The 60948-nt window shown below is 40.2% G+C and overlaps 2 protein-coding genes across 3 annotated transcripts; one reads left to right on the forward strand and one right to left on the reverse strand.

Annotated features, from left to right (window-relative positions):
• Positions 1–4449: 4449 nt before the first annotated feature.
• On the forward strand, positions 4450–30110 carry LOC101464946 (rho guanine nucleotide exchange factor 26). Its single transcript, XM_012917146.5, has 15 exons — positions 4450–4711; positions 5144–6665; positions 7477–7528; positions 7607–7749; positions 9659–9715; positions 9919–10079; positions 13409–13561; positions 13703–13832; positions 14347–14421; positions 14718–14807; positions 16282–16433; positions 20914–21123; positions 27437–27507; positions 27695–27799; positions 28132–30110. The coding sequence occupies exons 2-15, from the start codon at positions 5220–5222 to the stop codon at positions 28272–28274; spliced, it is 2988 nt and encodes a 995-aa protein (XP_012772600.1). The 5' UTR covers positions 4450–4711; positions 5144–5219; the 3' UTR covers positions 28275–30110.
• A 94-nt stretch (positions 30111–30204) lies between these two features.
• Positions 30205–60463, reverse strand: dhx36 (DEAH (Asp-Glu-Ala-His) box polypeptide 36). Of its 2 annotated transcripts, XM_076873255.1 has the most exons (27): positions 60312–60457; positions 59920–60212; positions 55378–55535; positions 55122–55229; positions 54768–54969; positions 54022–54060; positions 53696–53866; positions 52587–52666; positions 50285–50359; positions 49677–49843; positions 49487–49568; positions 49259–49399; positions 47814–47919; positions 43512–43599; positions 42474–42529; positions 42284–42348; positions 39314–39457; positions 38764–38881; positions 36312–36410; positions 35828–36001; positions 35628–35714; positions 35444–35527; positions 35238–35337; positions 34998–35088; positions 33197–33317; positions 31097–31249; positions 30205–31008 (listed from the first exon to the last, which is right to left on the reverse strand). In XM_076873255.1, exons 2-27 carry the CDS (start codon positions 60172–60174, stop codon positions 30778–30780), a joined length of 3195 nt encoding a protein of 1064 aa, XP_076729370.1. In that variant the 5' UTR covers positions 60175–60212; positions 60312–60457; the 3' UTR covers positions 30205–30777. The 2 variants fall into 2 exon arrangements, with proteins under 2 accessions (XP_076729370.1, XP_004543608.3); XM_004543551.3 differs by having other exon boundaries at positions 59920–60463.
• Between the last annotated feature and the right edge of the window lie 485 nt (positions 60464–60948).

Raw genomic sequence — 60948 nt, forward strand, 5'->3', positions numbered from 1 at the left:
TGGATAACCGCTGCTCATCTACCATCACAATGAACACCGGTGTACCACAAGGCTGTGTGATGAGCCCTTTCCTCTACTCCCTCTTCACCCACGACTGCAGACCTGCTGATGGTTCCAACACCATCATTAAGTTTGCAGATGACACCACGGTGATTGGCCTCATCAGTGACAACGATGAGGCCGCCTACAGGGAGGAGGTGGATCCTCTGGCTGAGTGGTGCGACAGAAACAACCTGCTGCTTAACACCGAGAAGACCAAGGAGCTCATCGTGGACTACAGGAGGAATGCTGACCCACATCCACCCATCCACATTAAGGGGACGGCTGTGGAGCGTGTGAGCAGCTTCAAGTTCCTGGGAGTCCACATCTCCGAGGATCTCACCTGGACGACCAACTGCTCCAAGCTGGTCAAGAAGGCTCACCAGCGCCTCTTCTTCTTGAGGACTCTGAGGAAGAACCACCTGTCCTCAGACATCCTGGTGAACTTCTATCGCTGCACCATCGAGAGCATCCTGACCAACTGTATAACAGTCTGGTACGGGAACTGCTCTGCCTCGGACCGGAAGGCGTTGCAGAGGGTCGTGAAAACTGCCCAGCGCATCGCCGGAGCACCACTTCCTGCCATAAAAGACATCTACAGGAAGCGGTGTCTGAAAAGGGCTGGGAAAATCATCAAAGACCCCAGTCACCCATCACATGGACTCTTCACCCTCCTGCCCTCTGGGAGGCGCCACAGGAGCCTCCGGACTAAGACCACCAGGTACCGGAACAGCTTCTTCCCCACAGCTGTCAGACTCCTGAACTCTGCCTCCTGACATCTGACCCACGTTAAACTCATGGACTGAACATACACACACCCACAATGGACAACTGTACCCTCAAACACAATAATAACATGGACTGAACCACCACTCACAACCACTAGCACTTTATATAGCCTCTGTAGAAACTATCTACACCCTCACTTATCTTAACTGCACTACTGTATAGCTCTGTGTAAATAATCATTCTGTACATTCGATAATTTTTAATCCTACAACTGTTTACAACTTGCATAGTTCCCATTTCTGTATAGCTGTATATCCCAGATTCTGTAAAGTTATTTATTTCATATTCTGTATAGTTTTTCATATTTATATCCTGTTCATATCCTGTACATAGCTTGTACTCACTACAGCCTGTACATACTTATAGTTATAGAATATTCACAACATACTTCATACCGTGTACATTATAACATACCATAATAGACCCATTTCTGTAATATACTCACATATCTATATTATTGCTAATATATATTGTAATATATCTATATCACTAAAGCACTTCTGGATGGATGCAAACTGCATTTCGTTGCCCTGTACCTGTGCATGTGCAATGACAATAAAGTTGAATTCTATTCTATTCTATTCTATTCTATTCTATAAGGCCCCGATCATAAAAAAACGACATTTCCGCAAAATGACGTCACTTCCGGTTTCGGGCAGGTCATGCGGTCATGTGATAGTTCGCGCTGATGGACGTAGGAAGTGTTACAAACAGCTGATCGGATCGGCGAAGCGTGTTTCTGGAATATCATGTTTTTGTTGCTGCAAGTGATTTTTATGCAGTTTTTGCAAAGCTATATGTGGAAGGAAACTGTGACCTAGGACAAGCTGATGGCATAAGATGTAAGTACAACTCCTCCGGTTTCATATGCAAAAAAAATTATTGCGCTAGCTTACATGGTTGCAGTGCTACCGGGATTTAAAAATAGTTATGCAAAATGGAGCGTGCCCAATCAAATCAAATCAAATCAAATCACTTTTATTGTCACATCACATGTGCAGGCACACTGGCACAGCACATGCGAGTGAAATTCTTGTGTGCGAGCCCCACAAGCAACAGAGATGTGCAAACACAACAACACAAACGAGCAAAATACAAGAATGGCCAACCTGAAATTAATAAATATATGTACAATATATAAGTGTGTGAATGTGTGTGTGAATGGGTGGATGACAGGTTGTGTAAAGCGCTTTGGGGTCCTTAGGGACTAGAAAAGCGCTATACAAATACAGGCCATTTACCATTTACCATAATAGTGTATGCATTTCTGGATGTGTATACTAAATATTTTCCTACGTGTGTATACACATTTTTACAAATTAAATAGTAAAAAAATCTGATCCGATCGGCTGTAAAGGGTTAAGCTGCTGTTTATCAGTTTGGTTGGTCTGATATAAGTTTTTTCTTTTTCTCTTTTGTTATGCTTGACACTTTGTTACGGCCCTAGCAGGGCCTCCTCCTGAAGTTGCCTGTGTGGGCGTGTCCTACCATCTCTCTTGTCTTGGGTGCCACCTTTTTATTTTATACAGCTGACTCCCATCACCAATTGAAGGTATTTAAGCCCAGAGAAAGGTGAGCTCTGGGCCAGAGTGCCATTTGAGCTGTTGCAGCTAGTGAGCTGTATTTTGTGATTGTATGCTCCTGCTTGGTGGGGAGGAGTGTGTTTGGTTACTAACCCTTTTCTGACTTACTTCTCAGTTTACCGACCGACGTTTGAGTTTTGTTTTGTTTCTTTAAATGGGGATAGCGGCTTGTCTGTCTTTTAGTTGAGTTATTAATAGAAACTTTAATAAAACTCTTTAATTTAACCATTTTGCCTCTCTGTCTCCTTCTTGCGACCCGGACACTTTTTGTTACTTTCCCTAATCGCCTGGACCCTTTTAGGGGAACGTAACACACTTCTTTTGTTCTCCACTTGCCCAGCTTCCTCAATTTTTTAAGGGCACAGTACACACCATGCCATGGAGGGGAGGGGCAAATAAACATTTTGAAAGGTTTTGAGAAGACAGAAGATAATCTGGTAAGAAAAGAAAGAAATGAGGGCTGGCTCAAAAATGTTGCACAGCACTATATGTGTTTAAAACACGGCAGTACACAACAATACTGACAACTGGCTGTAGGAGCAAGCTTTGCAAAATTCTGTAGGAGCCATTTTTTTTTCTTTTTGTGTATTATTGTGTAGGGGACACTTTTAATCCTGAGCATGTTATTATTTCAACACCACCTTGTCAAACAGCAGCAGGCCCACTCTTACGGATGATTCACAGGTTATGGAGAAAGTGTAGACACGTGTTTTGGCGGACTGCAAGCATACAGAGTGTAGCATGTGATCAGTGCAGACTATAAATAACTTGAACTCGGTTTACACTTAATAGGTTTCCCAGTGTGTGGAATGATGGTCGACCTTCTGAAGTCTCCTCAGAGTACACTTCAGTTTTAAGAGCAGTGATGAGCAGTAAGCGCGACAATCGCGCCCCTTGTTGGTCAAACACATTAAGTACTGGCAAGCTGAATGCGCCACACATTACGCCCTAATCAGTAAGCACATAACATTTGGCATGTGCTTAGAAGATTTCGTGAGCGGTTAAACTGTGAGTCAAGTTTTTGAAGTTGAAAGTGGAGCATCTTGTTTAATGCGTTTGTATAATGAGAGAAAAAAGAGAAAACTTATTCCGCTGACAGTATTACGCAACGCAAATACTGGTTGTGATTTAACCACAACCACGGGTTGCAAAACACATTTTATTTGAGTGGGAATGAAAAACTATAAATCCTTTAGGGGGCTTTATTTACTCGGTATTTTTAGAAGGCTTAGCAAATGCCATTGCAAAACAACAAAACGGCGGGGACATTCTATGAATTCCACTGCTAGAAGAAGCTTAAAACGCCATGGGTTTATTATGGAGCAAGAATTTGGGGGTAAACACCGGTGGTTTTACAAACCGGGAGGAGGGGGTATATTTTCCCGATATTTCCAGCTGCCTCCAACAGCTTTGACAACTACCTTTGCACTCATCCGTGCTGTGCAAATGATTTCCATTGACTGTTTATCACAGATCATCACGACTGAGAAGGCCTGTTGCAGTTGCATCACAGAACACACGATGGCGCACAGCAGCAACAGGTAATGTTGTTTATATGCTTTCAGTGGCCACATTCCGTACTCCACTCTTTAGAGGTAATACGGCGCTTTAGGTATTTGGACTTGTTTTTGTTCCCTTTAACGTCACGCAACAACATCTTTTGACTGGCCCCGAATGTACTCTTAAGCTTAAAAAGCGTCAAAACTTTTCATTCGTTAATGACGTTAGACTCCTTATTTCCAAAAAGCAGCAGTTCCAAACATACAAAATAGATTCCTTTAAAAAGAGAGAGGAAAATACTGCTGTCAAACGTGTTTGCTCCTCTTTTCATATTGAGCTTGCTGAATAAAACCTTTTAAAATCTAACAACGCTTTATTATTTGATTCATATAAAGTGTTTCCTGCTACTTTACTGTCAGAATGTTTTCACGTTTACGATCAAACCGCACTGTCTGTCTTTCATGGAAGTCTCTGCTGATCCGTAGTATGAATCGTTATGAATCGCCTAGCAGGTGAATTCCTGTGAACTTGGGAGTGCCATTTTTTTTTCTTACTGTTCTTGCTCCCCTCCCTTCCCCTCCTCTCAGTCATAGAAACTCCCCAGCGCGCACAGAAGCGCTTCAGACGCGTTCAGTGCCCCGCACGGGAGTCGGTTAGTAACTTTCGTAACTCCGGTTTCACAAACCTTTTGTTGATTCCGCGCTGAAAGCACGTTAATTTGATCAGTTTCGCTAAAGAGGGCCGCCACTCGAGAGGGCAGGGAGGATGAACGGATTCTGCATTGGATCGACTGATTAAAGGTAAGTTGGAGACACTAATTAACCTGTGGAAAAAATCTTTTAAAATCTCGCTGAAAAGCTCTCAGTTACACGCCTCTTTATAGCTATACGCATTTTTGCAGACAGAAAAACACAGTTAAAAAAAGAAAATTGTGAATAAAGATTCTGAGAAGATTAAAAACAAATGTGGTCTGTAAAGGCACTGCTGCTGCTTAACATTGTTGCCCTTTTATAGTAGTTTAATTGCAACATTGTCTTGTAATTGGGGCATTTCACCTCAGTGAACATTTACAAAAGGGCTGTTTCTCTCCTCACTGGCTTGCTTATGTGTGTTCTTTAAGTTTAGCTGCCAGTATCAGCACTAAATCCCTGTTAATGATTAAACTCTGGGAATTTGGACACCACACTGAGTTCTTTGATATTGATTGGTATCTCTCTCTTGTTTGTTTTCAGGGTTTTTTTCCTCCCGACTCCGTGAGCTTGTGAGGTTGGACACGAATAGGGAAAAAGAGACGCTCGCATTTCAACCATGGATTATGGCAATGATGTAGATTTGTCCAACAATAATATCATGCCTTTGTGGAAACTCCGCACTGATAACAGTAAAAGGCCCCAGGACTCAAGCAATCCTAAACTGCGGCCCCACAGTTGCCACATAAATGGGGTCATGAAGACAAACTTCACCGAGGAGGACAACAAATGTTCCTTTACCTTGAGCCAGCCTGCTGAGAGACTTGTGGTCACACCCCAGTGTGTTGACAATAACACAGCGGTGTTAAAGCATGTTTTACATAAACCCTCAAAGAAAAACAGAGTGGTTCGAAGCATCAGCATCAGCCACTTCTCCAATGGACGCTTGTTGTCCAAATTTAGGTCTGAGGATAGCAAATCTGCTTCACTGGACAATAGGGTATATAATAGGAACTCTGATGGGGTGAAAGCGAGTAATGGGGAGATGATATGGCCTGAAAAGCATCTCTGGGATTCACAGACATGCATGTCCTGTCCGTTAAGTCAGAGTTCTCAGAAGGGCCAGATCGCATTTCAGAAGAATTCACCTTCAACAGAAAATACTCCTCTTAATGGTTCCTCACCTGTCTTTTCACCAGACACTCCTAACAACAACTACAATCAACCTGAACTGTCCTCCCTTTCATCCACATGCAGCTCATCTCCTCCAACCCATCGCATGCTCACCCCCTCCTACAGCTCCACCTCCAGCATCCCCTCCCTCAACTCCTTAACCTCCTCAGACCCCCCAACCCCTCGATCTCCATCGCCAGAAGACAGAGGGCAGGCACTGCTCAGTCAGTCCCAGTCATCCTCACCTATATCCCCACAGGACACCAGGCATACCTCTTCATCTTCTTCCATGTCCTCCACATCACCCTCACCGTCACTCTCCCCATCCATCTGTCCCTATAACGGCATTGTCCTAAGCACCCATAGCGCGGCTGCTCTCAAGATGGGCACCCAGCAGCTTATTCCCAAGGGCTTAGCATCCGATATTCGGCAAAGCAAGGCACCTTCCCCTGGGACACAAGCTCAAGGATCGGCAGGGCTGCTGGGATGGGATCATTCCAAACGTTCCTTGAAAGCCCTGAGCATGGTGGAAACTGGAAGCTACTTTTCTACAGGAGGCCACAATGAGGGGGAAGATGGTGAAAGTGAGAGTCCAGGGGCTCTTAGAAGAGGCTTGAGGAGTACATCGTACAGGAGAGCAGTTGTGAGTGGAGTAGACTCAGAAGTATCAACAGCAGATCCCAAAGGCCATCGGCTGTCCCAGCCCGTCATCAGAGGGCTAGGCAGGGATAAATTAGATTCACTAGTTAGCCCAACAAGTCCTGGCTCTATCAGTCTGCCAAGTGTTGCAACCAACAAGCCTGACAGCCCCATGACACCCAAAGATGTCAGCACCAAGAATTCAAAGCCTAGCCTTGGAACGGAAAAGACTAAAAGCAATGGGAAAAACAAGGTGAGTAAATCAGTTTCAAAGAAGAGAGTGGGTTCAAATTGTACGTGTTAAGAAATCGCACATATTTAACACATTTGTCATTCACTTATAGGGGAGTAGGAGAAATTTTAATATTCGAATCAATGTCTTAATATCTAGAAATTAATTTTAACCGTGTTGTTTTTTCAGAAAACAGTTGAAAAAACATGAAGTTCATATATAATATAATTAATAGAATGAATTATTGTGTATTTTAGTATATTCAGGTGACTTCAGAGAACAAGCTGTAGAGAAGTGCCATAAGTGATCAATTTTAGAAAAGCAAGCCTTTAGCAAATGATATTTGTCAATGAATACTGTGTGAACTTTTGGCATTACTTTCCCCCCCGTTCTGCAGCACATTAAGATTTCTCAACTCGGCAACAATCCCTCTGATGGTTTTATATTTAATTGTGCACAAAGATTGCTTCATGGTGGACTTTTGTTATCTGGGGGAAGGGGGAGGGGTAAAGCTCAAATTGGAAAATTACAACACAACCAGTAAAAGTACAGTGGAACAAGCTTGGTGGCAACAGCCGCAGAGGTTAGAACAAGGCCTTACAAAGAAACGATTAATGTGGTTGATGGAAGACATGACGCAACGTGACACATACACTTAAACACACTGAGGCTCTGTAATTAGACAGGGGTCACTGGAGGAGGCAACTTGCAAAAGGGTACGGACAGGTAGTGAACAGGTGAAACAAGTTTCTTTCTTTAATGGTTTGCATGTGTCCCTACTTGGTTTTTCAGAGTTCATTAAACTCATTATGCTGTTTTTTGTCTGTTTCAGAGTCCAGATAAGAAGAAGGTTTTGACCAGTCAGCTGACTTTTGACAGCGAGGGTGAGAAATTCTGTTTGCGTTTCTGTGTTATATTTTTGCTATAAAAGATCAGAATAAAAAAAACCTGTGATTTTGCAGAGGAAGAGCTTTACCAGAACTACAAGGAGAATGCATTACATAATGACTCAGATGAGGATCCCGATTCCAGGGAACCCAAACCCGATAACAACATTGTAGTGCAGTACAGGCCCATACGTACCTCCTGGAGCCAGCTTAGTGTGGTAAGACATAACACACACAGGCACAATAGTAGTCTCTGTTCTTCCTCTTATATTTTAAATCCTTTCTGGATCTTAGAGTGTGGTTGTGTAGTTTTGGAATGCTAGTGCTCCAAAGAATGCTGTCATATCCAGTTTGGCCACCATCTGTACCCATCCTCCCACTGTTTTCTGCTTTCCTTTGCCCCTCACTTTGTTTATCAGGGAGTACAGGAGCAGTTTGTCAAGGGCTTGTGCAGGCTGGGAGTCAGACAGTCAGCCAGGCCTACAGGAAGTCTTGGAAGCACTTCTGGGATTAATGCCAATGTGTTGGCAAACTCTGTACGCTCGTCAGACTGCAAATATGCCTAAAATGTTGCCTCCGGGGAGAGTTGTGGTGGCTTTGCATTACATAATGTAGTTAGTGATTGGAATTGAGCAGCAGAGGAATATAAGGGGAATTGGCTAATTTAGCTTTCTACTAATGCAGCCCCATCTGTTTGTTTACTGGTAGAAGATGGAACGTGTGGGAGCAAAAGCAGGCCATAGCCCAGATTGAGGAATTGAGGATTGTACTGTCTGCACATGGTCTATAATAAGTAGGAGATTGGACTGAAGGCTGAAAACATTGTAGAGAGACTTTTTGTTTTGTTTATATTTATGTCAGCCAGACACTAAAGTGAACTGGGCACAGACTGCCCAGGATTCTGGCAAAGTAAGCGTTCTTTCTATCACAGCTGCTTTACAGCTGTTCGTCTTTGTGAATGCGTTAGAGCCTTCAGCCTGTGATCTAGTTCTGAAGAATTTTCTTCACCCTACAGATTCAGGAATACTTGTGTGATTGGTCACTGTCCTGGTGTGACGGGAATTTTTTTTTTTTCCAGTGGAGCCGAGAACCGAATGTACAAGTTGTCATCTTGTGACTCTTGCTTAATCCTGAATCTGAGCAGCTCCACCCTTCTACTATCAGTGTCTCATCTTTTGGATGAAATGTCACATCCCAGAATTATCATGGTTCTAAGAATTACCATTCACGCTTTCAGAAGGTGCGGCTGTTTTGGAGCTAACTTGCGCAATTGTTTCTAAATTACCTGAAGGCAACCTGATCAAGTGGAAAAAAGGAATAAATAGTTGCCATTTTATAATGACACCTGATTAATTATGCTCAATTTCAACCAGAGAAGGACGATGCTCAATTGGATAAAACCTCTTTGCTCATACAGAGCAATTCAAAAATGGGCTGCCAGGAAAGTAGGAGCAATATCTAGTAACACTGATGGCTGTATGTGTGAAAGAAATCAAATAGTGTGTGTTTGACCTGCTTCAGGTTTATTTGTTCTCAGTGTTTGGAGAGCTGCGGGGCAGATACTCCTGCAGGAGTATCTCTTCCTTATTGCTTTGCACAAAAATGGGTTGAGGAGCTAGTGCAAGTAAGGGAAACTATCTTCAGGATTTTTCATTACTTACATGTATCGGTAAAGTATAATGTGGTTGAGCCCCAGGTCATATTGATTAAATCTGGTGTAACGAAAGAAGGTGTTTATTACTCAGCCTCATATTCAGTTTGACAAAGCCACAGGCTGATTAATTCAATAGCACTCCGCACCCAGTCCCTTTCAAAACGTTGCTTTGTTTCATTCTCATTCAAACATCTTTCGACCAAAGCTCTCCAGCCACATACCAATGCAGTTTCCTTTCAGCTATATTCCACTTTCAAAATGAGCAGAAGTGGTTCCTGTTTAATCTTAGTGTTTGGATCCAACAAATTTCTATACTCCTGTAGTGTTTCTTGCAAAGACTGCCTTTCTTTGTGCTTCTTAGATATGAAAAAAAAAAAAGCCACAGCCTACACCTGTGCTCTGATTGCATGTAGTTAAACAAGTGTCTATCAAAAATGATGCAAGAAATGTTTCTGACTTATTGTTCTGTTTAGGTTAAGAAAAGTGGCCTGTGTGAGCAGATAAGTCAAGAAGAACGCAAAAGACAAGAGGTACGAGTCGTTCTTTCTAGCTCATTTTAAGTTATTTTTTCCGATTCATACTTTAAGTACTTAGATGTGTAATTAGTTTAAACGCATACCTCATGTGATTGAAACCCAGGGTCATCGTTACCAGGACCTAGTAGGATGACAGAATCCCATATATCTGACTTTTATGTTTCCTCTCGGTTGATGTGTCTCTTGCTCCTCCTTAGGCCATTTTTGAGGTGATCTCGTCGGAGCACTCCTATCTCCACAGTCTCGAGATCCTGATCCGCATGTTCAAGGATTCTCCAGAGCTCAGGGAGACCATGACCAAGACTGAACACCATCACCTGTTCTCCAATATCACTGATGTCTGTGAGGCTAGCAAAAAGTGAGTGTTGCTGTTTTGTAAGTACATTTGTTATCAGATGAGCACCTTTATTCGTCTTCATATTTGGTAGTCATGCTGTTGGTTTAAAGAATTTGTTGGTTTAGAGCAGGCGTATCAAACATAAGACACAGGGGCCAGAATTGGCCTGGGAAAGACTTCTGTCCGGCCCACTGAATGGCTTTGGAAAAGTGAAGGAGGACATAGATTTTAGACTTTAAGTTGTTTTACAGCTTGGCCTACTGATAAAGACCCCCCCATCCCCCCCCCCCCCCCCCCCCCCCCCCAATAGTAATTTGTACTACACTAAAGTAATTTATTAGTAGATAAACAATTAAATACCATAAAAGTTCCAGTTTTTTCACTTCTATCTACTATAGAATATGTATATTTTTCTACTACTACTTGCTTGCTCATAGGGCGTCATATGAGTGTTGGGTTTTCTCTGAATCTATTATTGTACGATCTACCTTACAATATAAAGCGCCTTGAGGCGACTGTTGTTGTGATTTGGCACTGTATAAATAAAATTGAATTGAACTGAATTATTATTGGTCCACAGTAAAATAAATAAATAATAAACAAAAGTACATTTTTTTTATGAATTCACAAAAATCTTCAGTTTTGTGATTACAGGTGAGCTATCAGAAGTTTCTCTGTAATTTTACATTTATTTATTCTTGCTGACAGATTTCTTTCATTTAGTACAGCAGCATTTCTTTATCATGTTAAAAAAAAACTGAGACTTATTCATGCAATTGCACTTGCTTTTCCTGAAAGATTTTCAATGTGTTGTTAAATGTTTTTACATTTATACAAAGGGGAGTTTCACTGGTCCGGCCCCCTTAAGATCAAAGTAGGCTGCATGTGGCCCACGATTTAAAGAGTTTGGCATCACTGATTTAGGGGAATTGGTTGGTTGTTTAATTTTTAGGCTTCAGGTGTCTTTCATCACCTTGGTTTTGCTTAATTAGCTGGATAATTTGGCATGCTTAACTATCCAGTGTATGCTAATACAGACTTTCAGCTACTCTCCTCCCTTCAGTAAGGGTTGTTTTCATTGTCAAAGGATTTGTGTTTACGCTGCGCTGAGCTCTTTTCTGGATGCGAGTGTAAGTGAAGTCGCATGCTGATTGACGAAAAGCAGACATGGAGAAGAAGCAAGGGGCAAATTGAGTGAAACGACAAGGAACAAAGAAGTCTTCCTCATAATTATGGTTGCATTGTTAAAGTGAACATTCCTCACTGATTGAAAGCACTGAAACAGGCAGCATGTCTGGGTTTTTTTTATGCGTCTATGAAAAATTGCTGCTATGGATCCTCTGAGGCTACCTGTCCATCATGACTTTATAGTTCACTGTTTAATAACATTCCTGGCCACGTAGCATGACCTTCCAAAAATCGTATAAAGTGATGGAAACAATCATGCATGAGAGGCCATGAAAGCTGAGACTGATGAAAACTGTGATGGCTCAGCAATTACTCTGGTGGATCCGACTCCATTATTTCTACGAATGATTGGCAGAGCAGTTTCTGGCCGCCAGTTGCTCTTCCTCGAGTTTATCTCCGAGGCCACTTTTAGATATGACATCATTTCTTAGACGCTTTCCATGATATCAATATGACAAAGGTTGAACGTTCAGCTGCAATTCAGCCTGTTAATATTATCACATCAGTGTTTCTATATGATGGTAAAATTCTCTCAAATCACTGTTCACTTTTAGTGCAGTCCTGTTTCTTCCTTCACCTGTTTTAGAAACATGTGATTTCACTTTGGTTAAGACCACAATTAGCACAAGATGTACAATACTTTTAAGTAAATCACTTCAAAATCAAGAGTATTTTGAATATGATAATCCTGATGTTTAATTTTCAAGTTTGACTCTTTAATCAGATTTGCATTAAAATCTCAGATTAAAAAAAATCTGAGCATGAAATGAGATTATGCTGTCATTTTCCAGTCTCCTAGGGCGCTTGTTGGTTTGGGGCTAAAATGCAAAAACAACCAAATTATCTTAATACTGCTCAGTGAGATGTGTGTGTGCACATATGCATAGAAACTACCAGTTATTCATGACATTTGATGAAGATTACAACTTTACATGAAAGATTTCACCCCTGGTATATAGTACACATATACCTGGTGCATCTCCAGTACGCATACGTCCTCCTCAATATTTTTACATCATACTAATATGTTTGAATTTCTTGAGAATCATCTTACACACAGGCCAGACACAGTAATGAGAAACTACCCTTGATACTTGGGAAGGCAGATCTTAAGATACACAGAGCCCTGTAGCACTGGTTAAACCAGATGCTTTACTAGGAACAGCTTTGAGGTTATTATCTTAAAACATACCTGAATATCAATCTATTTTCAGCCTTCTGTGTAGTCTGTGTGTGATAGCAAGTAGGAGGGCTGTTGTGTATTTTATATGCAGATGTGTTACTGATTATATTTGACTTGTGTTCTCGGGCTATTACATGCTTTAGTCCCACCACATTTCATAAATCGGACTGTATTCCTAATGCAGCATCTGTGACGCAGTGTATAAAATGAGGAATTCTTCTGCACTTGGAGGTAGACCAGATTTCATTTCACTTGACTTCACTCATGATCCTCGATTAGAGGTCTAAGTTTGAATAATTAAATTATTTTACACTGTTGATTTGACTCATTTACCGTGACCTCGATCCTCCTGAGGACATCCATCAGGAGATGCTTTGCCTCAGAATGAACAGCTTTGACCTGTAAATGTCCCAAATACATCGTTTAGGATGTGAATTAGCATGTGTTTCTTTCTTTTTTGTTATCTCGTGTGCACATGCCTTCATCAAAAGGTTAAGCGTACTGGGTCAGGCATGGGCACAAGGCTACATAGCCACAAAAAGTTTTTTTTTTCCATAGATAGTCACTGTGTGTGTATGTGGAGTAGGTATGGGGGGTCTGGTTAAAGGCTCTAGAGGTGCTTCTGCAGATGAGCAGGAACCTGTTCCAGCTTGGTCAAGGTCCACATCCTGTGTCTGTGCAAGTTTCCTGTTTATCACCTTAGTTGGACATGTGGCATGCCTTTTGAAATGGCCATCTGCTGCTGCTCAGGAAGAGGAAAAGCCTCTGTGTTATGGCTAATGGCTTGCTATGTCTATTTTAAGTGGTGGAGAGTTCCTCTTTTGTCATCTTATGGTGACTTTAGAAGTAAGTTGTTGGCAGCTCTCCTTGTCTACCGGACGTTGTCATTTTACTATTCTATATTATTCCTCAGTAGGGAATGACTCAAGTTAGTGAGTCACACTAACCTTTATTCTTTCACTTCCACTTTGGTGTCTAGGTTTTTCAAGGAACTGGAGAAAAAACATGAACAGAATATAGTGATCGATGACATCACTGACATCGTTTGCAAGCATTCCCAGTCTAGCTTTGATCCATATATTACATACTGTTCCAATGAGGTCTACCAACAGAGGACCCTGCAGAGGCTGGTGTGAGTGACCGAGCAATCACACACATATACGCTCTTATCTTATCATTCGTGGATTTGATCCAACATGGCTGTTCCACTTTTGCCTCGACCAAGTTCACTTTTTTCACCCAGTGCTGCATCTGCCTCCTTATTCCCATACAGCTCCAAGAATCCAACATTTAAGGAGGTGCTGACCAGGATAGAGGGCCACCCTGACTGCAGGAACCTCCCCATGATCTCCTTCCTTATCCTGCCCATGCAGAGGATCACTCGCCTTCCCTTGCTCATGGATGTAAGTGCACTGAAAACATACAGCAGGGCTAGCTTAGGAATTACAAGACTGCCTCTTGCACAACAGTTTGTTTATCTGTGTTGCCCTTGTTAAGTCAACACATGGTTTGTTCTAGTGTTAAAGATCTTTCTTTGACCTTACATAATTCTTTAATAATCTTAACTGATTTGTAATGTTTTTCTTCTTCTTCACTTTCATGCTTACTTTGGCAGAGCATTATTCCATTTTTGCTTTGCTTCCCTTTCTTCCTTTCGCTTGTTCTGCTTTTATCCCCCTCTTCTCTTCCTTCCGTCATTGTCTCCTTAGGGACCTCTTGGGTTTATGCTTTTACATTTGGAGGGTTTGGATCCTGAGAAAGTTTGGTTTCCATTCATTTCTTCCCACAGCTTCAATATGTGATCAGGCTGCTGAGAGTGACGTGCATGAGTCCAGTGAGCTGTTGTGGGTTGTTGTGAACTAATGACTTTAATGTGTGTTTTTAATTATACAACCTGTGTGAATCCATGTTTTACAGACAATTTGTCAGAAGACAGCCAAAGACTCACCGCAATATGAAGCTTGTAAGAAGGCTTTACAAGCAGTTAGCAAGGTGAGGGCACTGTTAAACAAAAGTTCAATGTTAATGGCTTGCACCTTTGTTAAATTATTTAACAAAATTATTATTGACGTACGGTTATTATTTAGACAATTAGTTTGTAAAACTAGAGTAACAGTTCCTGTTCTGTTGTATCACTGTGAGCCACAACAGGAAATGATTAATTACTATGCAAAAAAAGCTAATCTAGCTTTCTTGTACTCTTAATTTTGATATGTGGATATGAAATGACAAGCAGAGTGCCTGCATGTTGACGTTTTTACACATTTTATGTGTGTGTGCATTAATAGGTGGTTAGAAAGTGCAATGAAGGAGCTCGGACGATGGAGAGAACAGAAATGATGTACACCATCAACTCTCAACTGGAGTTCAAGATTAAGGTATGTGGGTTTTTTCAGTTTTTTGGCAAGCAAAAATATTTTTGATTAACAAATGACAATAATAGAATAGCCCTTTATTGTCATTGTACGTGTACAACAGGTTTGTTCATCACATAGTGAATTCTGAAGTAAGTTGGATAAAAGAGAAAATAAAAGTTTAGAAAAATTATACCTTCAACTGCTGAAAGATACTTTTTTTTTTAATTGCTTCGGGCTTGGTTGCCTAGCAACAGACATATCATTCATACACTTTGTTATGAAGGCTGCTAGAGCTAGCTAGATAAGGTTGCTAGAGGAATATAAAGGGAACTGTAGTTAGATAAAAGGCAAGTAATTATCGCAGAGCTGAATGGGTCGGGGATGGTTATTGAGCCGTGGCAGAGTGGAGGACGGACCCGTGGACAACTGGATGAGTTGCTGGCTGTGAAAAGCATTACGGCAACTTTAGCTGAACGGAGCAGAGTACAGAGTGTGGAGAACTAATCCAAGTAAGCGAACGGTGAAATCTGCAGCAGACCAGCTGAGTCAAATGGGTTTCAGGTGTGAGGAGGTAAAGGGATGCACACTGTGGAAAAATTTGAGAAAAATTTACAACTTACTTTCTTCAAGAAATTCCTACTGCTATTGTTGCAGCATGGGGTCAAAATGACCCTCCCTAGTAGTTCTAGGGTTAAACAGATACTGGTGATGGATGTGTATGCACCGATATCACTAGAGTTCAAAGGCAGTTAGGGAACGGCAACCCTCTGGAAAGACTCCCATGACATTATCTGCTCCTATGTTCTCCACCACATTCAAGAAAACCTGGCTGACTAACCACAAGACTAACTGGTCAATGATAACACATCTCACTGAGGCTTTCCTGTTATGGGAGACTGCAGGGAAATAACATGAGGAAAGAGCTAGTCTGTCACCCTTAACTGTAACAGTGTGCTTGTCCCAGTTAGGCTTCATTAACATAACATGTGTTTTGATGGCGTGACAAAGTGGAGTTTCTAGAGAAAATTCGTGCAGGCTTGTGAAAAACATACAAACTCCACACAGAACAGCTCTGCCTGGGTTTGACTCATGTACCTCTCACTGTGAGGTGGTAGTGTTAACCCACCATGTTTTTGTATAGAGTTGTATGCTAAGTGTATCACAGTCAGTTTTAATGCTAATAGGCCACATCTGCTGATCATATTTAGCAAGTGGTGCATGCTAACACGTATGTACACGTATCTGTCAAAAAGAAGAACTCACCCCTGTATTGTCATGAGTATCGACAGTAAACACGGGGTTTGGTAGGTTTAAGTGTGCGTAAGCCATGTGGGAAATTGCTGTTGGCACATTTGGAGCGCACGGATGCCTAGTGAACCGTTTTTCATTCTCCAGCTGTTCATCCCCAACATTACAGACATTTTAAAATTTCTTTGATTAATTAGATTCACCATCTTCCCCTGTTCACCATATTTTCTTTCTTATGCTCCTCTAGCCTTTCCCCCTGGTCTCATCCTCCAGGTGGATGGTAAAAAGAGGGGAACTGACTGCATTTGTGGACAACAACATCTTTTACAAGCGAACATCACGGCAGCAGGTCTATTTCTTCCTCTTCAATGACGTCCTCATTGTCACCAGGAAGAAAAGGTGAGTCTCGTCGAAGTTGTAGAGAACTGCCAGGCCATGCATGGGAGGGTCTGCATCTGATTTACTTGGTGTGAGTTTGAGCTTGGTCTGCTGGCTCTGCTCATAATTCACATGTCGTGGCATGTTGAGTGTGAAAGTTTAACCGTAAGTCTTCAGGTTTTCACTGCGTGTGAGCACTGTATGTGACCGAGATCCTGAGTGCAGGGTGTGTAGATTTGTCTTCTCTGTCGTCATGTTTGAACTCGTCCTGGGAAATGAGCCTGTTTAAAAAAACAAAACAAAGCAAAACAATATTTCTGTGCAAACCGAAAGCAAACCACGAGAAGTGTTGGTAGCAGGGTTTAGAGACCGTTAAAGGAGTTTGATGCCACCGCAGATGTAGACTGCACTTCCACCCTGGCAACATTATCACGTGTGTTTTTAGGTAGATCAGGTGCAGATACCTGAACCTGTTGCTATTTGGCACTATGAGAGGTTTTTTGGCTCTTGACATGTCTTGTTGCCATGAATCACCTGGAGCTGTGAAACCTGCTCTATTGTCAGACCCGTCAGTGAGTCTGCTTTCCTCTTCCCCTATTTCCTCTAGTTTTAGGCAATACCATGGAGAAAAGAAAAGAAAAAGAAAAGCTATAAAGAGGACATCCTTGATATGACTTTCATTTGTGTGTGCATGCGTGCGCCTGCTTGTCTGTTTTTGCCAAAACAAAAATTCCCGGCCATCTCCTTAGTGTCTGGAAGTAATAATCCCGCCACTCGCAGACTAAGAATTCCTCAGAACTGTATAAAAGAAAAGAAACGTTCCATATGATATTTTTCTGGGAATCTGATCTGCCACGGCAGACTCCAGCAGTGTGTGGTGTCAAGCCTGTGTTTGGAAGACGGATTCGGGAAAAGGGAGGGCTCCGGAATCATAGTGTGTATTTATGTGTGTGCGTACGTTTGGATGGGGGAAGCTGTTATAATATTGGTTTGTACTGTGGAGAGCGCTGAAGTCCAGCTGTGGCACGCTACTCTGCTGCACTCCATCTGCAGTAATCCAAACAAAAGCTCACCAGGGGCACACAAGGCTATCCAGGCACTCCTAGATCACAAGCGCTTGTAGGTATAATGGCAGAATGGCCTTTTCTGTTGAAATTAAGACTTATAGTTTGAGTGGTATATTTTGCAAGTTCAGTCTTGTCTCACTTTAACATTTTTAGGATTCTGTCAAAACCACAAGAAAGGGGTGAAAAGGTCAGAGCCAAAGCACTTACTTACACAGTAGGCTAGAGAAAGCATAGGCATGAGCTTAGAGCCATTTGAGAGTGTATATATAACCCTGTGCTATCTGAAGAAAGAAAGGCTAAATCTGTTTGCCTGTCATTTGACTCCATGTATTCAAAAGTAACTAAGCTGTTTGTAAGTTTTTAGTATGCTGTGTGCTTACCGATGTTCACTATTATTTTTATAATCATCTTAGATTTGTACAGTTCCACACATAAAACATGATATCTGAAAAAAGTTAGTTGTTTTTGTACATCACCCACTGCTAAATCTGTAATGGAGAGGACAATATAGCCATTAAGAAGAGACGAGACAATCTTCTTGTTTTATTGACTTTAAACTATGGACCATCCCTTTGTCAGGCTGGGCCTTGTGTCATGCACTGGTAAAGTGTTGCTCTGCTGGACTCTGGCTCGCAGGAACACTTACATAACACTCCAGCTGGCTTCGTTCTCATCCCCCCCATGTTCCTGTGTAAATGCTGGGCATCATCTAAACATTAATTCATGTTGAGATTTCCATCTATTCTTTTTATTTTTGCTTTTTTTCTCTCATTCTTTTCCTCTTGATCTTATGGTTTGTTTGTGTTTTTTGCTGTATGTGCCTGTGTCTAGTCTATTCTCCTTTTTTTTTGGGTCATAGGCTCAGCTTTCAGCATTATACTCTTATTTTGTGTGTGGGCACGTATCCATTTACATGGAGTTCTATCTCAACATGTCTTTAAAGGTTTATATTAGTTTTGCTTGTTTCTTGAACTGTTTGTTCTTTATTAAAGCTGTGATAATGAATTTTTCCTGCTACTAGAAGGGTGTGTGTGTGTGTGGGTGTGTGTGTGTGTGTGTGTGGGTGTCCAGGAAAAGGAAAGCCACAACTTGGGTTTTCTTTATAAAATTGTTTAAGAATTTAACGTTTCTCTCCCACATGTTGACAAAGCATATCACGGCGATTCCCCACCTCAATTCATCTGCCATTTGGCAATGATCTGACACACATGCAAAAAAACTCAAACCTCAAGCATGCAGTTTCCCCACCCATCGCATTCCCAGTGTCATGATGTCAATGGCATTCCAGGCATTTCACCTGTAGGTCAGTCAGGAGCCAAAAAGCTAATGATGTTAATGGCGTGTTTGATGTTTTATCTTGTTAACGCTTCATTTTTGTGTGTTTGAAGAGATTCAAATTCCAAACACTATTTTAGTATCTCTAATTGCAATTAATGGTCACATTTGAAGATTATCTTAGATTGTTTTAGGTGATTAAATTCATCGATTTAATTTTTCAGCCAAAAAAAAAGATAAAGTGAAATGCAGCTTGTTTGTCAGCTGAGTGGAATTCAAAGGCTTTACCCTTACATACGAAAAAAAAATCTGTGTAGGAATTGAAAGACGTTTGTTATTTCCGTTATCCATTCTGCCCATAGGCATGCCCAGATCACGTTACAAGTTACAGACAGCTGGGAACAAATGTTTGGTGGGCCTTTATCAGCTTGTTTTGATGCTCAATTTTTTTTTCTTTAAAAATTACACACATACAGGAATGTGTTCATACACGTACACAGAATAGCTCTAAATGGAGAGCACCAGACCTTCTTGAGAAATAACTGTCACAATATAGCTTTACGATAAAGGGTTCAAAATATCTTATAATAACTGGAAAATTTGCTGAAGCATGCACGCACACACAAACACACACAGACACACCTCTGTTGCCTCCATCCTGTCACTCTTTGTCTGTCCCTCTAGGGTTCTCTTCCTTTTCCTACTTTTCTCTTATCAGTAACACTTTCCTGCTTCTATTTGTTGCATTTGCTCATATCCCCATTCCTGGATAAGTGTTGAAATGACAATTAATGTGCATGTCGAGGTCAGAGAGCTCAGGAAAAGCATTTTTTTTTAGATAAATAGAGTATATAATATAATATAATATAATAATGCAGGCAAAGCAGAAATATTCACATAATTCATGTTCCTTCAGTCGTGAAGGGCAGCAGGCCTGTCACTGTCAACAGTGGCAGTCTGACTTCCTCAAATATAATCTCCATTCCTCAATGAGCATAGGAGATAACAGAGGTTAAAACTGACATTACATAGTTAAAAATAGGTTTTGGTAAAATGCACATTTTGAATCTGGAACGATAAATGGACTGTTTAGGGTAACTCAACATAATGGTAGATGATTATCCTGCTTTTGTAATCACTCGAATTATACCTCTAATGCTCAGCAGAGAACATTTTATTTTTCAATATCTGACAAGTATGAAAAATCTAACCAGTAATCATGAAAAGTTGACTTTTATTAGTTCATTTTCAGTCTTTTGTTAAGCTAAGCTAACTAACACCATTCTATAGACACGAATTGCATTCTAAATCTGCAGGAATGCAAATTTCCCTTGGGTATCATATTATTATTATTATTCCTTTAAACAACTCCTTTAAGAAGTTGTGAGAAGTGTCTAGTCACAGTTAGATTTGTGCTTGTCTTACATCTATCTTATACACAGACACACAGTGCAGTGTCTCTTAAAGCTACCTCTTCCAAGAAGTGTTACGTAGTGGGGAAAAAGGTTTTAACTTGTGGGTGATAGTTGGAGAGTAGGTGTCGGTTAAACCTTGTGAGCCTCCCAACCATGACTGGATTCTCAAAGAAGTCACAACCGTGAGTTTCAGAGTTTTGTGTGGAAAATCCATGGAGCATGCCTCTGCTGCTTGGCTTTGGCACTCACTTTACATCATGTATAAGTCAGACGTACTCACTGCTGGCATCTGTTTGAGTTTATGTAATGCACAAGCTAGCTGCTGTCCAGTAGCTTCTCGGCTTGGCTGCTGTTTCAGTCTCAGGTTGATAAAACATGAGCTGGACTTCAGCTCCTTAACACTATGAATACACACACACACACACTTTCTCTTCAGGTTCAGTGCCATGTCAGGGGTGCAGTGTTTCACAATCAGCTCCAGATGTTTCTGACCAACTGCAGCTGCTACTAGATTTTTTGAAAAAGTCGTGGGAAATGTAGGCGTAGGATATATAGACAGTTGCACATTTGGACTTTTGATTGGAACCAAATCTGAGGGATAATTGAACATTTTCTTCATTAAATACCATAGTACAGTCTTTCCCACTTCATGATTCATAGAATTGTATGGCTTGCTTTGTAAGTGATGTGGACTAAGTACACTGAATTTTCATGCAATGATCACTTTGTTGTCTTTCTTGTCAGTGAGGACAGTTACACTGTCATAGACTACGCTCTGAGGAATCAGATCAGTGTGGATTTTTGTCAACCCAGCGATTTCAACCGGTCACCGATCAGAAGCACCACCAGCATGCTGAGCTCACGGCAAGCTGGCGCCAACCACCTCTTTCGACTGAGTTTCCCTAGCAACTGCTCTGGTGACAAGGTGACCATGATCGTTGGAACAGAGTTGCTGTAAGTGCTTTTTTTTGTAACCTTTGTCCCTCTTAAATGTGCTGTTTTCGTTTCACTTGCATTTCACTTGTCACAGATTTATGAGGCATGGCGATAAGGAACTATGAGTCATTTTTGACTCTCATTAAAACACTCATGTGTATTCTATCATCATTTTGGGAAACTAGAGTAGTCGTGTGATTTCACTTTGAACCACACAATAAGGCTCAATCTCTTAAAATTTTAAGACCAGCATGTCTACTCTTCTCTGCGAGGGAGCTTGGATCAAATTTCTGCTCCCTTATCTTTTCTGTATGTGCTCCAATACACCTTTTAACTTCAAGCAAAGAAGATTCATGGTTCTTATTTTATAGTCTCTTTTTGCACCATTACAAGTCACAGGGATATTTTGTTACTTAAGGAAGAGATGGGCGCACTGTTAAATAAAGTCTGCTGTTCCATTATACAGTCGTACTGTCTGGAGTTGTACTCTGAAACAGACCGGCTGTATCAGATGATTGGGTTGGAATAAAGTCAACAAAACAATCATGTATTCTAAATAGAAGCGGCTCTCTTTATTTATAGTCTAAGGGGTTGGTTCAGAAATTTGTCGCATGTGCCACTTAAATATTTACTCACAAATACAGTCAGTGTAGCTGGAGCTTTGGATTCTGTGTCTTAGTACAACAAAAATATTTAAAGGCTGCTTGTATAACCCACACAAACAAAAGGGATCAGCTATGCACTGGGCTTCCTGCAAGGTTTATTTGTTCTTTTGAGTACTGGGAGCTGCAGCTTATGCACACATGCGCACTTCGATGAATGCACAGGCGTTTGCGCACGCATCTTGTTGCTGTGGTTTGATACTGTAAGGAGTGTTTTCATATGTACGGGGCCGGTTCCCCCTCATTCCTGTGTAGTTAGAGAACCTCCCTGTCTGTTGCCTTTACAGAAGCTGTGGTTTCTCTGTGTAGGCTGTGTATATGGCACGTCTACACTGCAAATTGCAACCTTAAAAATGTCTTTCGACTTGTACCGTTTACTGTTTATAATATTATTGCCTTGTTTTGGTGACTACAGGTGTGCAATTACATTTTATTGATAAAAATACTACATGTTTAAACCTGGATTTAGTCAGCAATAACTAAACATGGATACCTTACAGCAAGCCATCAAGTCAAGCATTCAAAAGATTAATAGTTATTTTTCAGTCCTGATGGAAGTTGGCCAGTACAGGCAAATAAGTGCGAGGGTTTAAAGTTCCAGGGTTAGATGATCTACAGAAAATGAATCTGTTTTCACACTGGATGAGTGTTTTTTGGTTATTTCTAAAGTTACAACCCCACCCTAATACCATTCTCAGCTCAGGGTAGCAGATTCTGCCGAACTGCCGACACCTCTTGCGTCAGAGGCATGCACACAAGGTGTCACTGACGTACCGGCTGTAATCTTAGAAGCAGAGCGATAACAATTCTCTCTAAAGTCCTCATTAAGAGGTTTGGGGGTTGGCAGTTGCAAGTCAAAAATTTGTCTACCAGGAGCCTGTTTCCCCACCAAACATTGGTTTAGGTTCTTAAAAGTAATTCATAATGACTGTTATCGGCAAAACATTAACCAAGCGAATTTTAAAATGACAAGTGCTTTAAGCATCCATATGTGAGAGACCGGTCTGGTTTTATTTTATTTCCTTTTGACTTTTTGCTTTCACTTTAATTTCAGTTTTTCCAGAGTAACTTTGCTTGTTTCAGTTAATTTTTTACTGTTTCAAAATGTTTAGTTTTAGCTTAGTTTCTGTTAGTTTCAGTGATAGTTTGAGCCTTTATTAATTATTGTATGGGAGGCAAATGTCTAAGAAGAGGTAATAGTGCCAAATTAAGAAAAACACATCGATCAGTTTCAGAATAAAGTTGAAATATGGAGATTAAAGTGGTCGTTTCAAGTCAAACAACTCCCAAAGCTTAAACTCTCTACAAAATGCCTCGTTTAGAGTAGTTACTGAAATCAGTGCTTCATAAACCAGTTTTAGTAACGAGGAAATAATTTCTCTTTAAGCACATAAACACAGTGTGGTGATAAGTGTAAGGACGTTGGAGATATGGTGCAGAAAGCTGCATCAAGTCAGCAGGAAAAACAACACAAATTTGGAAGTGCAAAATAAAATGGCTGGCAGTGGACAGATGCAACGATACTGAGTTTTTAATTTTTATTTTTTTATATCCTCATGGAGTCAAGAGGATATATCTTTTGAAAAGTTGGTCGACATATTTTACCAACTCCATCTACAGAAGGAGTTTTGTACGTACAGCAGCAACTGTAATGACTTTAAACTTGAAATGCTATTTTGAGAATAATCTCCAAATGAGCACAAACTTGTTAACTCGGCTCATCGTTTTGCAGACTAAACATGATGTGATTAATGAAGAAAATATTCAACAGATTATTGGGTAATAAAAACGACTGCTTCCAAAACACGACACCTCACACAGTACGTCATTAAAACAAAAGCCTTCATTTTAAATGATTTGTTTCTGCACTTTTACTAAGTGCAAAAACCTGGCAAAGTATCTGCAGTAGTATTATGTAATAGTACTATGTGTGAATGCACGGGAGGCAGATTCAGTGGACTTCCTTAAATGCACCGCCTGCTGATGCCTTGACCTACTACTCTGGCATGCATAATTGTGATCCCCCACCCAATCTGAGTGCCTCCTCTATGTAGTATAGCTTGTTGCGGAAACCCCCTAGACTCCCTTTTTGATGTATTTGGGGCCCTTGGCTCAGATGATGAGATGTGTGGGTATGTATGTGGAGGGTCAGCGCTTCACTCACTGTAGTCCTGAATGAGCTAAGAAGAGAGGAGGTGGGGGGGGCACCCTGGCAACTGTCCATTGTTACAGTGGTTTCTAGTCATTGTTGAAGTTGTTGCCTAGCAACAATCCACTGCCAAGCGGGCTTTTTCCCACGACTATCCTTCCCCCTGCCTGCAACTTAACTCTTCCCGATTCTTCCTCACCGTCCTGTCTCATCACTTCAACAGCAGCCAATGTCTTCGCTTTGTTTTGTTTTTAAATCAGTGGATAAATTCCTTTTCCTCCATTCATTCATCCCAATTTGGCGATTTAACCCAGCCTGACACACAGTGTTGTTTCATTAGCCAGCCTGTTTACGAGCTAAATGAAGCAAATAAGACAGATAAATAGATGCTGGGCCTCGGAAACTGGTGTCACAGTGGACATTAACATGACTACAGGATCTCAGAATATAAACTTAACCACTTTTATAAAAATTTTAAACACAAGTCCATAAAATATTGTTCGATAATTCTGTTCACCCGGGTGACTTGATCTTCATTTTGGTGAACAGTAATGCAGAAACTTTTTGAAAGTACTAGTTTATCTATAAGACTCGGTTAAATGACGTAAAATTGTGAAAATGTTCCATTTAAATAAAATTCTGACATTATTTGCATGACAAAAAACAGTTTTAGGTTCTCATCGAGTAGCCTGCATGCCAGTTTGTGCAGCCTGTGAATGCAATAAGAAAAGATGAAGCATCCACTATTCATTTCATACTGGATACAAAGCAGCACAGGAAGAGCCCCAAAAAGCATTTTTGTTCAGTTTAAACATTTGTTCCCTCCATCATAGCTGACTAAATGTCCTAATATTACACACAATATTATGCCGCAGTATCAAAATAAAACAACCACTATGAAAATGACATCTTCCAACATAAGTCACCATCTTTTGAGCAGATTGAATGCAAACACTAAAACAGGTCGATGTGTACATTTTTCTTTTGTGGCTCTCACTCACATGACTGACATAATGAAATATTATACAATAATTAGCAAGGTACGAGGCAGTTTCTTAAAGAGGCAGTGCAATCAAATAATTTGCATACATCGTTTACACGTATTGGATGAGGTTGGTCCCAATCATGTTTTTTAATCTTTCCAAAGTGAAAGCCTAGACATGCCGCTGCTAACTGGATAGGGTGGGGCAGGGACTTGATTTGCTTTTCCTGTCACTGTCACAAAAGTGCTAACGACAAAATGCAGGTCTGTGCATGATTTATCTGTTAATGAGTGTTAACACAAATATACAAACATTAAAAAAAACAAAAAGAAAAAACCCTTCTCTATATTCTCCATATTCCAAAGGGAAATTCCACACATTCTGACTCGAGGCAGGTCTGTTTTTGTTGAAATGAAACTGTGGAAATGGACTGTTATTGTCAGTGTGGTTATTTCTGCTTTCAGTTCATTTTTTCTCTACCTGCCGACCTTTTAAGCTGATGCCTTAGTTTAATTTGAGTATTTTGTGCAAGGTCTAAGAAGCTTACATACAACACAATGACCTCTAACCTTAGCAGCGATGTAATGCATCAGGAATTCACACAGACAGCTGGATTTGAGATGGCACAGGGACCTCAGTGTGGCTTGTTTTGCTGTCTGTGGCAGTGTTTATGATTCTCCTCTTCTCTGTCTGTGCCCTCTTCCTTTTCTTTTCTTTTCTGTGTATCCTTTTGTTTGCTGTGCTCATGTCAACGTGTCTTTCCCATGACCTTGATGCTGTGTCTCGTCGTCAGTGAATAGCTCTTCTCTATTAGTGAAACAGAGACGCTACAGAGGTCTGCAGCAAAACAGTTCTGCTTGTCAGATATGCAGCTACAACACAAAGCAGCAGAGATTATGTGACGGTCTCTACCAGAGACTGTATTCCTGTTGCACTCTGGTTTTCTTACTCTTTCTACTTTCATTTTAAGTGATAATAATGAAGAAAAAAAAAGTAGTTGCAGATTGTTCCCCTTGGTTTGGGAAATTCCCTGGCTGCGTTGCTCCGTGCTGAGATATGCCGCGTTTCAGTCTGAGAAGTAGGAATTGTACCCAAATACTGTCAGTTAAGGGTGGGAACAGGAGCGATCGGAGTAAACAAACTGACAGGAAGGAAAGAAGATGTAAAGATGAAAAGCAGTAGCGTGCTGCTGAAGTTGTCAGGGGATGGAAGATTAGAAAGTCATTTCTTCTTATCTGTAATATGTAAAGACATTTTACAATGGAAAAGGAGTGAAACAAAGTCCTCTGGATTTATGATGCTCGCCTAGAGCCTGTGCTTGTTATATTTGAACCCATAAATGAAAGTGGGTTCAAACAGGCATCTCAGCAGCTTTAGTGCGAGGTGACTTGCTGTGATTGTTTGCACACATGTATCTGTATCTGGCATGCACCTCCAGCTGTCAGAAGCAACAACTAACAGCTGTCTTTCCCCACAGAGCAGCTCGAATGAATGTAAAGAACCTGCATCTTTAGCACAGAAATGAACAAAGGCAAAACTCTGTCCTATTTTTAAAAAGGCCATCAAGTGACAAAAATGCAGGGTTGCTTTCAAGCACACCGACAGGTGATAAAGAGAGGTGATTGGTTCAACAGTTGATCGTTATGAAATGTATCCACCAAATCCAAAGGTCACACCGTGTGACAGGCATTGATATTGCAGTGTGGGTACGCCCCGTTCTTTTAATTTCACGATTTTATTAAAAGTAATTGTTATCCAATCTCTACTGACCTATATCATTGTCAAGTTAGTTGTTGACATGGCCAAGATATTTCCCCCCTGAAAAGAACCAGAACAGATTGAAATGCAGTAATGATGTCTGACTCATGGGCTTCGTCTCTTCACGTCCCGTTTGAGGCCCCTGTGAAGAGGGTCCATACAATTGTGCATTTTGTTCTCATCTGCAAGATCCAGGGCCAGCAGTGCTGAGTCACAGAGGGCCTCAGCAAACCCCCGCAGGTTCATTTCCGTAGGCTTCTTTATCTCATCCTCTCTCCCTTTCCAAATCCTTTAGAACAGGTGAAATGAGAGGTGGATTTTCATGGAACCTGATCTGTGCAACTCCGCCCACTTTTCCTCGCTGTGAAACTCAAACAAGAAAGAAAAAAAGCAAAGCAAAGCAGGGCAGTTCTTTTCTGAGAACAAGCCTTTGTGCTTGTTCCCTTCAGTTCCCTCTGACTACAAAACACACCTCTGTGCCCTCTCAATAACACGGGACAGAGGATAGCGAGGGAACACTAAGCTTCCTGTGCGGCTCACACTAGCCTGTAAAGCTGTTTGCGTGCAACTCCACCTCATTTTATTTTCTTTAAGTTGATTCTGACCGCCCTTTGTATCTATGATACAAAATCTGAACAATAAAGCATCTTCGACTGAAATTAAAGCAGCGAGGAACTCCCATAGTAGAGCAAAATTTTGAGAGTTGTGGTGTTATTAAACTTTGGGAACACTATAAAGTCCTTTAATAGTTCCTCATGTGCCATTACGTTTTCTTTCAGGAATGAGCGTGCTCGGTGGATCAGTGCTCTGAACAATAATGACAACAATAAGAAGACTCAGGACCGAACCAGTGAGTTTCCACAACACATAATTCACATGGACGCTCTGTCCTGACTTCTCTATTTAGCCTGTTGCGCCACCTTGTGGTTATGAGTTGAAACAGTTTCCTCATGCTGAGTTGGTTGAAATTAGCCTGTCAAAAGATATTTAAAGTGCCAGTGTGACTTCTCTAAAATGATTCAGATGTGCTCTTTCAGATCTCATGCAGGTGGAGATGATCAGAACTTACACCGCCAGGCAGCCAGACGAGTTGTCTCTGCAGGTGGCTGATGTGGTGCTTGTCTGGCAGACTGTAGAAGATGGTATGTCAGCTCTCTCTGCCTCCCTCATATCTTCATATATCCTCACTCATACTCTTTAATATTCCTCTCATTTTCCACCTTCCTGTTTCAACGGTTTCCTTTCATCATTTACTTTTACATACTCTCCATCTCTCTTTCAAAGTCTGCATTTACTTTTTCCACATAATGGATCTGATACCTGTTTGAAGATGTGGTTTCACATCTGTGCAAACACATGGAAGCCTTTTTCACATTAAATAACAGACAGAACCAAAAAAGAAGAGCCAGTAAAAGCATAAAGTACCACACAACACATTCTTCTGTTTTCATTTAAAGCCAGTTTCTCTTCTTAGGCTGGTACGAAGGCGAGCGGCTGCGTGATGGAGAGAGGGGATGGTTTCTAAGCGAGTGTGCTGAACCAATTACATGCCAGGCCACTATTGAACGCAACATGCAGAGAATGGACCGCCTGCAGGGCCTTGAGACTAATGTGTGACAGGACAATGAGCAGACTGCTTAACCTACATGGGGCTTTTCCCTGGCCATTAGTGAACCCTCAACACACCAGTGACCTGCCTTTTTAAGCACTGAACTCAGACGAATGAGTTCAATAACCATACCACTGACCTGTCTCCAGGGGACAACTGGACATCTATGAGAGCCTTGCGGCTGCTAGGCCCTCACAGTGGAATAAAGATGGAGCCACAATCATCAATAAATATCAGCCACACTGTCTAAGTTTCAAAGGAAAGACTAAAAACAAACACGTGGAAGACGGATTTCCCTAATAACTGATTTGTCTCTGTGCAGGTGGGACATTTTGACAGTGGGATCTGTCACACTGATTAATTCCCTAGCCTGGTTAGTAAAACTTCACACCCACAGCCAAAGTCACTGCTTTTTTAGCACCCTACCACACAGCAATAGCTGGTATGAAATTTGTAAATGCTTTTTTTTGTTGTTGTTCATTTACAAAGAATACGCTTTATAATGTGCAATTAAAATGAGAGTACAGTAATACTGTAAGAGGTAAAACAGGCTAAATTGTGTGAAACTAACAACAGCCTGGCATGCGCTCTGTTAATGAGGCTTCTCAGGCCATGTGATTGAAGCTTTGCCAGCATCTTGTTGATTGTGAAAGTGATAATAAGGAAGGAGGGTGTGATTGGCAGCTTATGTAAAGTGTGTGGGTTAATGTGGAAACTCCTGTGAGTGTTTAATCAGCCTCTGATGGCATGTGAAACTATGACAATATTTGCAACAGAATACAAAGTGGTGTACGTTGAGCTGCAAAAGAGAGACGGGCTATTTGTCTGAAGCTTAAGGCACTTTGTGTAAATAGCAGAATCCATTTTCTTTTTTTTTTCTGGATTATATTGAAAACAAAGTAAACTGTATATAATCTCCTCTCTCTTATGGGTTAAGTGCATAACAGAAGGTAGTCTGTCTACCCTCTTGTCTCCTGTTAATGCCACCATCATGAATCAATGATTCATTCATGTCACAAATATTATTAGACGCTCCATTCACTCAATGATTTTGATTGTTTGAAATATTTTACAAGCACAAATACACAAGATCGGTCTCAGACACAGGTATATGCAGCAGCCAGCTACAACTTTAAAATCATCTTGAGCTGTCTGTGGCATTCATATAGGTGTTGCTTTGACACATACTTAAACTGCCCAAAGAGTAGTTTAAGTATGTGGTATAACACAGTATTAGACAGGTGGCTTTAATGGCGTGGACTGGCACTGATATTGGGTGTACACCCTCCCACCCCTTCATATTTATTGTGTTATAGAAGGATGGTAAAATTAATTTTGTGTGCTGATGGCAAGATCGGAAGATAGAGAACAGCCCTGCTCTTAATGGTATTGCCCAGCATGAGTCATCTTTTTAGTGTTGCCCAGCTAAAGAAGAAAAATGACTTGGTCAAAGGATGAAGATAACACCATCTATCAAGCCAACTGCTCTGGACTCAGTCCAAATGACAACCATAACTGTTGAGCCACACGAACCAAGCTATGGCGGTCGGCAGTGCTGCCATGAGGAAGGACACAAGTATCCAGACTTTCAAAGAGAACAGCTTTGCATTTGCTCTCAGGGAACATTAGCTTTGGCACCACACACATAAGCAGGAGCCGGTCTTGTTTAAGTCATTTCCTCTCTTGTATCTAGTGTAAATTACCTTTGTACATGTAAATATGTAAAACGGCTTAAAATGTGTAATGTATGTTTTTGTAAATACAGATTATATTGAAGCAACTTGATTATTCAGCCTTCTATATTTTTAATCAGCAACTCCTAATAAAAGCTGAATTGCCCATCATTTAGTCTGATCAATGACTTTTTTCTTTTTCTTTTTTTTTTTTTTTTTACACATCAGCAGAGACCACTCTAGGAATAAAACTTGGGACAATAAATTACATTCTTTCTGAACATTTAATGAAGGATAATCAGATAAATCCTCTGGACATTTGCACCTTTCTCAGATTGGAGCTATTAAATCGAGGGTGTGAAATATATTACCCAGATGATCTTAAAGCTCAGAACAAATTATGTTCTCTCATCGTAAAACCAGCAATATTTGAGATTTTCCACATCTCAGCCCGGCAAGGCGGATGAAGTTAAGCCGCATGATGGTACACCTTCTCTTTATTGCACAGGCCTGTGGCAACAGGTGAAAATAAACTTATCCAAACAAGAGGTTCACTAACAAGATAAAGTTACAGAAAGAATTCAGAGAAAGACTGGTCCTTTGATCTAAGAGGTGAAAAAAAAATTATGGGAATCAAATGCAGGCCTTTTTTTTGCCTTTCTTTTTAATAGCAGTGGCCTGTATTTGGCCTTCAGGAGCAGCAAAATTTCAATCAAGCAGAACCATCAAGAAGGCCAGCTGGTTATCATAAATAATCCAACTAGACCCTGTGTCCAAGGACGCAGGCAGTAACTTCATGGCATCTTCTTTTCAGAGACAGCCAAATCTCTATCCACTTTTAATCATCGTCATCATCTTCGTCATTGAAGTAAACATGCTCTCCTCTTGGGGCCGACGCCCACGTTCTGCCATAGCCCCTACTGCTGCCTGTGGGCTTCTCCTGGGTCGTGATCAGGTCTATGATGGCTGTGATCACAGCACAGTCTTTGGATTGACGGTTTTGCCAGTCTACAGGAGCAGGATTACAAATTTTGTCCTGCAGCAGAGAATCCAGCTCTTTCTTTAAACTCTGCAGGACAGACAGGAAGGAGAGATTAATACAAAAGAAATTTCAAAAAGACAGATGTGTTGTTGATGTGCATGTGTGTGTCGTTTACCTTAACAAGGTGAGCAATGCGTGCAGGGGATCTAAAGACAATCCACTGGTCCACTGCGATGGTTTCCTGGTCCTCGTCTTTTTGGATGGTAATGTCTCCTCCAAAGAACAGCAGTGAGAATGGTGACACCTCAGTGCAGTCGTATAGAAAGATCTGAGGGAGCACAGAGATATCAGTAACGCGCGACGACAGGGCCATTACAACAAACACGTCAACACATTTGGTGACAGAGAGCAGCATCATTACGGCACACCCTGCCTGACAGCTATTCTGTGGTGTGGGCTGAAAGTGTCCCATTAGTAAGGAGAGGCTGTGGAGTTTGAAATGTGTTTCAAGAGAAATGTCATCTTGACCAATCTGTGACTTTAACTTATGTATTACACCTCATCCATTTTTCTTCTGTGTTTGAAGGAGACTGATTAATGATTAGGGATGGGTACCGGTATCTGGTGCCATTACGGCACCGGTTCTGACATAAACGTTAGTAACCAGACCGAAAAGCAGCGCACATTTCGGTGCTTTTTGTTTCCTGAGATGTCACACACTTTGGATTCTAGCCAATCATTTTACCTTTCCAAGGATAGTAGGCGAGCCCAGGTACGTACGTTCTTTTAGAGCAGAGCTACAGATTAAAAAATGTTTGATAGAGTGATACTATATATGCCCTATAGCTGCAAAAAAGGCTAAAATTGTTATCTTTTTACAAAAAAACAAAACAAAACAAAAAACAGCTAAACATGAGGGGTTTTTGGACAAAGTTTGTGTTTTCCGTTGTTTAAGCACTGGTTCCAACCAAAGGAGGTATGCTGTATCAACAGAAAAGGCTAACTTGGTTATCATTTTGCAGAAAAAAAAGAGACTTCTAAAAATAAAAACATGAGAGGTTTTTGGACAAAGTTTGTGTTCTCTATTCTTTAAGCATCGGTTCGAGCACTGTTTAAGCACCGGCACCGTTTCAAAAGTACCGGTTTGGCACCGGTATCGGATAAAACCTAAACGATACCCATTCCTACTAATGATAATGCAAATTATTATTTTTTTAGTTATTTATAGTTAAATTCTAAAGACTGCTGGCAGAAAAAGGTGTCATATATAGGTGCACTATAAATCACTCTGTGGGTACACACTAACAAAAAACTCCTTTGCTCTCAGGTCAAAAGTCAAAGACGCGGGATAAACAGCAAACAAAAACTATTTCAGCTTTGAAGGTTGAAGACCATAGTATTAAAAGGGAGAAGTAGAAAAAGATGGAGAGAGAAGAGAGAAGAAAAAGAGAAAAAAAGCGAGGAGACAGCAGAGACGACTGCATTTACTCCATGAATGTGTAATGTTATGTCTCACCGAGGGCAAGTGCGTCAGAGAAGATAAAGTCTGGACGTCATCCTTCAGTTTTATTCTTTTTTGTCCTATCTACAGCCCTGGACTTCTGCTTTCTTCTCAGGGTAAACAAATAACCTTGAAAATCTCGCACTCTCAGAATACCTTATTTTTACCATGTCATTGTGCTCAAAACCACTTACATGCGACAAGAAAAAAAAATCATTTAATGGCAACAATAATGACAGTGAAATGCAGCAAATCATTTATTTTCCCTTAAAGACAAAAAGCACAGGCGGCCATCAGAGAGGACATAAAAGGTGTTTTCCTGCAGAATAGAAACATTCACAAAAAGAGAGCACAGAAAGAACAAAGACAAAGAGATGCAAGGGAGGGGAAACGGGTGTGAAGAGGGGAAGAAAGAAAAAAAAAGAGAGAATATAGAAAAAGGCAGCAGTCAGCAAACAGCACTGACTGTTTTGCACCCCACCACCAACTACTACATTGTATCTGGAAGCTTTGAAGCACAAGAGCCTTTGAGAGGGACTTGAAAGGCAGTGTTTTAATCAAATATTCATTAAGTGCAAAGCTGGTGTGGCACCACTGCCAACCTTTAACCACTGGCCCTCTTTTCCACTCATATGCACCATTCGAGGGACACATGCAAACTCAAGAAGACACAAAGCAACACAGACTCAAATGTAAAAATAAATAAATAACATTTACAGAACAATATAACATTTACTAGGAGAGATAGATTACTCCACCATGTAAGATACTCACACTACTTGTTCTCATCTTTAGGTGATAGATAAGCCAAGTATAGTTGAATTCCATCTCTTCGGCATTGACAGATTTTGGGTGGATACACACTTTTCCGTCAGCCTGAGTGTACACTTTGACACTGCAAAAGATCAGATGTGAGTGAGTCTAAGTGTGTGTTTTATAGAGCTGGGAATATTCACATTCTTCATACTTTACAACATATTTTTTATTAAAATTGTCATCTTAATAAATGATGAAAAAAAGACAATTTATCACAGCAGAAGATGGAAAACAGTTAAAAAAAAAAGAAAAGAAATTGTAACAGTTATGAACACCCCCCCCCCCCCCGTTTTGATTACATTTTTATAGACAAATTATTCAAAAAGTTTGGATAAAAATAACGATTATATGCAAACACTACAATCTGGTGTGATCTCTGAGGCAGAGATGAGCAGTGGAATACCAAGGACTAGTGTGTCAAAACCTAAGTATTTCTATAAGAATTAAGGAGGCAAGTAGGAGCCAGGTACTCCTAATCAAATGTGACTGATTAACTGATCATTAAGTGTGAACACCGCTACATAAGTGTTTGCAGTTTGTTGGTCTGTGTTAAAACAATAAAACGGTGGAAAGAAATCAGCAATGATCTAAGAGTCCAGCATTCCACAGTAAATTATTCAGTGGAAAATATTCGAGACATGTTATACGCCCTGACAAACTCACCCCAAGGTCATGCACATGACCTTGCAATGCACAGAGGAAGTGAAAAAAAAAAATCAAACTCCTCCACCTCAAACTCTACCAGCCTCAGATAGTATGTCAAATGTTAAAGTTAATGAGAGTACAATTAGAAAAACACTAATTTTCTAAAATTAGTGGAGAGTCGTGTATCGCTTGCTTGTTGGCTTGTTTGGGTTGCCAGGAAAAAGTAATATAGTATAATTTTTGCTAAAATAACTCAGAATTTAGCTGTTCAAGAGCTAAATTCTATCAGGTGTTTTTTGGCTTTTTAATCCAACGTATGCAGAATGCTGAAAGTAACACTGTGTTCCACACACCAGTATGTTGGCCAAAGAAAACCAACTGTTTCACTACAGGGAACAAGTGCTAACCTTCTGTTATGCACTTAACCCATAAGAGAGAGGAGATTATATACAGATTACTTTGTTTTCAATATAATCCAGAAAAAAAAAAGAAAATGGATTCTGCTATTTACACAAAGTGCCTTAAGCGTCAGACAAATAGCCCGTCTCTCTTTTGCAGCTCAACGTACACCACTTTGTATTCTGTTGCAAGTGCTTAATCAAGCACTGAATTCATTAAGTGGAGAGCCGTGGTGCGGACATAAACATTTAAAAACTTGCTTGGTGTTACGAATTACTTATACAAAGGAAATGACCCTGGGAAATGACTGTGCACCTAGGTCTAAAGCTGTCAACGAGATAAACAATAAAAGTGACAGCCTGCTGTGAAAGAGTCTGTGCCCCTGTTGTGCGTGTCTGTCTTTTGCACGCAGGTCACAGCCACCGCTTATGACAGCTGCCTTTGGGCAATTTTATGATGACTGCATTGATCTTGAGCTGCAAAAGTGCCTTTGTTTTTGACAATCATCCAAACGTGGCCTCTGCACAGCCTGGGGTAATTGTCACAGTGCCCTTACAGAGCACTCTTACCAGGACGTATGATGAGATATTGCAGTGTGAAGGCTATTTTTCTCTCTGGAGATCAATAAGACTGATTGTGCACCTCTCTATCTTGGCCTGTGCAGCCCTTTCCTGTCTGTCATTGCTCATCTCCTCCTTTGGATTAGCAAACTTACCCTGGCCTCTTTTTGCTGTGAGATGGTCTGATCATGGCCACCTTAGGGTACAGACCTGCTACAATCACTGCCTTGATTAATTTTTCATTGCCTGAGGGGAAAAAAAGTGACAGATAAAGAACAAATGAAAAAGAAAATATTAAACTTAAATGCTTCATATCATACTTTGCTACTGCTTCACAGCCCAGATATCATGACCAGTTAAAAAACAACAAACAAACAGAAAAACTTCTTACTTACCCGAGTTGACATTAGATTTGGGGTCTTTGGGATCGTTGCTGCTGACAAAGCCTGCATGCATGAGATGTTCGGCAAACTGACCCTTCATGTTTTGCAGCATCTGAATGATGAAAGGACAAGTTGCTTCTAATAATACAGCACACCTTTGACTTCACAGAAAGAAGTCCATATTTAAAATATAGTCACGCAGAATCATCCCGACTCACCTGGAGTGTGTTGGCAGACAGGAAGTTGTCCCAGCAGTATTCCCTTTCATACCTGCCTCCACGCTGCTTTGCATCCTCCCAGCCCTGGGTAAATCAATGCATGATAAATTAAGATAGGATCAATTCATACAGCAGACACATCTGTGAGTACAAAATCAGGAGTCACCCATGTGGGCTGTTCTACCTGGAAAGCATTGACAATAGTGAGGTGGTCACTCTTCGAGTTTCTAGAGAGGGCCTTCCGCCTCATGTCTGCCATCTTCTCTTTACCCTAAGACAAACAGATACGTTAAAAAACAAAAACAAAATGCACACACACACAAGTTCAAAGATAGTATACAGCGTAAGCTTTCATAAGCTGTCTGTGAACTCAGCTCTACCTACCAGGGGTATGAAAAAAGGGTCTTTGAAGCTGAGGGAAGCAGCAATAGTGAGTACAGGGTCAAGGCAGCCCAACAGAGCTCCAAACAGGATGAGCTTGCCAATGTGAGGTTCCACAGGCAGGCGAGCCAGGTGGAAACCCAATGCTGTAAGATTCTCTCTTTGGTCCAGGGCGTTCTGACAAAACAATGTCATCATATCCATAAGAAAGGGCATTCAGAAACATGTGCATAATAACTATCCCACAATTTTATTTTATTTTAACAAGTTTAACCTCATTAGCCTGAAAGCTCATTTTTATCTGGGTAAATACTAATTTCTCAGTTTGCTGCTGCAACACAAGTTACTGAATTTGTAAGGGCTTTTTAGTTAGTTACTAATATATTAAGTTACTAGTATATTATGTAATCTTTGGTCACAGCCCAGCATGCAATTGATACTCTGATTCGTAACAATCTCTTAAAAACCCTTTTAGTTACTTTCTTACCAGTTCTGTGAGATTCTTGATGGCGAGGCTGACAGCCTTTTCAGTGGGACGGTCCAAGGCTTTCTCCAGGAATCGACCTATAGACCCAAGCTTCAGTATCTAGGGAGTGTATGTGATATTTTGCTTTGATCAGCACAAGCATGTCATAATTTTTTCCACATAATTCCCTTTACTTAATCAGGTGGGCTGTTAACTATGGAAAACATTGATTTATAGACACACAGTACTGTGGAAAAGTCTTGAGCCACTCCCCATTTCTTCATATTTTGACATTCGGTATGACCACTTTTGTTCTTCAAAACAGCCTGAACTCTCTTGTGCAGCTTTCTTATTATTTCTTTAAATAATCTTCAGGAATATTTCTCCAGGCCTCTTGATGGATGTTCAAAGCTCTTCTTTAGATGTTGGCTGTCCTCTGCTCTGTTCTCTGTCAAGATGATCCCACACTGCATCAATAATGTTAAGATCTGGGCTCTGAGAAGGCCAATCCATGACTAACAGTGTTCCACTGTGTGTTTTTCAATCAAGGTACGCTTTTACTGCACTGGCAGTGTATTTGGGATGGCTGTCATGATGAAACATGCCAATCAGATGCTTTCCAGATGGTACTTCATGGTGGATCAGAGTATGACTGTGTTTTTCTGTGTTCATAATTTGGGCAATGTTGATAATACCTCTATTACCACTGGCTGAGATCCAGCTACAAAACATGACCGAGCCTTCACTGTGTTTTACAAATGGAGGCACTACCTGTTGCTCCTCTCTCCTGCCCACCTCTGTACATACTGACACCAGTTTTAACCAAAAATGACAAATTTGGACTCATCACCCCATAAAACCTGTAGCCATTTATTTTAAGTCCAGTTATGTAATTTGGCATACCTCATTCTTTTCTAACTCTTCTCTTCCTTATGAATGGCTTCTTGAAAGCCACCTGTCCTCTGAGACCATTTCTGATGAGGCTTCAGTGAACAGTAGATAAATCAAAAGGTCAGATCTACCTTTCAGGTCCTGTGTCAGGTCTTTGCAGGACTTTTTTGTACTTCTCTTCATTACTTTGAGGTGTTCATCTGCTGTAGACAGTTTTTCTTCTGCCACTTCTCTTTTTGAGAACACACTGCACATACTGAGTTATGCAAATATTTCAGTTAATAACTAATATACCTCAGAAATATTATTTTAAGTCTTTCAAAATTATGAGTTTTAATGACAGTCAGATAATAAAAAAGTGCCTAAAGTACTTTTTGAAACTGATTAAGTTATTTGTTATGTGTAGACAACACTGGTTTATCCCTTAAGTTAGGTGCCTTTTAACAAAAAACCCCAAAACAAAAACCTTAATTAATTATACGCCAGTGCTAAGTGACTTAATAGACAAAGCGGAAAAACCCCCCCCAAAACAAACAAGAAAAAGTTCCTCAATGTTTAAAGGAAAACTTTAAAATACCTAAAAGCCTGGAGAACTACTACTAAAGACTGCTTTAAAATTACAAGAAAGTCTGACTTATTGGAGGCAAAAGATAAAGAAATAAGGGATCACTCAAGACATTTTCACAGTACTATAGATATAGTAAGATCAAGTACAGTTAGCTTTGAATGACTTGCTCATATTGCTTTTTGTGACAGAACAACAAAGATGTTAGTGCTTACTTCTAATCTTAACTAACGCAATTCACTGAATGCTACGTGAAATGAATGTGATCACATGGTTTGGTTTGGCTAAATGCACGTTCATTTCCACATTCAAAAGGAACATTTACTTGTGGCTAACTGCAGAGCAATGAAACAGCCACATCTCTATGTCTGACTAACAATGTGATGTTGAAGTGTTTGTGCATTAGAGAGCCAGGTCAAGGTTAGCATGTTGTCAGTGTTTGTCTCACTTTAAGGACTGTCTGATGCATTGTGCAACTCTCACCCACTAGCTTCAAAAACCATATCACACACATACTCAAATACATCCAGCACAGAGAGTGGGGGAGACACACTAAAATGCATATCCAATACAGCAACTGGTGAGAACAATCACAGCAAACACTACATCTAAATGACCTTTGGCTTAATTTTCCATTAGCACTGTTTAAAATATGTCTGAGTGGAGCGTGAGGATTTCAAAAGAGAACGCGAAAAAAAAAAGTAAGCAACCAAAGAAGAAAAAGACTGTTTATATAAGAGAAAAAAAATGTGTAGAAAAGTAATTATACTGTCTGTAAAAAATGAGAGTAAGAGCGGGAGAGGGCATGAGTCAGCCCGGGATGCTCATCCCCAGTTCTCATTAGAGAGGAGAGGCTGTAATTCAGCACAACACCAAAAACAGCAGCGCTGTCCTCGTTCCGCCCCTGCACTCACAAAACTCATTGAGAGCAATCTTGTCCTCATCTAAACTCCCAAACCCACATCTATCTGTCTCTCTCTCTGTCAGTCTATCCCTCTTTCTCTCCGCATATACAACCTTGATCTGCAAGCACAGCTCCTCCAGTGGTGTCCTCATAATTTCAGGTAATTGATAGGCATCCAACAGGCTGGCCCTCAGACCGTTGTACAGGTGATAGCATTTCCCCGGACACACTCTGGATATTTAGAGAAGAGAGTTGTTAGAGAGACAGAGAAGGAAAAGAGGTTAAATGTTTTACAGGCCCTGTGACAAGGGCTTACTTTAAAAATCAGTGGGATGAAACTGCACACAGTAAGCAGCTCTGCTAATTGGGCCTTGCTGCACTTTGATGTCAGAGCTATATAACAGAACAGACGTCTCAAGTAAAAGACTGGAAACAACCTGAGAGTGACTACACTTTGCCTTTCTGAGTGGTTACAGATGGGAAAGCAGGACAGAGTGGTCTTACAGGGAAGAGTGATGGAGAGCTCAGATGACAAATAGATGGGAAGCTAATTATCCCATATTGCATACCCAGAGGCACTAATATAAAGTATGCCCTCATTATATTATAATCTACAAATATACCCACGTGTAGACACAAACGCACACATAAACACACACACACCTGCCAGCACGTCCTTTCCTCTGTTTGGCATTGGCCAAGCTAACCCACTCAGCCATCATGGTGCTGATGTTATTGCTGGTGTCAAAGTTGGTCTCCTTAATTTTGCCTCCATCTATCACATAAACAACATCATCGATGGTGATGCTGTGAGGAGCAGGCGAGAGAGAAAGGGGGGAAAACATAAGTTGCACGTAATAATACAGAAAAAACACTTCAAAGTTAGGGCTGTTCGATATAACGATATATATCGTTTCATTTTACGCTATCGTTTGTTTGGTGGTGTCGCAAAAATAAACTGTTTGCGGCAATATTTTTTCATCGTTTTGATGGTCACTGTAGTGGCTATATTAATTTCTTAAAGTTCTCTCTTTCTCTTATATTTAATATAACCACACTATGGACGGACAAGCGCCTGTTTTTATGCGTTGTGGTTAGCAACAACGACGGTAACACTATCGCGTGTCCGCTTGTTTACGTTCCACATAAACCTTTCACGATAAAGCTCAAGATCCTGTTGAGACTTTTCAAAATAAACTGAATCACGTGAAAGAGCAGATTATTTACGGATAAGAAGTAGAAAAGAGCCGCCAGGTGCTAGAAAATAAACCTTAGACTCAAACGTTAGAACAGGCTTTTCCCCGCAGCACGCTGTGTAATAAATACTCACAGAGAAAACGGCGGCTGCTACAACTTATGTCTAAAAATGTATCGTTTCATACATCTGTTAAAACACTCGACTCCAGCTACATGACGCGCAGCTGAAAACACTTCCCGCAAGACGAGCTGCCCGAGAGTCACAGAATTTACAGAAAATGTTACATTTTTGTGATTTATATCGTTATCAGGACGACAGAATTCTTATATCGGGATATGAGATTTTGGTCATATCGCACAGCCCTATTGAAAGTAGACTCTCAAGAATTCCTAGTTAAGACTCTTACACAATCACTTAGAAGTAAAAAATAAAATCCAGCCCTTTGGTAGGTTTCTGAGTAGACTTGTAGTCAAGACCGCCTAATCCGAGACCAAGACAAGACCAAGACCAAGTTGAGACGAGACCAAGACCGAGACCGAGACAAAAAAAGTCTTTAAACTGCAGCCAGATGCTATTCTATATACATATGCAGGACACCTTAAACTAGTTTTTTAATTAAGCAGCAAGGCAGAACAAAGTCGGGCCTGTATCAAGACACAGGGACTAAACCCCAATTCAACCAGACCCAGAACTGATCCGGAATTAAAACAGGACTACAACAGTAACCAAGACAGAACCAGAATCAGAACTAGATGATAGTAGCACTAAAAATCACCATAGACCTGCACTACACTTATTTTTTAATTCTACCAAAGTACAATATTTAGATTGAGAAAAGTTTATATAATTATTTAGCCTTGTTGTGCAAACAAGCCTGCATAACTTAATAAATATAGAATTTGAAAAGTAACAAATGGTATCTAAAAAGAAACACTAGGTACATGTTCTGATGAGTTTTGGCAAACAACCATTTGACTAACATGTGTGTCTCACCTGCTCTTATTCCATCTCTGTTCTGTCCTCATTCTCTCTCTCCCTCTCTGTTCCTCTCTCTCCCTCTCTGTTCCTCTCTCTCCCTCTCTGTTCCTCTCTCTCCCTCTCTGTTCCTCTCTCTCCCTCTCTGTTCCTCTCTCTCCCTCTTTGTGCTGACAATCAAGCCAAACTCCATCATCATCAAATATACAGTTGAAACCAGATATTTATGTACTCTTCAGATAAAAACAAACACACTTTTTTAATTGTAACATCAAATCAAACTAAATGTTTATTTTTTTAGATTGATAAATATAAAAAACATATTTGTTAACTTTAAGAGTAAAGAGAGAAACTATCTGTATTTCTTCATTGCAAATGGCACCAAATTGTATTCAAAATTGAGCCACACTTATGGAGCTCCACAGTTCTTTTCCTGGTGTTTTGGTTGACATCTCTGGATTTTTCCCGTGTCAAAGAAACAGGCTCTGTGTTTTGCCTTATATGCATCCACAACTGTGCCACCAATTTACTCACATGGACTCTACTAACCAATCAGAAGCTTCTTCAGCTCAGAATGGAATCGTCTGGAGTTTTCTTATTAATTAACCATAAACTTAGTGTACATGTGCTCCTAAATTTGATGAAAGTGATTAAAATAGACAGCTCCCTCTTTTTATTCTGACATTTCACTAATTCAAAAGATATTTCAACATTTATTTATCTAAAACAAAAGTTTACTCTAAATTGATGTTTAACAGTAAAAAAAAGTTTATGTTTTCTCCATAAAGTGTGTGTAAATATCTGGTTTCAACTGTGAATATACTGCTGTGTATTGAAATTCCTCTTGTTTTGCATAGATATACTGAACAACATCCAAAGCATAATATATAAAATAACATCTACCTGAGTTTTTTCTTTGAAAGAAGCTCCTTATGTCCATTGTTGTGTACATCAGTACACAACTGAAACCGATTTAGAGAATTTAGATTTGAGAACGCAGGACCGAAACAGCGAGACCAAGACCGAGACCAGGACAAAAGTCCGTCGAGACCAAGACGAGACCAAGACCAAGTAAAAGTGGTCTCGAGACATCCAACTCTAGTTTAGAGTCTATATTTAGTGGAGTGATATGAGGGGAGTGCTGAGGGCAGGCAGCTCCTTAATTTGCTCTGCTCGTTTGTGTGAATGCAGCACTCTGAACGCATTAACAAATTGCCTGTCAGAGTTTTCTCATCCAAACCAATATGACAGTATTTGTAATCAATCCAAGAGATGTATGCTAATTAGCTCCAATCCAGTTGTAGGCCTCATTCCTGACTGAGGCACTGGCACACACAGAAAACAGATATATGATGGAATGTCATAAAAGGTCTGTGTTTTTTCTAAACCTTTAAACACTTTCCAAAGTACAAATGCAAAGACTGCACAAGCTTTTACCACAGACGCATGCTCTTACAAACCTGGTCTCAGCTATATTGGTAGCAATCACAATCTTTCGAACTCCAGGAGGAGGCCTTTTAAAAACCTGAGAAGAATTAGAGAGAAAAATTGAGCAGGACATTTGTGATATTGAAAGGGGACTAAAGTAGGACACAATTGACAAAGAGATGGTCCGAGAAAGAGAAAAAAGAGAAACTGAAGAATACTGACCTGTGTCTGATTAACAGTTGGCATGAGGGAGTGTAAAGGGATGATAACAAACCGGTCTGAAATGTAACAGGACACAAAAGAAAAACTCAAATAAAACACTGACTGTCAATTTAAGATACAACTAGTCCATAGGCTGAACAATTATGTGTTCTATAACAACAAGTATCATGAAACCATGGAGAATTCTACAGCCACAGCACCCCTACTTCAGATAGGTGGAAGATAACGGATGAATGGAAAAATTGCACCACAAATAGTGACATAGTTGCTGGAGTCCACTTAACTTAAAATGACATACGTGTTTAGCAACTTTGTCTTTACATACAAATATACGCAAAATACAAGCAATCAGCAACCAGCGGAGTCAAGTCATCTTTTGCGAAAATATAAGCTGGAAGACAAATCTTTTATAATATAGAGCCTTTATTTCCAAACCTTTGCTAAACTTTCAGAGTTAACTGTATATCACAACTGACAAAGAGACCAGTTGACTATTGCAGTCAAACTCTATTTGTAATCTGTCACCAAATGCAAAACCAGCAATCGGGAAACCACCCTCATTTTGACTCCAGTGAGACTAAGCCATAAGCAGTTAAGAAAATGGGTGTATTTCAACAAAGTGGCGCAATGATGAGTGCTGTCTCGTCATGGTAAGAAGATCCTGGGTTTGAATCTGCCTGTGTCAGTCCGCTCCGGGTACTCCATCTTTCTCGCACAGTTCCAAGACATACTTGTTAGGTTACGTGGCGATTCTAAATCGGCCTTAAGTGTGAACTATGAATGGTTGTCGTCTCTCTCGCCTTGTGATAGACTGACGACCAGTTCAGTGTACCCTGCTTCTTGCTCTATGACAGCTGTAATAGGCTTTTATATTGCTGCGACCCTGAATTCAATAAGTGGTTAAGAAAATCAAAGGATGGATTTCTCAACTGTGGAACAGAAAACTGTATAGTCAAAGCAAGAAAGAAAAATTGCAAGACACCGACGTGCATTCACTTCCATGCTGTACATCCTGAATGTGTGTTTCTGTTTGCATACCTGATCGGAACATTTGCTGAGCCATGAGAAGGTCATTGAGAGTACTGATATTGTCCCAACCAGGCAAGAACACCAAGATTGCTCCTTCCTGTCCAAGACATGATACAAAACTCTCAACACAGCTGTAAGTCACAAAATCCAGCAGGGTCTCAGTAGATTGCGGGTCCAGCAAACAAGATGCCCATGACCTCAGAGGAGCTGAGCTGAGGCAGATACTGTAGATATGATTTGCTCTCAGCTCCCAACCTCTACATTCACATTCAGACACAAAATAGCCACTGAAACTCCAACATCTTTATGACAAATGCATCTTTATAGTACAGGAGAGCATCTGATTAACATTAACAAAAGCACTGACTTAATTTTCCCCACAATAGCAAAGAGAAAAGGAAATCAATAAGTCACATGAAAAAGTACAGACACAGAAACGCTAGCTGTGAAAACATAAGAAGAGAAGACTAAATGGTGAGGAAATCTCTGCGCATTGAGCTCTTTTGTCAGTGGCTGCAGATTGCTGACCACTTAATGGATATCAGGCATCGGCGCCTCATTCACAAAGCCAAAATCCATTACAGTAATGCTGTAATGGTTTTTAAAAAAAAAAAAGCTGAAAAAGACTCCTTTAATGACTGATGAAGAGCTCAGTCATTGCAGCAGCAAAGAATAGAATAGAGAGAAGGAGACAAAGAATGAGACAAAGTCAAAAATCAGTCAATTGTTTATGGTGCAGTACTGTTTCATTTCTTTCCATACAAGCTATTACCACAGTTGTTGTCTCAACACTAAATACTCAAAGTTTTGACAGAAATCAGTGACACAAATATGAAGGTTACAGTTTGTGACACAAAAAAATTACACAAGGCAGTCAATGCTAGCCCATGGAGCCATGCTGGAAAGGTCAAAGATAAAATTAGTCAAATCTGTCTTTAATAAATATACAGTTATACAGACTGTACAGAGCTATAATACAGAGCAGAGTTTCAGCAAACTCGTTTTCATCCTATCCAGATTTAAACAAAGTATTCTCTAACTAAAATTAAGCTGCTATAAAAATCGATTCTATAAAAAGCACCATGCTATTCATTTCCTCCGAGAAATGAAGGGAAGGCATAAAAAGTAGCTTCTAGGCCTTGGTTTCCCCAACTTTTTAATTAAAGCTAATTATTATCCCCAGTTCTCAACCACTGGCACTCACATGGGACTGTATGTATGTTAAAGTCTCTGCATGTGTATTTGTGAAAGAGATGAAGGTCGGCTGCCTAGCTACAACCTGACAAATTACACGCATCCAGGAAGAAACACACTCTAATTAATTCTAACTAAAAATTAAGTGACAGTACAGTACAGTAAGCTCTGGAGAGTCTACTCTATGACAGCACACACAAACACACACAGCAAACCACCCACATACAGTTGCACCCAGCAGGCATTCATTAATGCCTGTATGTTAAACCCCTAGGTGTATAATCACAGAACCCTGCAACATAATTAACCAATCATCACAGTCAAAAGCTCAGCAGATGGCCCATATCCTTGGTTCAGATTACCATCATGGTGAATCAGCCAGTTCTCTCACAGCCATTTGACAACGCCACAACAAATCAGCTGGTTGACTGGCTCAGTGTGGCCGTGACTGATGGAGATACAGCTTCATATGGGAAAGTATAATTATTCTGTCTGCCTCTGTTAGTCACTCCGTGTTCTTCTTCTTTTTCACTCTCTTGTTTATTTATACATCCAAAACTATTTTACTTCATTCAGTCATAGCACTTAACTTTTTAAAATGGTAGTAAACTAATCATTCTTCTCTCATTAATAGTAGTCTACCCTGAATCGCCTCCTGGTCAGCAGGGGGGATTTCTGTGGAGTGTGCATGTCTCCCTGTGCCTGTGTTGGCTTTCTTTGGGTGCTGGCTGTAAATTATAGACGCTAAACTGTCTCTGTAGGTTTGTGTCTTTGTTTGTCTCTCTGTGTTAGATCTGTGATGGACAGACGACCTGTATAAGGTGTACCCTGCCCTTGACCTACAGTGGGGCAAAAAAGTATTTAGTCAGCCACCGATTGTGCAAGTTCCCCCACTTAAAATGATGACAGAGGTCAGTAATTTGCACCAGAGGTACACTTCAACTGTGAGAGACAGAATGTGAAAAAAAAAAAATCCATGAATCCACATGGTAGGATTTGTAAAGAATTTATTCGTAAATTAGGGAGGAAAATAAGTATTTGGTCACCTCAAACAAGGAAAATCTCTGGCTCTCACAGACCTGTAACGTCTTCTGTAAGAAGCTTTTCTGTCCCCCACTCGTTACCTGTATGAATGGCACCTGTTTGAACTCATCATCTGTATAAAAGACACCTGTCCACAGCCTCAAACAGTCAGACTCCAAACTCCGCCATGGCCAAGACCAAAGAGCTTTCGAAGGACACCAGGAAAAGTATCGTAGACCTGCACCAGACTGGGAAGAGTGAATCTACAATAGGCAAGCAGCTTGGTGTGAAAAAATCAACTGTGGGAGCAATCATCAGAAAATGGAAGACATACAAGACCACTGATAATCTCCCTCGATCTGGGGCTCCACGCAAGATCTCATCCCGTGGGGTCAAAATGATCATGAGAACGGTGAGCAAAGATCCCAGAACCACACGGGGGGACCTGGTGAATGACCTGCAGAGAGCTGGGACCAAAGTAACAGAGGTCACCATCAGTAACACACTACAACGGCAGGGAATCAAATCCCGCAGTGCCAGACGTGTTCCGCTGCTGAAGCCAGTGCATGTCCAGGCCCGTCTGAAGTTTGCCAGAGAGCACATGGATGATACAGCAGAGGATTGGGAGAACGTCATGTGGTCAGATGAAACCAAAGTAGAACTTTTTGGTATAAACTCAACTCGTCGTGTTTGGAGGAAGAAGAATACTGAGTTGCATCCCAAGAACACCATACCGACTGTGAAGCATGGGGGTGGAAACATCATGCTATGGGGCTGTTTTTCTGCCAAGGGGACAGGACGACTGATCCGTGTTAAGGACAGAATGAATGGTGCCATGTATCGTGAGATTTTGAGCCAAAACCTCCTTCCATCAGTGAGAACTTTGAAGATGAAACGAGGCTGGGTCTTCCAACATGACAATGATCCAAAACACACCGCCCGGGCAACAAAGGAGTGGCTCCGTAAGAAGCATTTGAAAGTCCTGGAGTGGCCTAGCCAGTCTCCAGACCTCAACCCCATAGAAAATCTGTGGCGGGAGTTGAAAGTCCGTGTTGCTCGGCGACAGCCCCAAAACATCACTGCTCTCGAGAAGATCTGCATGGAGGAATGGGCCAAAATACCAGCTACTGTGTGTGCAAACCTGGTAAAGACCTATAGTAAACGTTTGACCTCTGTTATTGCCAACAAAGGTTATGTTACAAAGTATTGAGTTGTATTTTTGTTATTGACCAAATACTTATTTTCCACCCTGATTTACGAATAAATTCTTTACAAATCCTACCATGTGGATTCATGGATTTTTTTTTCACATTCTGTCTCTCACAGTTGAAGTGTACCTCTGGTGCAAATTACTGACCTCTGTCATCATTTTAGGTGGGGGAACTTGCACAATCGGTGGCTGACTAAATACTTTTTTGCCCCATTGTATAATAGCTGGGATAGGCTCCAGGCTCTAGATAAGCAGCTGAAGTATGGACATATATTTTTTCATAATAACCATTTTACCACTTCCTAGAAAAGCTACTGGGCCAGCAGTTACAAAAATTAAAACTTTCTACTTTCAAGTCACACAGGTGACACTGTATTCACAAAGCTAACAACTGTGCACTGAAATGATGCCGACATCCAAAAAGGAAAGTTAACCAGAACTGGAAAAAGAAAAAAGGGAATGGAGGTGCAGCGGGAGAGCATCTGTTCAATCACTCATTAGCAGAAATTTGCTGCCAGGATCTGTGTCATTTTCTCTGATCTAATGTCTGTGTTTGGCAGCTAGCCCGCCTGCTCCCTCCATCTGCTCCATCTAGGAATGTACTGTACTTTGCCAGCCTAAGAGTCTCCATTAACTATTAGTTTCCATTTAATATCAAGCCACCTTTCACATGGGCAACTTTTTGTCAATGATTAAAGAACATGATGTCCAAAAATGACAATCTTCAAAGGCAAGCTCCTGTTACAGAAACATTCATTTTGACATTTTCATAAAGTACAAATTCAGTTTGTTGTTGTTTTTTTTTTTTAAATAAAACGCATCGTCTAGAATTTGGCCAATTTATGCCAGCTGCACTCAAACCACAACTAAAAGGTTAGACTCACCTCCTCATTGAGCACAATATAACGAATTAGTGCCAGAATTAGGTCCAGATCAATCTTCTCATCTCTGTCTAATATCTCGAGAGCCTCAATGGTTGTGTCAGAGTACCTGTAAAACACAGGACATGGACATGGCAACATAAGTGCTCCTGCTCTCCCCTTACTTGTTGCTGGAGGTGTCACACGCTGTAATATGGCTACAACAGGTTTATAAATATTTTCACATGCTATGCTTTAGTACAAAAATGCAGAATAGCTTTGAGTTACAGTTGATACTTTTTCTTTGTTGTGGTAATAGCACTGGTGATCAGTAACATATTAATAATTGGTTCTTTGTCTTTTTTTCCCCTTTAGAATGAGAAAAAGAGAAACATCTGTGTCGTGTTCAACTACAAAAGCAGTATTTCTGTTTTTTAAAAAATGTATTCCAGTAGGTCTTAATACAAAAATGTGTTTTATGTTGAAACCATTTGAAATCACCAGAAAACTAATTTTGCAAGCACACCGACAGTGTTCAAAGTAATATTTCTGCCTAGTTACACAATAGACTGGATGCCATGTTGTGAATTTAGGACTTAATTATTTTTTAATAACAAAACTAAACACTGGCAAAACAAACCAACATTGAATATGCCAAGACATTTAAAAAAATATTTGTTAATATTACGCTATTTTATAAATGATCGGGCTCCTCAGTTCTCAGTAATATTGTGATTCTTCTTAAAGCTTTCAGTTCAGTAAGACAAAGCATTTTGGAAACTTCAAGTGTTATTACAAGAATTCTCACTTGAGAAAAATAGCCTTTTCTGTTCAGGGTATCAACATATCGAATTCCTTACCTATAGTATTCAAACTGGATCATGTCCAGGATTACTTTAAAATTAAACTGAAATAGTTTTTGAAGTGGAATCCAGTCACGTAGACATGAACAATCTTCTGTCTCCTGTTTAGAGCCTCTGTTGTTATATTGCAGGTGTGTCTAGTGGCATCTTATCTCCATTCTGTTGTGTTGTGGGATTGTCTTAAAAATTTTAAAGCAGTTATTAGAGAGAAATTTGCACCCAAAAAATTTAGTAAGTGTCAAATTGGCAAAGCAAAGTCCTTCACAGCTGTAATTATGTTTTGAACAAAAGCAACTAAGCTACAGTGTTGCTGTGTCTGTACTAAGCAGACCTTGGAACTGTCTGTGATGGTGCACTTTAATTGTAGCTGTGTTTATGTAACAAATGCATCAGACATCAGTTTCAAGCACTCATCTTTCTCTTACTGTTTGTAGATCAAAACCATAATTCTCTATATTTAATCTTCATTAAATCAGAACTTTAAAAGAAATGTATTTACTCAAAACTACGAGTCTCACAAATCCTCCTGCTTCCTACCTAAAAAAACCCCAAAAAACTGGCAGCTGTTCTTCCAATTTAAGTAGCCTGATTTTCTCACCAACTCACCTGCCCTGTAGTGTTCGTGCGTAACATGGCCAGCTTTCCTTGTATTCAGCCTCTTTCTCCTCTTTCTCAGGTCTGGAGTTTCGCCCCTGCCAAAAACCTCTCTTCCATGAGGGGCGACGGTCCTGATTCTGGGGGCGATACCTAGCAGAGAAACCCAGCCTAGTTTATACGAGGTCCCAATGTGTCTTTGTGCATGTACATGTGTGTTTGGTAGAAAAGTGGTTCTACCTGGTCATCTCTATAATGTCCTCAAGTAGGAACTCCTCCACTGGGAACGTCAAACCAGGAATGTGGATCATTGGGCAGTTGTCTAAACCGAGAACAAAACCGTGAGCGGCGAGAAAGAGGAACAGCTCAACTTATTAGAACTGCAAAACTTTTGCTGACAATTTGGTGAAGAAATTAGTGAGCTACACACCAAAATATTGGGAAAACTTCTCTGCGTTGAGCGTGGCACTCATGAGAATGATCTTAAGGTCATCTCGGAGGTTGAGTAAGTCCTTTACAATGATGAGCAAAACGTCTGATTGCAGGTTTCTCTCATGGATTTCGTCCAGCACCAGGTGACTGATACTCGACAACAATCTGACAATAAAAGCAAAAAAGGTGAGCTACAGTCCATACAGACGTCCACTTGTAAGCAAAGTGATGTGCGAATTTAGCTTAACACCAAAAATGCAGTTTAGTCAGAAAAGGGTAGCCCTGAAATGACTCACTAGAGTCGTGCTAACGAAAGAGCATGAAGTGAGACAACAAGGAAAAGCTGGCACTTTCACTTAGTCTGTATTTCTTTTTCTGAAGGCACTTAGAATGCAAAGACGAGCATGGAGGAATGAGTCAACAGAAAATGGGGACCCATACTAATGAATCTTCCACAAACAGTAGCGTCAACCCCAAATCAATGGGGACAAAACAGAGTGACAAACAAAGGAATGGCTGGAGTGGAGATATAGGGGAAAAAGCAGAGAAGATGTACAGGGAAAAGATGTATACAGGATGAGAAGGCAGAGGTGGAAGCAAACTCACGGGTCTGAGCGAAGCCACTGAAGAATAATGCCTGTTGTACAGTACAGGATCGAACCTTGTCTCCTTGGTAACCGGCTGGAAAATGGGAGAAAAAAAAAAAGAAAGAAAAAGATACTCTTACATCTGTGCAATTTAGAAAATTTAAAGTAAGGTCACCAAAATAAAAGCAGGACTTCTCTGAGAAATGAACTTAGGTTTTGTAACAGTTAACTGTGTTGCATTTCCACTATTTTTGCTACTTTACTTTAAATAAGCACCACTTTTATGTTTAACCTTTACATAGAAGTGAAAATAAAATGTTGCTGATACCAAATATTATACTACAATATGTAACGGAATTGTAGTATGCTACAGTGCACTACAGTAAGAAGATTTATCCATGCTTTGTTTATGTACTAATGCTGAAAGGTTTATTCAATTAATTACAAAATAGCTTCTCTTATTTTAAAGTTATCACTGTAGGAACTGCCTTTCATATGATATCTGATAAAACAAAATTCATTAACAACTGAGCCTTCTAAAAGGGTTTGTTGTATAACTGATGCAAGATTAATGTGCCAAGAAGAGGAGACTAATTACACGATATAATATTCTTTTCTTTTTTTGTGAAGCCTGAAGTCCAAAGAATTAATGTATATTTCACAAAAATCAAAAGAGAGTAAAACCAGCAAAAGCACCACGAAAAACAGTGAGTCTTCTGGACTGGTATATAAATACAGAGCAACATGTATCAATGGCAAGACATTCATAGTAGAATACAGTTGTAACCACACATTTCTATACTGTAGTATTGCAGAGCAACATGTTCACTGCGTATTTATTCACAAATACTCTGGATCCTGTTTCACAAACACTCTAGCACTGACACAGCTGGCTGCTTTACCTGGCTGTTACCCAAACCTTGCACATAGTGAGAAGATTCTGTCACCTTCATTTTCATCAGTGACTGTGAGTAGTGGATTAACCAACATGACTTTGGCAATGATAGTCTATGGAGTGAGTACTGACTACTATCAGTAAGCTAAATCAATTGTGAAAAATCAGCCAGTAAATAACAAGCAGAATTGGGTATTTTATTATAGAAAAAAATCCAATAGAAATCAGCATACTCCCCTATTGTATAAATCACTGTTCGCTCAGGCTGCACAACAGCAAATTGCTTTTGTTAAATTCTTGCTGCAGATGTTTAATGAGTGTGTTTTTAAGAAAAATCATTTTATGGCGTTCATTAACCCACACATTTCATGTATCCATCTTGAGTCCTTTCACCAAGTCTATGTAGACTATGTATACATAAAAAATATAACACGCTGTAGATCTCATGCAGAACATCTGAGCTCAGTAAGCTTTTAATTTAAATATTAATGAGCTATAACATATGTCATGTGTTAAAACTGCTAACTATGTCAAAATCTGTGTTTAAGATGTCTAAATCTGTTCCTACTCTGATCATGCTGGCTGATATCACCAACTTCAGTCTAAACCACAAAGCCTCAGCTGTTACCGCCAACCTTGAAAACAGCAAGCTCAGTCTGAAATAGACAGACGTAATCAGGGAGGGAAATAAAACAGTCTGATTTCTGCAACAGCGCTCCCATCAATTTAACCTGCTGTGGCTGGACTCTTAACCATATCAGATCTAAGGGAAATGAGCTTTCTAAACATAAGTATTGCTTTTGGTTTCTTAGCCTCTAAACCAATTACAGAATGTCAATTAAATATACAGTGAGCCTAATTTCACCTTCATACAATCCCTGGCCACTTTGTTAGGCATGACTGTTCAACTGCTTGTTAATGCAAATATCTAATCAGCCAATTAGATATTTGCTCATATAGTAGCAACTTAATGCATTCGGGCATGTAGACATAGCCAAGAGAGCAACTATCTTCAATGGACAGCAAATGGTCAGAAAAAGATAATCCAGTAAGCAGCAGTTCTCTGGGTGAAAATCCTTAGCTGGTCAGAAGAGAAAGGCCAGTCTGCTTCGAGCTAATACGAAGGTAAAAGTAACTCAAATAAAATAAAAAAAGAGCATCTCTGAAAGCACAACAGGTCAGCCTAAAACTGATGGGCCACGAGTGCCACTACTCTCTTGGTTCAGAACAGGAAATTGAGGCCACAATTCACAGCAGCTCATCAAAATTAGAAAACGGAAAAATGGAAAATCTTTGTCTGGTCTTTCTTAAACATCCTAAACATGACAATGAGTTCACTGTAGTCAAATGGCCTCCACATTGACCAGATCTCAAGTTTCAGGAGAAAGAATTTTAAGCATGAGCACTTCTCGAAAGTGTTGTGTACCTCTGCAGGCGGATTTGGTAACCACATGAATTCCCATTCCCAACACTTTCTGCCCTCTCAGCCGCTACACGCTCTGCAACCTGATAGGAAGAGCACACACACACAAATAGGATTTAAGAGGAGAGACAGCATTGTATTGCAAAAAAGTAATAATTTCTATATGAGCGATGCCGAAATTTTGCTGTATGCAAATGCATCGCATTATTTTTATATCATCAAAGTAACAACCAGTTGTTATGTTTAAGGGGCAATTGCTTTTTCGAACAGGGCCATGCAGGTTTTAAGCTTTCCCCTTATTAAAGAAAATCATCACTCAAGTTCTGCATTTTGTATTTATGAAATATAGCTCAGGGAGTAGAGCAGATCATTCACTAGTCAGAAAGCTGGTGGTTCGTTCCCTGTTTACTCCAGTCTGCATGCCATAGTATCCTTGGACATAGAAAGCACTTAGGTGAATGAGACATGTCATGTAGGCTTGTGTAGAGTAGAAAAGGGCGATGTAAGGAAACAGTGCATTTGCCATTTATTTATTCAATATAAATATGCAAGAAATCAGGAAGGAGACAAATATTTTCCACAATAAAAAGATTTTAAAAATATATCCATATCTTTTTTTAATCAAACTAATTATTTTGCCCTTTTATTTCATTGTTTAATTTTAGTTAAGTGTGGAAGTTTGTACTTTGCATTCATTCACAGACAGATCACATTCTTTCATAGGTTCTCTACTGTTATTGTGTGTGTGGCTGGACTCATGGTGCTGTGTTTGTGTAAATTTGCACTGCTCTCTGGCTCACAGTGACAAAGGTTCTTAGTATTTAACCTATGCAGTGGCTTAGAGGCACATGTGCATGCACTCTTATTAACAGCTAACACTGAACAGTGATGCCTCTATGCATAAGCCTAATTCTGATTGGTTATAAAGACACATTTGATGGCAGAGAAGCTAGCCTTGGACAGAGAACCAACAGGTCTGCTAGGAATCAAAAATGACTGCCTGACCTATCCCATAGAGAAGCAGCATAACAGAAGCATTGCCATGGCAACCACATTAAAATCAGTAGGCACACAACAACATATAATCCTTCAGAGGCCAGCAGAGTACATACCGAGATGGCACTGATGCGTCGAGGCTGTGTGCAGACCACACGGCACATTGAGCCCATGCCTCTGTTGATATAGTCATCCAGGATGAACTGAGTGACCTGAGTGGTTTTGCCACATCCTGTTTCCCCACTCACCACTAGGACACGGTTAGAATTGATCAGCGTTACCAGCTCCTGAGATCAGGAGGTTGAAGAGGAGTGATTTACAGATGAGGCAGGAAAGCAAACAATAACAAAAAAATAAATAAATCAAATCTGAAAACCAGTAATGAAGTCTTAGCAGAACTAGTGATTCATGATAAAAGCACATTTGCATGTGAAATACTTGCCTCTTTTTTCCCATAAGATGGTAGTTTTTCCCTGAATTTCTGAAGACAAAAAGAACAGATGAGGAGTAAAATAATGAGATAAAAATTCAATAAAATTAGGAACAGATACTTTAAAAAGAAAAATTCCATAATGGGAACAGTCCTAGCACATCAGAAGTTATCCAATTCTAATAACCAAAGATAAATACTGACTCTGCGCAGTACCTCACTAATACAGTGGTAACCACTTGAAATGATGTAGCATGATAACATTATGATAAATTGATTGAATACTTGGTAAGAAGACTTTTCCATTACACATCATCTTGTACATAAATTAAACTTTGCACACCTATTTCCACAGTAAAATTTTGCACTAAACAATTTAAATGTATAAATATAATAAACATTTACTTATTTACACAAACATAAACAAAAGCTACTTACATACAGCCAATGCAGCAATGCATTTGGGCAACATTCTTTTTTTTCTTTTTTTTTTTTTTCCCCAAACATAGAACCTTTCAACTGAATGAAACCCATTACTTTTTATTTTTCTTATTAAAAACACTAATTAATTAATTAAATTGGACTTTTGGACATTAAATGACAACAAATGACTAGTATAGTAGTAATGTTGTTATCTAAAGGCACTAAACATGCTAAACTACCAAAAAAATCCCACCTTGTCCCCACCTTAGCTATTTTAATAAATATGTTCATGCTAGAAACTTAAACCTAGATTTTATACCACTGAAAACTCTTACCAGCATTTCTTTGTACTTTCCATCTGATTTCTTACTCTGCAGATCTCTCTTCAAGTAGTCATCCAGGGACCTATCTCGGACTACTTCTTGATGTAAGAACTCCAGATCCTTATCTTTAATAACTGGTTTCGCCGCCTCCTCTTCCTGATCTTCTTCATCCCATTGATCTGGCGGCTCATCTTTAACCGCTGTTGTAGAGTGACTAGAAGAAAAAAAAAACATTCAGCGGTATAAACATCCAATATTACTTGGAAAACCTTACATTACTATTTGTTCTGCAGAATTTCTAAATGATTTAAAAAAAAAAAAAAAAAAAAAAAAAAAAAAAAATCACACATTTTTACACAAAGTTACCTTTGTGATTTGCCAGTTGCTTTCTTCTGGCCTGGACTACCTTCTTCTTCCTCCCATTTGACCTCAGTCTTAGTTTTTTCCTCTTCAGGCAAATCCCCATCAAAGTAACTAATGATGATAAACACACTAAATTAGTCATGATGTCAGCAGTCAAAGGGGAAGAAATAACTGAAATTTTACTATTCTGTCTAGCTTTCCTACTAATTCATTATAAGTTAGTAACGACAATTGATAAAGCTATACAAGCCTCTCTCACCAGTGGGCACTATCCCTGGCAGCTGTTTGCCAGCTGTCAGAGGTCGAGGCTCTTTCATCCCTGCGGCCCCTTTCTGGGCCGAGCTGGTCATTCTGGACAGAGTTAAGCAGTTTGGTAATGTGTTGCTCTCTTGCCTCATCCATCTGGACCACTGCCCGCTGCACAAGCAAATGGGAAAAGGAAAGTTAGCTATGACCTTGCAACAGTGTTTTTCCAAATTTCCCTTTATACCACTGAAAAAGAAAATACTACTCATTAACACTTTGAAGACAGGGACCTGTCTCGGACTAATTCCTGATGTAAGAAGATAAATATGTAACAGAAATACTTACTGTTGTAGATGTAGTTTTGAATTGTGCTGTGTAAGTAATCCTTTTTTTTTTTTAAACACAATGACAGATTGGATATTTATTCAGTATATAATGATGGTGGTAGTGGTGTGTTTGTATTATTAGTATTATTATTAATAATATTTTATATATAATTATTACCATTCTTATATATTGTACAAGCAACTGTCTGTTAACCAGCAGGGGAAAATGTGACTTACTGCCCATGTTCAGATCAGTGTGAATACTGTCTGTGCACACAGTGAGCAATTTTCCAATCAGCTTCCCACACTTTGATGTGCTCAAAGATCTGCTCCTAACAGGCAGGGGCAGATCTAGAAGGGTGGCATGGGGTGGCAAGTGCCACCCTAAAATGATCCCTTGCCACCCCAGTTTTGCATATGACAGTGTTGTTAATTACAATACGATAGCATTAACAGTTTGAGCGTAGTTACAGTCAACAGTGAATATAAATGCTAAAACTGTATATATTGCATAGTGTCCCCCCGCTCCACCATTAACAAATGGTTCAGCCCACAACAGGACCGGCTTTTTCCTTGTTTTCAGTAGCAAGCAATGCTTATGATTGTGCCAGAGCACATTCTGAACAACACCATGGGAATTTCGGATTTTACACAGGTGGGTGGATGTTACACTCTGGAAATGGAATGAAGGTGAGTGTTATGAACCCCCTGTGGTCCACCGACACGCTGCACCTCTAAATCACATGACTATTTTAAGCTGACATAGCAACAAGTTGCAGCCACGCTGGGTCTCTATTTCAGCCCACATTGAAAGTTCGGACTTCAAAGTTTTTAAATTTTAATTACAGGCCAGTAAATCCAGAGTTACAATAATATATATAAGCCACGCTTTTTTCTAAATACTGTCGTCACGTTTGTGTGTGTGTGTGTTTTAAGCGTTTTGTAAGGACAGCGCGAAAACAGTAAAGAAAGGAAAAAAGCCACCTCTTTCCTATCGCTGGAAATATGTACCATGTCGACCAATTTAAAAAAAAAAAAAAAGTCAACACGTGGGATTTGGTTGTTTAGGAAGAGGGAAAAGTTTTAGGAGTGATGGTAACGGCAGCGAGACAGAGCGAGCAAGGGAGAGAGAGAGACAGCGAGTTAGAGAGAGTTTTTAGATGTGGCCATTTGTGACGTTTAGTGTGGAGTGTATACTTAGTGTGGTGGGTTGTCTTGTGTAGTTCTGCATTCTGTTGTGTAGTCGTTTTGTTTTGTGTGTCAGTGAGGGCACTAATGAATTTCACAAAGGCACATTGCAGTGTAAACACTGTCACTAAGTAGAAAACCAGCGGAGTGATACACCTGGGCCCTATTTCAGGAAGCCGGTTTAGTGCAAACTCTGAGTAAGTATACGCTGAGTTAACGAAAACTCTGGGTTTTCGGTTTCACAAAGCGAGTTTAGATTAATTCTGAGTGAGTTACTATGACGACACACTCCGTGAAGCTAACCTGCCCCCTAGCAGGTTTACTTCAACTAACCCTGACGTTCTCCGCCTCTTTGTCGGAAACCTGACTGTAGGAAGTGTCAGACATGGCGTGTCCCTTCCTTGAAGAGCCAGTAGATGTTGAAGCCCAAATTCTCCGCAGAGCTCTCCGCCGGGAGAGAGTGATTAGAGCGCGTTTGGACATTTTATCATTTCCTGATGATTTCCTGTGTGAACGTTACCGTTTTTCAGCACAATCTACAATTGATTTGAATAACATCCTCAGGCCTAATATTGCTCATGTGACACATCGCGGACATTCTCTCAGTTCTGTACATATTATTTGTATCGCACTTCGGTTTTTTGCAAACGGGAGCTTTCTGTATAATATTGGTGACGCTGAGCACGTTTCCAAGGCTACCGTCTGTCGGGCAGTCAGGAATGTTACAGTTGCACTGAAACGTCTCCTGTACTCGTTTGTGGTGTTCCCCGGTCATAGACCCACAAGATTTATCAAAGAGGGATGCCACAAAATTGCAGGTAGCAGGATGAACAAAACTTAATTCATGATGTGGTGATACTTAAACTACTGCTTAAATTTTACATTTATTTTCACAGTTCCCAGGCGTGATTGGCTGTATAGATGGCACTCGCATTCCAATCATTGCTCCTTCAGTAAATGAAGGAGACTATGTGAACAGGAAGTCTTTCCACAGCATTAATGTGCAGGTACATAGTTTCCTGTAGCATTTCAAACTAACAAATTATTTCATTATTAGTAATGGATGCTAATTTGTGTTCTCTGCACTGTGAAGATCATATGTGATGCTGCCAACATTATCACAAATGTGGAAGCCAAGTGGCCAGGCTCTGTGAGTGGTGGTGGTGGAGGACCCCCACCTGTTTTTCGGGCCTCCGCTTTTTTTCTAGTGGCCATAACGGGTCACATTTGAGCATACAGAGTAAGCAAATATGTACTTGTAATGCTCAGATAATTTCAATAAGTGCTTACAGAGGGGAAATTAATGTAGCCTCTAACTGCAATTGATTTACATCGGACAAACAGACCAAGCACTATGGCTCATAATACAATTACACCATACCTGTTTGGACTATATTTTTATATTTCATTTTTACTTGCTGCCAGGAACGTTTGGGGCCTGTTGGGTTGCACCTGCACTCACATCACATCACAAAATAAAATGTATGAAATAAAAAATAAAATATAATAAAATAACGTGTTAAATGGGTGGAAATCCCTAGATCAATGTTTAAATTAACACTCACGCATTGACTCTGTCGGCTATGTTTTGCCATGCATGCTCCCTTTCTTTTGCAGCTGAGCCTGTGTTACTTTTTTTCTGCAAAATTTGCATGTTATCGGCATATGCTGCCATCAGAATTTCGGCCTCAAGCGCTGTAAAATACATTGACCGCGCCTTCTTTCCCTCCGTCTCCATGGTGACTCGCTTAATCTGTGCTCCACTAATCAGGGCTTTATGTATCCTCGTGCGCGCGCTTAATTTGGGGTTAAAGCAACTCCGCGTTGATTGAACTAATTGTTATCAGCCTTTCTGAAACCGAATATTCCGAGTTGGACAGTTCGGGGTTACTCAACCCTGAGTATCGTTTTTCACTCTGAGTTTTCTAAACCGGCTTCCTGAAATAGGGCCCTGCTGTCAGGCCTGCAGATTTATCCGTGCTGCTCTCCTGTCTTTTGGTGGACAAACTTTTTTTTTTACTGGCACACATCATTTGTGGGGCATCTTATTGCGAAACCTGATTGTTCTCTCATTTTAGTTTTAGTAATATTTTTAAATGGTTGCATAAAATGAAAAAAAAAACAGCAGGTGTATTGGCTGCATTTTTAGATAAATAGTTGTATACATTTACAAAATGTACAATTTATATTTGCATTTCAGGTTATAAAAATTTACTCAACATGTCTGTGTTTTTTTTTTACAGTAAAAAAAAAATGCTACTAGGATTTTAAGTTATTTGTGTGATTTCAGATCAGTAATACTAATGCAGTATGTCAGTGAAAGAACAACTAAATTCAGTTGAGCTGAAAAGAATGACACCAAACAAGGCAAGGGGGAAAAAATAAAATGAAACACTTTGAGGGTGAAATACAAACATAAACTCAAAAGGAGTCAAAAACGGCTGTTGTATTACAGACCTCTGTGGGTTGATCCAACAAATCATGAAAAATTAGGTTTACATTTTTGTTCATGACAGTGCAGATTTCTGACATATTGTGTAATTTAAGCATCTAACAATGTGATTGTTTTCTAACAAAAAACAGTGTGAAACTTAAGTTAGACTTGTGTTTGTAAATGAACCGCCCCATGTTGTGTAGCTTTCTGGATTTTATACTTATTGGGCTACATATTTATTTATTTATTATACAGGCTATACAGTACATACAATCAAAACTCACATGTTTTATGTAACTAAAGTGTTTAATTATGTGGACTACAGAGAATAATTAAGTTATAGAAAATATTTATATGAAAAATGTGTATACTTACTGCATTTAAGTCATTTTAACCATATGTAACCACCTGCATATGTGTTTTGGGGGGGGGGGGGGGGGGGGGGGGGGGGGAGGCTTTGATTTTGCCACCCCATTTGATTTCTTTGCCACCCTCATGCCACCCTAAGAAAATTTCTCTAGATCCGCCCCTGCTAACAGGGTGACTGCAGTTATACAGACAGACCTTCCATGTTTACAATGAGCATGACTTCAAGCACAGTCCATACCGATCTCCGGTCAGCTTGCTTCCTCCTAACGGCTCCATATCTTGCGTACCACAGTCCAATCTCACGGCCCTTCAGGTGTGGAGGAGGACGGTCTCTTTGCCCACCTCCTCCCCGATCCGGGTCAAATTCGGACATGTTTCCTCTCGAGCCTCCTCCACCTCCCCTTTCCCATCTTTCTCTGCTGTCATCTCTGTGCCCGCGACCTCCTCTTCTACCTCTTCTTCCTCCTCCACCGCCGCCATATCCATAGCTCATGTTGCGGTTAGAGGCAGGCAACGGTAACGTCCGTTAACCTGCGTTCAATTAACGGCTTACAGCTACTCGCTAACCAGCAATATTCAGTGGATTTACGAACTAAATATTTCACTTCAAAAATATGCGGTGACACTCACGTAGCCACTGACAGTTGGGTTCTCGATAACTACACCCCAAACCTAAATTGCGCCCCTCTAACTCACTTATTAAACAACAACATCCCCTTGAAAAAGTGTCACATCCGAGATACTTGCTGTTTTCCATCTGGCATGTCGCATAATAATGCCGTCAACATTTTCAGCAACTAGATATTGACGTGGCGCTCTAGGATTGGTTGCTCTCCATATTACCGTTTTAAACGCTGCTTTCTAAATCTAGCTGACTTCTTCAAACGAAGTTATCATAGTAATTAGCATACAAATGTGTATTTCAGTTCAAATTTCCAGTTTATTTTTTATGCAATTTGTTATGATTTACTGTGTAGATCAGGACACTGACATTTTACCACTAACCTTTAAACATAACTATTTGCCTCTGAATTATTGTATTACTAAAGCATTCAGTCCTGTTACTTGTATAATTTCTAGCAGTGCTTAACAAGTTTATTAGACCATCACCGAATGTAAGAGTTATATCAGAGCTGCCCAAAATTAATAGTATTGGTAATTATACTTGTGCTTTTATAATAGTTAATCAAATTGTCACTCAAAATATATATGTATTGCTAATATTATTTTTTGATTAAGATGCCAAGTTACAGCTATTTGCTTGCAT

Source organism: Maylandia zebra, linkage group LG14, assembly GCF_041146795.1.
Source record: "Maylandia zebra isolate NMK-2024a linkage group LG14, Mzebra_GT3a, whole genome shotgun sequence".
Classification (NCBI taxonomy): Eukaryota; Metazoa; Chordata; class Actinopteri; order Cichliformes; family Cichlidae; genus Maylandia; species Maylandia zebra.

Excerpts from the sequence above, each read along its gene's own strand:
- dhx36 (XM_004543551.3), bottom strand. The coding sequence starts at position 60,174 with ATGAGCTATGGATATGGCGGCGGTGGAGGAGGAAGAAGAGGTAGAAGA. Across the intron at positions 52,667-53,695 it reads GACGCATCAGTGCCATCTCG|GTTGCAGAGCGTGTAGCGGC; the intron begins GTATGTACTCTG and ends TCTTCCTATCAG. Across the intron at positions 39,458-42,283 it reads ACCAATATAGCTGAGACCAG|CATCACCATCGATGATGTTG; the intron begins GTTTGTAAGAGC and ends TGCTCCTCACAG.
- LOC101464946 (XM_012917146.5), top strand. The coding sequence starts at position 5,220 with ATGGATTATGGCAATGATGTAGATTTGTCCAACAATAATATCATGCCT. Across the intron at positions 7,529-7,606 it reads GCTGACTTTTGACAGCGAGG|AGGAAGAGCTTTACCAGAAC; the intron begins GTGAGAAATTCT and ends GTGATTTTGCAG. Across the intron at positions 27,800-28,131 it reads CTGGCAGACTGTAGAAGATG|GCTGGTACGAAGGCGAGCGG; the intron begins GTATGTCAGCTC and ends TTCTCTTCTTAG.